This window comes from Lithobates pipiens, unplaced genomic scaffold (genome assembly GCF_037356315.1).
Source record: "Lithobates pipiens isolate NorthernLeopardFrog02 unplaced genomic scaffold, aLitPip1_a1.2 Scaffold_24, whole genome shotgun sequence".
NCBI lineage: Eukaryota > Metazoa > Chordata > Amphibia > Anura > Ranidae > Lithobates > Lithobates pipiens.
Window position 1 is genome coordinate 3107990 of NW_027507786.1, and position 72089 is coordinate 3180078.

The following is a 72089-nucleotide window of genomic DNA, read 5'->3' on the forward strand; positions in this document are numbered from 1 at the left end:
TATGGTTTGTACCAGAATCAGAATTCTACAAATCGCGATTGGCAAACTGATGGTCAGGTATCGTTTAACGTAAAGAGGTTGTAAACCTCCATTTTCAAGTTGTACCTATAGGTAATCCTACAATAAGGCTTGCCTATAGGTACAGTAAATATCTCCTAAACATGCGCCGTTTAGGAGATATTTACTTTGTACTGCGCAATTGTCATCGGTGCATGCGCTGTGAAGAAACAGCCCTCCTTGCCGTTTCTTCAGTAGCGAGTGCCGTGAATGGTGCGTGGGAGTGATGTCACGCGACTCTGGCAAGTCACAGAGCTGAAGTTTTTTTTACTTACCAGAAATGCCTGTTGCTAGGCACATCATCCTAATCTGCCTCTTCCTCCTCCGCGGAGATCTTCTTTCTTCTCTCCTCCATGTGGCGTTTTCTGGGTAATGGGTCCCAGAACACAGCTCGTCCTATTCACAAAGCGCTGAGCGACTCGCGCATGCGCAGTAGGAAACGGGCAGTGAAGACGCAAGGCTCCACTGCCTGTTTCCCCTTAGATAGAATGGCGGAGCCGAGGGATGGGTCGGCCTTGGGCGGCCGACATCACGGGCGCCCTGGACAGGTAAGTCTGCTTATTAAGTCAGCAGCTACAGTGTTTGCAGCTGCTGACTTTTTTTTTTTTTTTTTTTTTACCGGCCCTCCTCTTTAACTCGGGGTTACCAGCCATGCTTGTGCAGCTCACATCCGGTACAGCAGGTCCAACCTGGCAGGGAACTGCAGCAGATTTCTATAGTGAAAACTGCCACAATCACTTTAAAGCGGAGTTCAGCGAGAAAAATAAATAAAGTCAGCAGCTACAAATACCTTTTTAATAAATTGGACACTTACCTGTCCCAGGGTCCAGCGATGTGTGGGAACAAAGCCCCGCTGGTCTCCCCTTCCTCTCTGCGGTGCCGGCGTTGTCGCTGTGGGCGCCCGGCTGTGGCTTCACAGCCGGGCGCGCACTGCGCATGTGTGAGCCGCGCTGCAGCTGGCCGGGCAATCGTCTGGGACCTGTGACGTGTCCCAGATGATTGCCGAGAGGGAGGGGGGGGGAGAGGTGAACTTACTTCCGGCACCCCGAGAGGAAGTGGGAGCTGGGACCCTCTAAAAAGAGGGTTTCTGCTCCCCCTCCCCCCCCCCCCAAAAAAAAGACATGTCAGGGGGGTCACCTGCACTTAAAGCGGAAGATCCATTTTTGGGTGGAACTCCGCTTTAATTAGACACAGTGTGCGTGAAAGGTGTAGACTGCCAGTTACCCATACATCGCCGGTCTTGTTCTATGTGCGGCTCCCGGGACCTTCAGCTCTTATCTGCCCGAGTAGTGGAGATAGACCAGAAACAGGTCGGTCTGGCTGGTAATATGGCACACGCCACTCCAGATAGTTTCCTGCATCCTTTTTCAGGCACAGGAAGGCTTAATAATTTCCCAGACGGTCTTATTTTTAGGACATGCTGAAGAGCCAATCTGACACTTGACCAATCAGAGAAAGGGATGACCGATCTGTCACTCTTAAACAAAAACAAAAAGTCATCCATTCTGCGGTTTAGTTCCACTTTTATGCTAGTGACATACTGCATCATTGTGCGTCATCTTTTTAAATGACATTTTAATTTACAAAATCCTTCGGCTTTTCATTTATAATCAACGAACATTTCCAACCGACGTTCTGTGCATGTGCAAACGAAAAAACAAAAAGAAAAAGAATCGGTCAGATCGGTGTCTGGAGTCCTGTCGCGGTATCTTACGGCAGCGTATAGAAGATCTCCCGTCATTCCACAGACTCCTCCTCCACGCGCTCCGAGTTTCCAGACTCTCGTGTTCAGGTTTTAGTCACCGGGAACATGGTGCGGAAGGTCAGGTTGATGCGAGGTCGCCGGTCATGGTATTCTTTTGGCACGCGGTGCTGGCGGAGAGAACCAAAAGATACAGGGATTAAAGGCGAGCTACAGTTTTATTAGAAATTCATGCAAATCGTTTAACCACTTTCTGTTTACAAGGTTAAAGCGGAAGTAAAGACCGCTATTTATTTTTATTTTTTTTCCAGCCCCCCCCCCCCAGGTGGCTTATGCCTTAATATACAATGGAACCTTGGTTTACGAGCAACGCAGTTAACAAGCGTTTTGAAAGACTAGCAACTTTTTTTTTTAAATTCTGACTCGGTTTGCAAGTGTTGTCTCACAAAACAAGCAGAATTCAAGCTAATGGGGTGTGAAGTACCGCATTTGGCCAGAAGTGCGGGGGCGCCGGTGACATCGTAAAGTTTCGGAGCCATTCGGAAATACTCCATTCCCGAGTGTTTCTAAATTCAGCCGAGCTGTACCCCGGTATTTACGAGGCTCTCGGGCGCCCCCCCCACCTCTGGCCACATGTGGTATTGCATTAAATAGAAGTCAATGCGGAACGCATTATCTTCGTTTCCATTGACTTCTATGGGGAAACTCGCTTTGATATGCGAGTGCTTTGGATTACAAGCATTCTCCTGGAACGGATTATGCTCGTAAGCCAAAGTTCCACAGTACTAGTATGCACAGGTGACCTCCCAGTACAATGATGGGAATGATCCGGCGGGTGTATCCATCTTTGCCCGGTCTTCCCTTCGGCCACTTGATAGGCCAGGCCACGATGACGCCACTCCCGTGGATGACGAAAGTGACGTGCTGTTTAAGAATTAGACATGTGCAATTTGTTTAGTTCCAAAATCGTTTTAAACAAATTTTGACAAATTCATTAACTCCGAAATTTCCAAACTCTTCACTTTCCGAAAATTTTGGAGATTCTAAATTTTGGAAATTCGAAATTTGTCACATCACCGCGGCACCGATAAGGGGCTGATACGAGGCCGGAAAGATTTACTGAGCTCAGTGAACATGACATCTGACAGGCAGAAAACCAATCGGGTCTTTTCTGTCATAAATACCCTGCCTGTCAGAGGGCTTTAACCACTTCCCACCCGCGATATACCCGAAAGACTGCTACAACGCGGGCCTTAATTGCCGGGGGGGGGCGTCATGTGACGGTGTTATCGCATGACGGTGTTATCGTAAACGTTAGTGGATTGATCCCAACGTATTTGTTTTTAGAATGCACCAGTGTGAGTGGGCCCCAACCATAGCTAGGCCAGGTCAAGGTAGGTGCCGATTGGTTTTCCTCTTGCACCATTATTGAAGGCAGCCTGCAAGCTCTTGTCACCTTAAGAGATTAATGGAAGGATCTGCATAGCCACCAAATACCGAATGCGTAATAACAGGAGCCGCCCCCCTCCTCACCTGCCAGTCTGACTGCGTCTCTCCTTCCATAATCAGAAGGGTGCCACCATCCAGCGGGACATGTATACGTTCCACATATGTGTAATCTCCCTGCTCCTCCTGCCAGATACACAGAGAAGTACAGGAAGTCATCATAAAATCTTCTACACAGCTGAGAAAAAGGTTGGTAAAAAGTCAGTTACAGATTAGATTGTATGCGCTTTCAGCTCCTTTCCTTGTTACCCTCTTCTGTTTATATTACTGTGGCCCCACTGGGGAGATCCCCCCCCCCCTTCATATTGTGTCACTTAGGGTTCGTTCACATGTGCAGCAGGGACTGCTACTCCTCTGAAACATGATCCACACTCTGACTGCTTTTCAGGTGTTTGATAGGTGAGGAGGCACCAGATTTAACCCTATAACTGGCGCACTACCGCGCTTCAATCTCGTGCATTGCATGCGGTTGTAGCTTTGGTTGCAGCACAGCCCCATATAACTGCACCGGTCACGTTCAGCGCCAGCACCGCCCGACGAACGTGACATGCTGTTTAAGAATTAGACATGTGCAATTTTTTTTAGTTCCGAATTAGGTTTTAACAAATTGACAAATTCGTTAATTCCCGAATTTTTCAATTTCCAAAAATTCAAGAATTTCGGAAATTCAAAATTTCGGAAACCGGCGAATTCAAATTCGAAATTTCTGAACTTTGGAAATTCGAAATGAGAAAATTCCGAATTTAGAAAATATGAAAATAAGAATGAAAAGCTTGAAAATTCAAAAGAATGAAAATACCTAAAAGAATGGAATGTAATGATCTAACAATAATAAAAAATAAACCTTTTTATTATTCTTATTATTAATTTGTTCCATTCCATTTGTTTAGATGCGGTTTCGTTCTTTTGGATAATTCGTAACTTCAGCCAAATTCGAAAAGGAAATTCCAATACCTATAATTTAATAGTTAGTTATTTCGAATTTTACTGATTTTTTATTTTTTTTCCTTTTTTTCGGATTTTTGAATTTCCGGGAAAAAAAAAAAAAACGAATGAAATTAAAACAAACTAATTTTTTGTCAGTGCACACGTCTATTAAATATTGCCACAGCCAGGAAGCGCAGCATGTATACAGCTGTATTTTAGTGTTCAGGCGGGGCTTGGTTGGTATGTGAATGAAACCTTAGGCTAGGTTCACATTAATACAGCTCCGCGAGTTGTGTTTTGCATGGCCTAGGCAGGTCATTCATTTGAATAGTGGGCTGCCATGCCTCCTGAAATCCCAGTGTGGGGGGTGGGGTGGGGGGTGTTATGGGCGGGCGATTTCCAGAGAGTTTTTCTGTGCAGGTGGTTGCGGCTGCGGAAATAGGTGCGGACCCGCAGCAGGAGCCACCTGCACAGATGTGAACCTAGCCTAAGGCCGCGTACACACGCGCGGACTGTTGGCCCAACTTTGTCCGTCCAACAGTTTGAGCGAACAGTCCGCTCAAACTTAGCATGGACGGACATGGCCACACACGACGGACGAACAGTTTGCTGAAACCGTGCGCGATGACGTGAACGGCACGTACGACGGGACGAAAAATACGACGTCCTATACACTGCAATGCAACCTTCCGACGTGGAAATCCTTTCTGAGCATGCGCGAGACTTAGTTGGCCGAACAAGCCTACACACGAGAGAACAGTCCGCTGAAACCTTGTTTCAGCGGACAGTTTTTCGGAATTTCCGTAAGACCTTGTTCGGCCAACTGTCCGCTGAAACTGTCCGCTGAAGCCCCACACACGAGCGGACTGTCCGCCCAAACACTGTTCAGCGGACAAGGTTGGGCGAACAGTCCGCGCGTGTGTACGCGGCCTTAGACAGGAGCTCCATGCTAAAATTCTCCATCCACTTCTTTCTGCAGACAGTATGGCTCACTACAGTGCCTTGAATACCAATTCATAAACCTTGAAATTTTCCACATTTTGTCATGTTAAAAACCATAAATGTGTTCTTGCAATTTATGTGATAGAAGCAAAGTGGCACATAATTGTGAAGTGGAAGGAAAACGATTAAATGGTTTTACAAATAAATATGTGAAAAGTGTGGGGTACATTTGTATGGAATTACAGCTGCAAGTCTTTTTGGGGACGTCTCTACCAGCTTTGCACATCTAGAGAGGGACATTTCTGCCCATTCTTCTTTGCAAAATATCTCAAGTTCTATCAGATTGGATGGAGAGCGTCTGTGATCAGCAATTTTCAAGTCTTGACACAGATTCTCAATGTGATTTAGGTCTGGACTGTGACTGGGTCATTCTAACACACGAATATGCTTTGATCTAAACCATTCCATTGTAGCTCTGGCTGTATGTTTCGGGTCGTTGTCCTGCTGGAAGGTGAACCTACGCCCCAGTCTCAAGTCTTTTGCAGACTAACAGGTTTTCTTCTAAGATTGTCCTGTATTTGGCTCCATCCATCTTCCCATCAACTCTGACCAGCTTCCTTGTCCCTGTGAAGAAAAGCATCCCCACATCATGATGCTGCCACCACCATGTTTCACAGTGGGGATGGTGTGTTCAGGGCGATGAGCAGTGTTAGTTTTCCGCCACACATAGCGTTTTGCTTTTAGGCCAAAAAGTTAAATTTTGATCTCATCTGACCAGAGCACCTTCTTCCACATGTTTGCTGTGTCCCCCATATGGCTTCTTACAAACTGCAATCTGGACTTCTTACGACTTTCTTTCACCAATGTCTTTCTTCTTGTCACTCTTCCATAAAGGGCAGATTTGTGGAGAGACGACTAATAGTTGTCCTGTGGACAGATTCTCCCCCCTGAGCTGTGGATCTCTGTAGCTCCTCCAGAGTTACCATGGGCCTCTTGGCTGCTTCTCTGATGAATGCTCTCCTTGCCCGGCCCGGTCAGTTTAGGTGGACGGCCATGTCTTGGTAGGTTTGCAGTTGCACCATACTCTTTCCATTTTCGGATAATGGATTGAACAGAGCTCCGTGAGATGTTCAAAGCTTGGGATATTATTTTTTTTTTATACCCTAACCCTGCTTTAAACTTCTCCACAACTTTATCCCTGACCTGTCTGGGGTGTTCTTTGAACTTCATGATGCTGCTTGTTCACTGAGGTTCTCCAACAAACCTCTGAGGGCTTCGCACAACAGCTGTATTTATACTGAGATTAAATTACACACAGGTGGACTCCACTAATTAGGTGACTTCTAAAAATATATTGGATGTTTTTTTGATTTAAATCAGATTTTTTTTGATTTTTATCAAATGTATTTTAATAAAATGGTTTTTGGAGTAAAAATCTACCTAAAGATAGTTTTCTATTTAAGATACATTAATAATGTAGTAATTCAGCATGAAATGGAGCTTAGTTATGTAGTTATTTGCAGAATATATACAGCTGAAATAACATGCACTGCATTGATGCAATCACACAATGTCACAGTAAACATGAGATAAAACAAAGATCGGGAATATTCCTGTATCCCATTGTTTTGCAAATCGATGTACACTACAAACTGTATGATTGGATCGGTTCTGATATCGCTGTTTTACTAACTTGATAGCTTATTATTCTAAACAGGAAACCTTCTATTTGTTTGCAAATATTAAAAATTCTAACTCCCAGCAAGAAGAAGTCCTTACATTTAAAGAGCACCTGTCATTTCAGATCCATCATGGCACTGCCTGTCAGCGGGCATCCACTCACCCGCTGCCGCCACATCCCCCCACCTTGCTGTGTCACTGCCCAATCACCAGCCGTCCCATTTAAGTGAATGGGACTGTCGGGGAGTCAACAGCGGGTCAGAGGAGGAGCCTCTGCGGGACAGAGATGACAGCTGCTCTTTAAAAATGATTTAAATCGAGTTGACAACTCAAGCTTTTTTACTAGTCATTTAAATCAAATCCACCCCGCTTCTGAAGGTAATTCATTCCACTAGACTTTAGTTAGGGGTATCGGAGTAAAGGGGGCTGAATACAAATTCATGCCACACTTTTCACATATTTATTTGTAAAAAATAAAAAATAAAAAAATGTTGAAAACCATTCATCATTTTCCTTCCATGTCACAATTTTGTGTCACTTTGTGTTGGTCTATCAGATAAAATCCCAATAAAATACATTTACGTTTTTTGGTTGCAGCATGACAAAATGTAGAAAATGTCAAGTCTCGTTGGCTCTCCTGCGCAAACTCGCGCACCTGTAGGTCAGTCCGTAAAAGCAGGATGGCAGCGCACGCCCACCATGGGAGCGTGCCCGCGGGTCCCACAGACTCAATGTCTGCGGTGGCCCGCAATCGCCTGTCCAGGGAGAATGCAGACACGGCGATTCCCCCATTCTGCCAGATGACTTGACAGAGATCTACTGTCCCCTAGTGATCGGGAACAGCGATCTCTGTCATGTTTCAGTGAGGCCTTTCCCCCCTACAATTAGAACACACAGAGGGAACAAATGTATACCCTTGATCGCTCCCTAGTGTTAAAGCGGAGCTCCACTCTAAAGTGGAACTTCCGCTCATCGGATTCCTCCCCCCTCTCCGGTTCAGGGGGGAGGGGGGGGTGCAGATACCTGTACAATACAGATATCTGCACACACTTCCGGGCATAGATGGCCGCAGAATATCCGCAGATGCATCACTTCCCGTCGCCCCCTGTTGTGTTCTGAGAAACACACAGTTCCCAGAACACAACTGGGACCAGTGAAGACGTGCGGCGCGACTCGCGCATGCACAGTAGGGAACCGGGCAGTGAAGCCGCAATGCTTCACTTCCCGATTCCCTCACAGAGGATGGCGGCGGGGGCAGCCGAGAGACAAGCGATTGCTCGTCCTCTGCTGCCGACATCGCGGGCACCCTGGACAGGTAAGTGTCCATTTATTAAAAGTCAGAAGCTGCACTATTTGTAGCTGCTGGCTTTTATTTTTTTTTTTTTAAGGTGGAGCTCCTCTTTAACCCCTTCCCCGCCAGTGTTATTTTTGTACCACTGATCCATGTAATAATGTCACTGGTCCCCAAAAAGTGTAATTTGGGGTCAGATTTGTCTGCCGCAATGTTGCAGTCCTGCTATTAAAAAAAAATAAATAAATAAAAAAATCGCCACCATTACCAGTAAAAACAATAAAAAAATAAATAAATAAAAAAAAAGTCCCTAAAGCTTTCTCAGTGTTTGTAGACGCTATAACTTTTGTGCAAACCAATCAACCTATGCCTATTTTGATTTTTTTTTACAAAAATATGTAGAAGAATATATATCGGCCTAAACTGATGAATAATTTTTTTTTTTTTTTTTTTATATTTTATTTATGAAGAAATTAGATTTAATATTATATATGTATTAATTTATATTTATTTATATTATTGGACATGCTTTATATTTATAGCAGAAAGTAAAAAATATAGTTTTTGTTTTTTCATTCAAAACTGTTGCTCTTTTTTTATAGCGCAAAAAATAAAAAAAACGCAGAGATGATCAAATACCACCAAAAGAAAGCTCTATTTTTGGGGAAAAAGAAGGTACATTTTGTTTGAGTACAACATCGCACGACCGCGCAATTGTCAGTTAAAGTGACGCAGTGCCGAATCGCTAAAAAAATTGTTCTGATCATTAAGGGGGCAAATCCTACTGGGGCTGAAGTGGTTAAAAAAATAAAAATAAAAATGTGAATGAATAAAAAGGTACATGACCATTTCCATTCCCAGATACTGCGCGGCAGTATCGGGGGAGGCCCCCAGATTCCCGATAAGCCCCACTCACCCCCAGATCTGCCACAACCACCAGCCCAGGGTGCTGCAGCTTCTCACCTTGTTACAATGAACAGTCTGATCACTATGGGAGATGAGACTAATGCCGCGTACACACGATCGGACTTTGACGGACTCGGTCCGGCGGACAATCCGACTGACTTTGCAGCTGAGGTCCGCCGGACTTTCAAATGAATGAACTTGGGCCACACACGATCACCCCAAAAGTCAGACGGATTAGAACGTGATGACAAAGAATAAGGAAGTTCATAGCCAGTAGCCAATAGCTGCCCTAGCGTCGGTTTTAGTCCGTCAGACTAGCACACAGACGATCGGATTTTTCGATCGGACTTGAGTCCGTCGGAAAGATTTGAAGCAAGTTTTATTTCTAGGTCCGCTAAGAAAAAGTCCGCTGGAGCCCACACACGATCGAATTGTCCGATGGATTCCGGTCCGCCGGACCAAGTCCGTCAAAGTCCGGTCGTGTGTACGCGGCATAAGGAAATGCTTCCTCCTCTCTGCAGCAGACTGATGACTTGGTCTCAGCCTAGGCCAGTGATGGCGAACCTCGGCACCCCAGATGTTTTGGAACTACATTTCCCATGATGCTCCTGCACTCTACATTGTAGTTGAGAATCATGGGAAATGTAGTTCCAAAACATCTGGGGTGCCAAGGTTCGCCATCACTGGCCTAGGCAGTCACTAAACTGGAGATCAGGGACGGCCTTTTATTAATTTTTAATTTTTTTAAAAAAACGATACATTTGCTGTACATGGAATTAGGAATGTAATCCTGCAGACTTGTAAAGATACTGAAAGTTTCACTTTAAATAGATGGAGCTTCCCGGGTCTGTGAGATGAGAGCGCAGTCTTCTCATCGCTCCATGCGGCAGAGCGGGCGCACTTCCCGTCTCTCCGTCACTCTTCTCCCGGGGATTGCGTGGGATTCGGTTGTGACTTGTGTGCAGACTGGAAGTGGGAGACAGACCGCCGTTCTGATGCCATCAGACCTCCCACGGAGCTCAATTTACATTACGACATTAATGTCAGCTCTCAGCGGGGGGGGGAGCCATCTGTTACACAATTACAATGATGATTATGTAAGATTATAGGATAACACATCAGAGATTACATCCTCCGATAACCAAACACAGGTAAACCGGAACTGTGCTGGGAGAATTTTCTCCTCTATGGAAAATAAAGGGCGTCATATACAGTTGTGCTCATAAGTTTACACACCCTGGCAGAATTTGATTTCTTGGCCATTTTTCAGAGAATAGAAATGATAACACAAACACTTTTCTCTCACTCATGGTTAGTGTTTGGCTGAAACTATTTATTATCAATAACTGTTTTTACTCTTTTTTTAAATCATAATCACAACAGAAACTACCCAAATGACCCTGATCAAAAGTTTACATACCCCAGTTCTTGATACCCTGTATTGCCCCCTTTTACATCACCCTTGAAGACTTTTGTGGTATTTGTGGATGAGGCTCTTTATCTTCTCAGATGGTAAAGCTGCCCATTCCTCTTGGCAGAAGCCTCCAGTTCCTGTAAATTCTTGGGCTGTCTCGCATGAACGGCACGTTTGAGATCTCCCCAGAGGGGCTCAATGATATTGAGGTCAGGAGACTGAGATGGTCACTCCAGAACCTTCACTTTATTCTGCTGTAGCCAATGACAGGTGGACTTGGCCTTGTGTTCTGGATCATTGTCATGTTGGAATGTCCAAGTACCTCCCATGTGCAGCTTCCTGGCTGATGAATGCAAATGTTCCTCCAGTATTTTTTGATAATATACTGCATTCATCTTGCCAAAAATTTAGACCAAATTTCCTGTGCCTTTGTAACTCCCACATCCCAAAACATCAGTGATCCACCTCCGTGTTTCACAGTAGGAATGGTGGACCTTTCATCATAGACCTTGTTGACTCTACAAATGTAGTGTTTATGGTTGTGGCAAAAAAGCAAAATTTTGGTCTCATCACCCCAAAATGACTTTGTGCCAGAAGGTTTGAGGTTTGTCTCTGTGCTGTTTGGCGTATTGTACGTGTGATACTTTGTGGCATTTGCGTAGTAATGTCTTTCTTCAGGCGACTTGACTATGCAACCCATCTTTCTTCAAGTGCCTCCTTATTGTGCATCTTAAAACAGCCACACCACATGTTTTCAGAGAGTCCTGTATTTCACCTGAAGTTATTTGTGGGGTTTTCTTTGCATCCCAAACAATTTTCCTGGCAGTTGTGGCTGAAATTTTAGTTGGTCTACCTGACCATGGTTTGGTTTCAACAGAACCCCTCATTTTCCACTTCTTGATTAGAGTATGGATAGGGGGAAAACACTGCGCTAAAATCAAATATACATAAAAGAGCACAGCAGCCAACACTCAAACAAACAAAGTTCAACAAACAAAAGTAAAAAATAGTGTAGCGCTTCTGAAGTGATAAGTTGAAATCAACATGTGTTAAAAGAATGATCATATAACAAAGATCATATAGATATGTAGATTAGCAAAATAAAGTCCAAAAAGTGGGTGTAAACTTCCGTGGAAGAGCCGGCACAAAGATGGTCGGACCGTATCAAAATGGGAGGCAAATCCTATTAAACGAATATGTCCATATACATCAGCTTGTCTGGAAACATTAGGAAGAAATAGATGGATACTTCTTACCAAATCTGTTGGACTCACACAGTCGTATGACGGTTGAGTCAATAGAGCTTGGGGTCACAATCTGGGACCGGGGGGTGGATCGAAGGAGGTCCGTCAGCCTGGTGGGGAAACTCCAAAAGACCGTATGCCCAATGATGAATCTCACCGATGGAACTTCAGAATGGTTTGGAAATCCAACTCAGATATGGCCCACTGCACACCGATACTCCAAATGCCCCAAAGTGAAGGGGAAGGTGTTTTAAGGGTTTAGACCAAAAAAGAAAAAAGAAAGAAAGAGCTCCACATGGTGCGGGTCAGGCGATAAAAAATGGAAATTTATTAAAAGTCAAAAAAATAACTAATGACTTAGTGATCACAGAGCAATAAGGTAAAAGTAAAAGCAATGTAGGGTGCCAACAGCTAGCCCGACGCGTTTCGACACATATGTCTTCGACAGGGGCCCCTGTCGAAGACATATGTGTCGAAACGCGTCGGGCTAGCTGTTGGCACCCTACATTGCTTTTACTTTTACCTTATTGCTCTGTGATCACTAAGTCATTAGTTATTTTTTTGACTTTTAATAAATTTCCATTTTTTATCGCCTGACCCGCACCATGTGGAGCTCTTTCTTTCTTTTTTCTTTTTTGGTCTAAACCCTTAAAACACCTTCCCCTTCACTTTGGGGCATTTGGAGTATCGGTGTGCAGTGGGCCATATCTGAGTTGGATTTCCAAACCATTCTGAAGTTCCATCGGTGAGATTCATCATTGGGCATACGGTCTTTTGGAGTTTCCCCACCAGGCTGACGGACCTCCTTCGATCCACCCCCCGGTCCCAGATTGTGACCCCAAGCTCTATTGACTCAACCGTCATACGACTGTGTGAGTCCAACAGATTTGGTAAGAAGTATCCATCTATTTCTTCCTAATGTTTCCAGACAAGCTGATGTATATGGACATATTCGTTTAATAGGATTTGCCTCCCATTTTGATACGGTCCGACCATCTTTGTGCCGGCTCTTCCACGGAAGTTTACACCCACTTTTTGGACTTTATTTTGCTAATCTACATATCTATATGATCTTTGTTATATGATCATTCTTTTAACACATGTTGATTTCAACTTATCACTTCAGAAGCGCTACACTATTTTTTACTTTTGATTAGAGTATGGACACTGCTGATCGGCATTTTCAATTCCTTGGATATCTTTTTATATCCCTTTCCTGTTTTATACCATTCAACTACCTTTTCCCGCAGATCCTTTGACAATTCTTTTGCTTTCCCCATGACTCAGAATCCAGAAACGTCAGTGCAGCACTGGATGAGAGATGCAAGGGTCTGCCAGGAGTCCAGAAACTCATTGACCTTTTATACACACACATTAATTACAAGCAAACAGATCACAGGTGAGGATGGCGACCTTTAATAGCTATTCAAACCTCTGTGTCAACTTATGTGCATGTTATCAGGCCAAAATCACCAGGGTATGAAAACTTTTGATCAGGGTCATTTGGATAGTTTCTGTTGTGATTGTGATTTAAAAAGAGTAAACACAGTTGATTGATAATAAATGGCTTCAGCCAAACACTAACCATGAGTGAAAGAAAAAAGTTTTTGTGTTATCATTCATATGCTCTGAAAAATGGCCAAGAAATCATAAATTCTGCCAGGGTATGTAAACTTATGAGCACAAATGTATATACATCTAAAAAATATATAAATATATGGATAGATTCATGCATTGCATGAAACTATCCATGTCTGCTACTGCCCCCCCCCCCCCCACACTAATTCATGTGTCTGGCCCCTTTTGGGTCATCGAGTGCATAAACACCTGATTAGAGCCATAAGCTCTAATAGGCTTCAAAATAGGGTGGGCAGGGGATGCTGAGGAAAGCGTCCGGGGGCCACCCAGGTGTGCTGCGACAGCAAATGAATGTTTGCTGTTGCAACACTGATCCTCCTCCCGGCCAATCGGGAAGCAGGACTTATACCCGTTACCTGATTGGCTGAAAGGACATGCGATCCTATTGAACGCCTAGGAGACGGGGAGGAGACGCATAGCGGAAGAAAGTAGTAGAAGCAGGGCTCGAGTGCTGCGGGAACGCATGGGAACGGCGTTCCCGTACTATTTCCACAGCGGGAACGCCGTTCCCATTAGCTATCTGAGCCGGGCCGGCTGAGGCTATGCAGCGCGTAGTCCGCGCCGCTCCTCAGCCGCCGAGTGACTGTGCGTGCCCACGCCGAAGTCATGTGACCGGTTGCTAGATGCGGAGCGGCCCCTGGCTAGCAACCGGTCACATGACTTCGGCGTGGGCACGCACAGGCACGAGACCGTCAGTGTGACACACGCGCGCCGGACTGTCCTCCCGCTCCCCTCTACCCAGTGCCTCCTGTGGAAACAGCCGCTGCACTTTGAGTTTACTTAGTTCTTCTCCCCCCAGAACAGAAGGGAAGAGAATACCAGGAGGTCAGTCACTAGTAGTGTGTAAGTAAGTTGCATTCTGCAATACCCTGCCAAATTGCCAATACTCATCCATACTGCCAATACTCGCCAATACTCTGCAATACCCCGCCAATACTCTGCAATACCCCGCCAATACTCTGCAATACCCCGCCAATACTCTGCAATACCCCGCCAATACTCTGCAATACCCCGCCAATACTCTGCAATACCCCGCCAATACTCTGCAATACATACCCTGCCAATACTCTGCAATACCCTATCAATACTCTGCAATACCCTATCAATACTCTGCACTACCCCGCCAATACTCTGCACTACCCCGCCAATACTCTGCACTACCCCGCCAATACTCTGCACTACCCCGCCAATACTCTGCACTACCCCGCCAATACTCTGCACTACCCCGCCAATACTCTGCACTACCCCGCCAATACTCTGCACTACCCCGCCAATACTCTGCACTACCCCGCCAATACTCTGCACTACCCCGCCAATACTCTGCACTACCCCGCCAATACTCTGCACTACCCCGCCAATACTCTGCACTACCCCGCCAATACTCTGCAATACCCCGCCAATACTCTGCAATACCCTGCCAATAATCTGCAATACATACCCTGCCAATACTCTGCAATACCCTGCCAATACTCTTCAATACCCTGCCAATACTCTGCAATACCCTGCCAATACATACCCTGCCAATACTCTGCAATACCCCGCCAATACTCTGCAATACCCCGCCAATACTCTGCAATACCCCGCCAATACTCTGCAATACCCCGCCAATACTCTGCAATACCCCGCCAATACTCTGCAATACCCCGCCAATACTCTGCACTACCCCGCCAATACTCTGCACTACCCCGCCAATACTCTGCACTACCCCGCCAATACTCTGCACTACCCCGCCAATACTCTGCACTACCCCGCCAATACTCTGCACTACCCCGCCAATACTCTGCAATACCCCGCCAATACTCTGCAATACCCTGCCAATAATCTGCAATACATACCCTGCCAATACTCTGCAATACCCTGCCAATACTCTTCAATACCCTGCCAATACTCTGCAATACCCTGCCAATACATACCCTGCCAATACTCTGCAATACCCCGCCAATACTCTGCAATACCCCGCCAATACTCTGCAATACCCCGCCAATACTCTGCAATACCCCGCCAATACTCTGCAATACCCCGCCAATACTCTGCAATACCCCGCCAATACTCTGCAATACATACTCTGCAATACCCTGCCAATACTCTGCAGTACCCTGTCAATACTCTGCAATACTCTGTCAATACTCTGCAATACCCTGCCAATACTCTGCAATACCCTGCCAATACTCTGCAATACCCTGCCAATACTCTGCAATACCCTGCCAATACATACCCTGCCAATACTCTGCAATACCCTGCCAATACTCTGCAATACCCTATCAATACTCTGCAATACTGTGCCAATACTCTGCAATACCCTGCCAATACTCTTCAATATCCTGCCAATACTCTGCAATATCCTGCCAATACTCTGCAATACATACCCTGCCAATACTCTGCAACACCCTGCCAATACTCTGCAATACCCTATCAATACTCTGCAATACTGTGCCAATACTCTGCAATACCCTGCCAATACTCTTCAATATCCTGCCAATACTCTGCAATATCCTGCCAATACTCTGCAATACATACCCTGCCAATACTCTGCAACACCCTGCCAATACTCTGCAATACCCTATCAATACTCTGCAATACTGTGCCAATACTCTGCAATACCCTGCCAATACTCTGCCAATAAATACCCTGTCAATACTCTGCCAATACTCTTCAATATCCTGCCAATACTCTTCAATATCCTGCCAATACTCTTCAATATCCTGCCAATACTCTTCAATATCCTGCCAATACTCTTCAATATCCTGCCAATACTCTTCAATATCCTGCCAATACTCTGCAACACCCTGCCAATACTCTGCAATACCCTATCAATACTCTGCAATACTCTGCAATACCCTGCCAATACTCTGCCAATAAATACCCTGCCAATACTCTGCAATACCCTATCAATACTCTGCCAATACTCTGCAATACCCTGCCAATACTCTGCGATACCCTATCAATACTCTGCGATACCCTATCAATACTCTGCGATACCCTATCAATACTCTGCGATACCCTATCAATACTCTGCGATACCCTATCAATACTCTGCGATACCCTATCAATACTCTGCGATACCCTATCAATACTCTGCAATACCCTGCCAATACTCTGCGATACCCTATCAATACTCTGCAATACCCTGCCAATACTCTGCAATACCCTATCAATACTCTGCAATACCCTGTCAATACTTATCAATACTCTGCAATACCCTGCCAATACTCTGCAATACCCTATCAATACTCTGCAATACCCTGCCAATACTTATCAATACTCTGCAATACCCTGCCAATACTCATCAATACTCTGCAATACCCTATCAATACTCTGCGATACCCTATCAATACTCTGCGATACCCTGCCAATACTCTGCAATACCCTGCCAATACTCTGCAATACTCTGCAATACCCTATCAATACTCTGCAATACCCTGCCAATACTCTGCAATACCCTGCCAATACTCTGCAATACCCTGCCAATACTCTGCAATACCCTGCCAATACTCTGCAATACCCTGCCAATACTCTGCAATACCCTGCCAATACTCTGCAATACCCTGCCAATACTCTGCAATACCCTGCCAATACTCTGCAATACCCTGCCAATACTCTGCAATACCCTATCAATACTCTGCAATACCCTATCAATACTCTGCAATACCCTATCAATACTCTGCAATACCCTATCAATACTCTGCAATACCCTATCAATACTCTGCAATACCCTATCAATACTCTGCAATACCCTATCAATACTCTGCAATACCCTATCAATACTCTGCAATACCCTATCAATACTCTGCAATACCCTATCAATACTCTGCAATACCCTATCAATACTCTACAATACATACCCTATCAATACTCTGCAATACATACCCTGCCAATACTCTGCAATACATACCCTGCCAATACTCTGCAATAAATACCCTATTAATACTCTTCAATACCCTGCCAATACTCTGCAATACCCTGCCAATAGTCTGCAATACCCTGCCAATAGTCTGCAATACCCTGCCAATACTCTGCAATACCCTATCAATACTCTACAATACATACCCTATCAATACTCTGCAATACATACCCTGCCAATACTCTGCAATACCCTATCAATACTCTGCAATACCCTGCCAATACATACCCTGCCAATACTCTGCCAATACTCTACAATACATACCCTGCCAATACTCTGCAATAACCTGCCAATACTCTGCAATAACCTATCAATACTCTGCAACCTGTGCCAATACTCTGCAATACCCTGCCAATACTCTGCAATACCCTATCAATACTCTGCAATACCCTGCCAATACATACCCTGCCAATAGTCTGCAATACCCTGCCAATACTCTGCAATACCCTATCGATACTCTACAATACATACCCTATCAATACTCTGCAATACCCTGCCAATACTCTGCAATACATACCCTACCAATACTCTGCAATACCCTATCAATACTCTGCAATACCCTGCCAATACATACCCTGCCGATGCTCTGCAATACTCTGCCAATACTCTTCAATACATACCCTGCCAATACTCTGCAATACCCTATCAATACTCTGCAATACCCTGCCAATACTCTGCAATACCCTGCCAATACTTATTCCTTTTGTGGGATATTTTCTAATGGGCTGTGTAACAGAATTTGGAACAGGGTGTATTTGTGGTAGAAATTCTCTGCGAGGGAAAGATCATCACCCATTGTGTTGATTGTTTTGTTTGACACGTTATTTTGTTTTTGTAAACTGGCACTTTACAATACATGTTGTACTGTATTTTCTGTGAAGTATATATGCATATGAGCGTACCTTTTTTTTTTTTTTTTTGGTGGGGGAATGGATCTTGGGTGGGAGTTCCCACACTTTTTTTCCCAGGACTTGACCCCTGAGTAGAAGAGCTGCCCGGTCCCCACCAATGCTTGGATGCCAAATCCCTGCTGTTGCACTATGGATGCCTGATCCCCACCGGTGGGGGGGGGGGTGCAATCGTTTGCCCAGTTTATGAAGAATAAAATGCATGTCATGTAACCCAAAAGCCGTCATCTGTGGTGCCAGGCAGTGTGGAAGAACATCCAGCCAAGCAGAACACTGAACCACTGTGGAAAGTTTAAGCCAAGACATGGAAGCCTGTCAAAAGGTTTGACAGCGTGGGAATCGGCAGTGACATCAGACTCTGGGGGGGGTGTGGGGGACCACAGATTACGGCTTTTGGGTTACATGGCATGTACAGTATTTTATTATTCATACTCATGTGAGTGGATATTTACTCTTTTATAAAAAAATAATAATAATGTGATTTATTTTGCACTTAGGCGCGCCCTCTTGTGGTGTTCTGTTGTATTTCAGATATCCCTCTATAAGTGGAGGCGCTACTTTAAAGTGGTTGTAAACCCTTACAGACCACTTTGACCTACAGGTAAGCCTAGATTAATATATATTGATACAAGATATATTTGAAAAACACAAAACGATGCGCCGTAGACAGCAGTGCGCAGGAGCACTGACCGTGCCGTTTCTAACGGCCAATGTGTCGTTAGTGGCGGCTTCCATGCGCATGCGAGTGATGTCATTGCGGCTCTGGCCAATCACAGCGCCATAGCCGCGATACCCGGAAGGAAGATGGACGCTTCATGGAAGAGAGGACAGCGGTGACATCGCTGGCTCCTGTGTCAGGTAAGTGACACATAATGGACTACTATGCGATGCACAGTAGTCCATTATGCTTTACCTTTGCAGAGAGACAAAGAGGAAGTAAAACCCATCAGGGTTTACTTCCTCTTTAACCACTTCAGCCCCAGAAGGTATTACCCCCTTCATGACCAGGCCATTTTTTCAGATACGGCACTGCGTTACTTTGACAATTGCGCGGTCGTGCAACGCTGCACCCAAACAAAATTGATGTCCTTTTTCCCCATAAATGGAGCTTTCTTTTGGCGGAATTTGATCACCCCTGCAGGTTTTTTTTTTTTGCGCTATAAACAAAAATAAAATGACAATTTTGAAAACAATATTTTTTACTTTCTGTTATAAAACAAATGTAAAAAAAAAAAAAAATCTAATTTCTTCATCAATATAGGCCAATATATATTCTGCTACATATTTTTGATAAAACAAAAAAAACACAATAAGAGTATATTCATTGTAGACGCTATAACTTTTACGTAAACCAAACTATGGGATAGCTTTATGGCTTTTTTATTTTTTTAAATAGTAATGAAGGCGAACAGTGATTTTTAGCATGACTGCGACATTGCGGCGGACAAATCGGACACTAACTAACTGACACTTTTTTGGGAAACAGTGACATTATTACAGCGATCAGTGCTAAAAATATGCAAAGGAGAAAGCTGGCCAGTCATGTTCAGGGCCGTCTTTAAGGCCGGGCAAAAGGGGCAGCTGCCCTGGGCCCTGTCATTGTTGTGGGGCCCAAAACAGCTGCCTCATACTTGCCAACTATCCGAGTTTACATTCCCTTGTCGTTTTAGTCCTGTGCTGCTACTAATGCTGCCCAGCTCTGCCCTATTGTTGTGTACAGATGACTCACCTGCAGACCTGTGTTTACATGTAAATACTGGCATTCATATGTAAATAGCACTCACATGCATATGTAAATAGCTGAGGCCAGTGGCATTGATATGTAAATAAAGGCTACATTCATAGGTATATCATGCCCCCCCTGCAGTGAGGAGAAGATGTGCTGTAACCGATCGCAACCAGTGCGCAGTATTACTGTACAGTAATCTCTAGCAGCCAATCAACAAGCAGAAATGTGCTGTAACCTCTAGCAACAAATCAGTGAGCCTTAAGGAGTGCTGTAACCTCTAGCAACCAGTCACTAAGCAGTAATGATATGCTGTAACCTCTGGCAACCAATCGCTGCCTGATCTGATACAGCAAACTGATTTTAGGTCTAGCTGCTATTTATTTTATGTCTCAGAGAAGGTGGAGAGAAAAATTGCATTGGGGGGGGGGGGGCCTAAGAAAATTTTTGCCCAGGGTCCAATCAATATTAAACACGGCCCTGCATGTGATCATACTCTCGGCAGTGAAATTAGGTATTTGCAGCATTTATTTTTATAAATCACACACAGAGGGGGACACAACAATAGGAGGCAGTGCTGATGGTGTATACAGGTCAGAGTTCCTTAAAGCGGAAGTAAACCCATCTTTAAAACAGTTTAATTAACTTCACTTGGTTGTGCTCTCAACCAAACTGTCAAACCATCCAATGGCTGTTGTCATAACTGATCACATGTGCAGCATCATGGCAGTTATAGAGTAAACAGAGGCCAAGATGGCAGCTTCCTTGGCTGAAAACGATAGGGGGGTTTACTTCCACTTTAACAACCACTTTAAGGACTTAGTGGCCACTTTAGGATCATTTTATGGACATATTCCTTACATTTGGCCGCCGTTAACCTGGGGCCTACCCTGTTTCCCCGAAAATAAGACCCATTGTGATTGTCTGTGATGGCTGCAATGTAAGCCCTACCCCCCAAATAAGCCCTTGTAGGTCTTATTTTCAGGGTAGGGCTTATTTTTGGGGATACAGGGTACTAGTGTTTTTTTACGCAATGACAAATAATTACTACTCGCCAGCCATGATCTGCCTGCAATAGAGAAGCACAGAGACTCAGTTATGAGGTTTCTGGTCATGAGGGTGGAAAGGAGGCACCAGCAATTAGTATTTAAGGCCCAAGGGTCTCCTGATTTCTAAAGGTTCCTCAGTCTTTGACCAACCACACCACCATCTTACCAGAGGAGGTTTCTTCCTCATCTGGAACACCCGGGTCTCTCCGAAGCTTAACGAGGCAATGGTGGGATTCTTGCCGAGCTCCGGTTCATCATCGCTGTGCCAGTCTATGCTGTCCTTGTCATGTCTATAGAGGTTGCAGAGTAGGGAGTTGAAGCTGTATGCGGTCACTTCCTCAATGCGGTCCTTCAGCATGGTGAGAAGAGGATGCCACTGCAGACACAGAGGACAGTGCAGTCAGGTGCTACAAGCAAGAATTCTTTCTTCATTTTAAAGAGATAACAGTAATGCCCGGTACACACGATAGGATTTTCCAACAACAAAACCGGGGAATTTTTTCTCGAAGGAAGTTGGCTCAAAACTTGTCTTGCATACACAAGGTCACACAAAGCTGGTTGGAAATTCCAAATGTCAAGAACGTGGTGACGTACAACACGTACGACGAGCCGAGAAAAATAAAGTTCAATAGCCAGTGCGGCTCTTCTGCTGGATTCCGAGCATGCGTGGAACTTTTGTGCCTCGGAATTGTGTACACACGATCGGAATTACTTGTTGTCGGAAAATTTGAGAACCTGCTCTCAAATGTTTGTTGGCGGAAATTACGACAACAAACGTTCTATGGAGCATACACACGGTCAGACTTTCCGACAACAACCTCAGATCCAACATTTGTTGTCGGAAAATCCTATCGTGTGTACGGGGCATTAGAGTTAATACCAGGATCATCGTGTGCAGACAGTACATCAGATGCCCATTTATTGCAGCTCTATATTCACAGATACATAATAGAATTATAGGACAAACTTCCCCCCCATTTTGAATAGAGCAAGGGAGGGTTATAACCCCCGTCAAGATTTTTTTCCGCCATCGGTGTCCCCATGCTGAGATTTCCTTTCACTTCCTGTCCCATAGCCAAACAGGAAGTGAGAGGAAATCCCTGAAATTAAGGGAATTCCTTGGGGCCCCCCAGATCACCAGAACTAGCGTCCCCACTGGAAGATTTCCCCTCTATTACTTTTCTGGGGACAACCCAAAATTTGGGATTTTCCTTCACTTCATTTTAAGTGATAATGGTAAACAGGACATATAGAGAGGGGGGCACCTCCCTAACGGGGGGCACAGACAGCATTACAAACTGGCAGGGGGTCTAATCCCTCCCCACTCTAGCCAAAGCAAACAAAAAAAAAAAAGTTTTGCTTTTAGTTATACTTTTAAAGCGGAGTTCCAGGAATTCACCTCCTATGTAAAAGACAAGCAGATTAAACTTCAGCATTAAAAGTGGTTGTAAAACTCTGAAATGAACAAAGCACGTCCTCCTATAGTGTGTACTTGCCTCAGCCAAAAGCACCGAGCGTGATTTCTGTCTGCATGAGTCACTACTGACAGTCCATGCCGACATCAAAGCACTGTGGGACGATCTGCTCCTCTTCCAGCACACAGCAGGTGATTGACAGTCTCAGCTGTGGATGTTTCCCTATTCGACTGTGTAGTGGGAGGCATGTGCATTCCCTCCACTTAGGTCACAGGTTACACTCAGTTCTCTGCTCTGCAATATGTGATGTCATCTTCCTGCCCTCTGCCTTCTGAAGCTCACAAAATGCTGAGTAAACTTTGAACTGCTGTGGATAGGAGATTACAGCAGATAAACAGGTACAACTTATGTAGGAGGATTTGTCTCATCCTTGTGTATCACCTGAGGCCAGTCACTTCACTGGGTGTATGGAAGGGTTTACAACCACTTTAAATTGAGAAGCATCCTTCTGGCACATATCACCCATAAACCTGGAGGATGGCCTTGGCACATATCGCCCATAAACCTGGAGGATGGCCTTGGCACTATCACCCATAAACCTGGAGGATGGCCTTGGCACATATCACCCATAAACCTGGAGGATGGCCTTGGCACATAACACCCACAAACCTGGAGGATGGCCTTGGCACATAACACCCACAAACCTGGAGGATGGCCTTGGCACATAACACCCACAAACCTGGAGGATGGCCTTGGCACATATCACCCATAAACCTGGAGGATGGCCTTGGCACATAACACCCATAAACCTGGAGGATGGCCTTGGCACATAACACCCATAAACCTGGAGGATGGCCTTGGCACATATCACCCACAAACCTGGAGGATGGCCTTGCCACATAACACCCACAAACCTGGAGGATGGCCTTGGCACTATCACCCATAAACCTGGAGGATGGCCTTGGCACTATCACCCATAAACCCGGAGGATGGCCTTGGCACATATCACCCACAAACCTGGAGGATGGCCTTGGCACATAACACCCACAAACCTGGAGGATGGCCTTGGCACATAACACCCACAAACCTGGAGGATGGCCTTGGCACATAACACCCACAAACCTGGAGGATGGCCTTGGCACATATCACCCATAAACCTGGAGGATGGCCTTGGCACATAACACCCATAAACCTGGAGGATGGCCTTGGCACATAACACCCATAAACCTGGAGGATGGCCTTGGCACATAACATCCACAAACCTGGAGGATAACCTTGGCACACAACACCCATAAACATGGAGGATAGACTTGGCACATAAAGCCCATAAACATGGAGGGATAGCCCTGGCATAACACCCATAACAATAAAAAGAAAAGGGTGCACTGACCTAGCAGATTACCTCAATAACATAAATTTCAAGATAAAAACAGCAATATATATACTTACAAACATAAATGAAGTAAACGCATTTCATAGCAAGCGAAATTGACTGCCTGAAGGTCCAATCAAGTCCATCGTTAGTGCCCGGAAGACCAGGAGGCTCTAATGAAGAGGGTTCATCCTTGAAACGCGTCGGAAACTTTTGGATGCCTTCTGGTCTTCCGGCAGTAATGATGGACTTAATTGGACCTTCAGGCAGTTGATCTCACTTGCTATGACATGCGTTTACCTAATTTACTTTTGTGAGTATATCTATTGCTGCATTACAAACTGACAGGGGGTCTAATCCTTCTCCACTCTAGCCAAAACAAAAAAAAAAAGGTTTTTGCTTTTAGTTATACTTTTAAAGGGGAGTTCCAGGAATCCACCTCCTATGTAAAAGACAAGCAGAGTAAACAGGAGCCTTGGGTACTCACGTGAGGATTGGCCTGCATCGTAGACTTTGAGTAGGTATAAGGCACCTCTCCATACCAGCAGGTGAGCCGCGGCTCCTGATAAGGTCCATCTGTCACAAGACAAATCCGGTTACAGGCTGAAAAAGCTCTCTTCTAAATCACCTACCTAGACGATGGGCTACTACAAGTCCCAGCACCTGGACTCAATGTTCCCCCTAGAGACAAAGGCTGGATAAAATACATTGCCGCATCATTAACCGATGACCCATCACAACATCGGTGACACAAAACAGGTAAAACGGGTTCAAACAGAAATAAAAAATAATATTTTAAACGTTTTCCCCACTCTTATCGAAAACTAGAAAATAGCATTTTGCTGGAGCTAGGCTTTAAAATGTCCCTACATTTTTATAGGATTTCCCCAGTGTGGTTCCTATTTGTCCTCGGCAAGCCAAATTAAACCATATCTGGGGTTAAGTTTGCTTTAAATGTCACATTTCACTAACTATTGTTATGACCGTTTTTCATTGTGGTTATTTTTTTTTTTTTATCTTAAACTGTATTAGGGACATAAGAACTGGTAGCACAGTGGTGTAGTGGTTAGCACTCTCACCTAGCAGTAAGAAGGGTCGCTGCTTTGAATCCCAACCACGACACTACCTGCCTGGAGTTTGCATGATCTCCCTGTGCCTGTGTGGGTTTCCTCCGGGTACTCCGGTTTCCTCCCACAATCCAAAGACATGCAGGTAGGTTAATTGGCTTCTGTCCAAAATTGGCCCTAGTATATGAATGGGGACCTCGGATTGTGGGCTCCTTGAGGGTAGGGACTGATGTGAGTGTGCAATGTACAGGGATAGGGACAATTGTAGACACTCATTCAGGTTGAACTGGATGGACTGGTGTCTTTATTCAACCTTACTAACTATGTAACGGATTAAAAAAAAAAAAATCTACATTCCCTCCTAATTAGGAAGAGTCTGAAGAATGGAATAGGTAATGATAGAGATGTGGTGGAGTTACTGGCCATTGGAAGGCTATTGTAGGCTCTAGGACATGAGTCTTCAAACTATGGCCCTCCAGTTGTTCAGAAACTACAATTCCCATCATGCCTAGTCATGTCTGTGAATGTCAGAATTTGACAATGCCTCATGGGATGCGTAGTTCCACAACAGCTGGAGGGCCGTAGTTTGAGGATCCCTACTCTAGGAGAATAGAGCAGATTCTGTCTCCCTCTGCTGGATGTTTTCGGTACAGCACCTGTGTGAACTTACCTGGCCCCACATTGGATTTCTGCCTCCATGGGATTTCCCGATATAACTGTTCAAACATCCATTCTGCCTCTTTGGGCTCAATAAATGAGGGGAAAAGCCTTAGCCTGCGAAAAAAAAGGCAAGGATTATTTAGACAGACATCTAGGATGCCAGTTACAAATTTACTTTAAAGCGGTAGTAAACTGCATCTGAAAAAAAACAAAAAACAAAAACCCTGCAAAACAATGTGCTAGTATGGATCGCATACTAGCACATTATGAAATACCTGCCTTAGAACAAAGCCCTCCAGTGGCAGGCTGTGACCGAGCTTCCATCTTCGCTCGGTCTTTTTTCTGGGTTTGCACGCCCTGGCCGTATGATTGGCCAAGCTGCAATCACCTCACTCCCATGCATGCGCACACGGAACGGAGCCCTGAAGGGATGGGCACAGTTATGTCATCCATTCAGGGTGCATGTGCCAGTGACATCACCGGCTGCATGCAGTGTGAATATCTCCTAAACGGTGCAAGTTTAGGAGATATTCACAGTACCTACAGGTAACCTTTATTATAGGCTTATCTGTAGGTACAAGTTAAAAATAAAAAATAAAAATGTAATTGCAATTAACCACTTTCCGACCATCGCACGCCGATATACGTCGGCACAATGGCAGTAGTGGGCAAATGGGCATACCTGTACACTCCCTTTAAAATTGCAGGGCTAGTGGGCACAAGGGCCTGCTGCATACTGTGTGACCGTGCCTGCGGGTACTGCAGACTCGATGTCCACCGGTGTCCTGTGATCGTGTCACGGAGCGGCAGAACGGGGAGATGCCTACAGTGGTGTGAAAAAGTGTTTGCCCCCTTCCTCATTTCCTGTTCCTTTGCATGTTTGTCACACTTAAGTGTTTCGGAACATCAAACCAATTTAAACAATAGTCAAGAACAACACAAGTAAACACAAAATGCAATTTGTAAATGAAGGTGTTTTTTATTAAAGGTGAAAAAAAATCCAAACCATCATGGCCCTGTGTGAAAAAGTGATTGCCTCCCTTGTTAAAACATACTATAACTGTGGTTGTCCACACCTGAGTTCAATTTCTCTAGCCACACCCAGGCCTGATTATTGCCACACCTGTTCACAATCAAGGCATCACTTAAATAGGAGCTGCTTGACACAGTAAGGTCCACCAGAAGATCCTTGAGGCCGGGTTCACACTATAGCGATGCGGGAACGCAGCAAATCCGCGGCGTTTACCCGCATCGTACACCTCCCGCCGGCAGTTCACACTGCCCTATGCGGACGGCTGGGAGTGTCAATGTTATGTTAATGACACCCCCAGATCCATCGGCATATCGCAGTGCGATCTGCCGACTCGCACAGGAATCGGATCGCATGGTGTGAACCCCCATGCGATCCGATTCTGTTGCGGACCCAAAAAAGTGTCCCGTGCGAGTTTGCTGCGGGAGCGATGCGAATTCAGCCATACTATCTGTATGGCTGAACTCGCATCGCTACGGAGATCGGATGTGATTTGCTGTGCGAATCACATCCGGATCTCCCCCCGCAGCGGTGTGAACCGGGCCTAAAAGCTACACATCATACCGAGACCCAAAGAAATTCAGGAACAATTGAGAAAGAAAGTAATTGAGATCTATCAGTCTGGAAAGGGTTATAAAGCCATTTCCAAAGCTTTGGGAATCCAGCGAACCACAGTGAGAGCCATTATCCACAAATGGCGAAGACATGGAACAGTGGTGAACCTTCCCAGGAGTGGCCGGCCGCCCAAAATTACCCCAAGAGCGCAGCGACGACTCATCCAAGAGGTCACAAAAGACCCCACAACAACGTCCAAGGAACTGCAGGCCTCACTTGCCTCAGTTAAGGTCAGCGTTCATGCCTCCACCATCAGGAAAAGACTGGGCAAAAATGGCCTGCATGGCAGAGTTCCAAGGAGAAAACCACTGCTGAGCAAAAAGAACATCAAAGCTCGTCTCAATTTCTCCACAACACATCTTGATGATCCCCAAGACTTTTGGGACAACATTCTGTGGACCGATGAGACAAAAGTGGAACTCTTTGGAAGGTGTGTGTCCAAGTATATCTGGCGTAGAAGGAACACTGCATTTCATAAAAAGAACATTATACCAACAGTAAAATATGGTGGTGGTAGTGTGATGGTCTGGGGCTGTTTTGCTGCTTCAGGACCTGGAAGACTTGCAGTGATAAAAGGAACTATGAATTCTGCTGTCTACCAAGAGATCCTGAAGGAGAATGTCCGACCATCTGTTCGTGTACTCAAGCTGAAACGAACTTGGGTTCTGCAGCAGGACAATGATCCTAAACACACCAGCAAGTCCACCACCGAATGGCTGAAGAAAAACAAAATGAAGACTTTGGAGTGGCCTAGCCAAAGTCCTGACCTGAATCCTATTGAGATGTTGTGGTATGACCTTAAAAAGGCCGTTCATGCTCGAAAACCATCTAATGTAACTGAATTAGGACAATTCTGCAAAGATGAGTGGGCCAAAATTCCTCCAGGACGCTGTAAAAGCCTCATTGCACGTTATCGCAAACGCTTGGTTGCAGTTGTTGCTGCTAAGGGTGGCCCAACCAGTTATTAGGTTTAGGGGGCAATCACTTTTTCACACAGGGCCATGATGGTTTGGATTTTTTCTCACCTTTAATAATAAACACCTTCATTTACAAATTGCATTTTGTGTTTACTTGTGTTGTCCTTGACTATTGTTTAAATTGGTTTGATGTTCCGAAACAAATAAGTGTGACAAACATGCAAAGGAACAGGAAATGAGGAAGGGGGCAAACACTTTTTCACACCACTGTATGTAAACGAGACATTTCCCTGTTCTGCCTAGCAACATGACAGAGATATACTGCTCCCTGTCATCAGAAGCAGTGATGTCTGTCATGTTGTAGTGAGCCCATCCCCCCAGTTAGAATTACTCCCTAGGACACACTTAACCCCTTGATCGCCCCCTAGTGTTTAACCCCCCTTCCCAGCCAGTGTCATTTACACAGTAATCAGTGCATTTTTATAGCACTGGTCGCTGTATAAATGACAATGGTCACAAAATAGTGTCAAAAATGTCCGCCGCAATGTCACAGTCACAATAAAAATTGCAGATCTCCGCCATTACTAATAAAAAAAATAATAATAATAATAAAATGCCATAAATCTATCCTCTATTTTGTAGATGCTATAACTTTTGCACAAACCAATCAATATACGCTTATTACGCTTAGTTTTGTTTTTGTTTTACAAAAATCTGTAGAATACATATCGGCCTAAACTGAGGGAACATTTTATTATTTTTTTGGGGGGAATATTTATTATAGCAAAAAGTAAAAATATAGCTTTTTTTTTTTAAATTACACTTTTTTTTGTTTATAGCGCAAAAAATAAAAAACGCAGAGTTGATCAAATACCACCAAAAGAAATCTCTATTTGTGGGGAAAAAAGGACGTCAATTTTGTTTGGGTGTAACGTCGCACGACCGTGCAATTGTCAGTTAAAGTGACGCAGTGCCGTATCGCAAAAAGTGCTCTGGTCAGGAAGGGGGTAAATCCTTTCCGGGGCCAAAGTGGTTAAATTAAATAAAGACCACAGCAGCCCATTGCAATTGCCTTTTGAAAATGCCAATAGCCTGGTTTTCTGAGTTTAAAGCGGAGTTCCACCGAAATTATATATATATATATATAAGTCAGCGGCTACAAATACTGCAGCTGCTGACTGTTAAAATACTTACACTTACCTGTCCAGGGCGCCCGCGATGTCGGCACCGGAAACCGATCTGTCGCTCGGCTCTCGGGTGCTGCCGCCGCCATCTTCGGTAAAGGAGTCAGGAAATGAAGCCTAGCGGCTTCACTTCATGGTTCCCTACTGCGCATGCGCAAGTCGCGCTACGCAATCCAGATGGTCCCTGCTGTCTCCGGGACCCGTGTTTTTTTCAGTATGGGGGGGGGAAATAAGAGACATAGACTCCCACGGGAGTCTATGCCCGGAAGTGGGTGCAAATACCTGTATTATACAGGTATCTGCACCCCCCTCCCCCCTGAAAGGTGTCAAATGTGACACCGGAGGGGGGGGGGGGGGTTCTGAAAAAGCGGAGGTTAAATTTTTGCTTGACCCTCAGCTTTAATGTTTTCTGGATTGCTGATCCAGAACAAGTATGCTACAAGCCAAATTCAGACTGACTGGCATACTTGCTCTGGGCTGGTGACTCGCTCAAAGGACCACCAGTAGAATTCTTAAAGGAGGTTAGAAGTGGTAACCTACGCATCTCTCTTATGGCAGGTTTCCTCATGGATCAGTTTGACATCTGCACCTGGCTATTCCACTCACTCAATGTGCCCAGAGACATTGGACCACAGGCCCCAATATGGCCACTTTTGGGGGGGGGGGGACAAATTGTCCAGGAAATTCAAATCATTATTCACCCCAAGATAAGCCATGACCAGGACTGTCCTTGCCCAACTCGTCGCTAGGGGGGCAAGTGATTGAGAAGCTACTACTGAGCCTGAGGACGAAAATGACAGCAGAGGCTCCTGACATTTCCACAAGGAGAGCTCAGCAGCGGAATATATATTTTTTTTAACATCTTTTTCAATAATGAAGATCTCTCTTACCTGGACACTCCAGAAGACGATGTGCTGATTTCATATGTACCGGGCTTACTATAGACATAAAAAAAAGACAAAATTAGAGGACTGAGTGGCTTGGCTTTAGCAATCTTTGATCAATTTGGATCAGTCCACCCAAAATAGATTGTTTAGATCAGGGGTCTTCAAACTTTATAAACAAAGGGGTCGGTTTATTGTGCTTTAGGAGGGGCCGTACTGTGTCCAGCGGGACTGGAAATTTCCTTGGCATCAGTGGGAGTAAACATGACCACATTTGGCATCGGGTGGGGGAAGTGCCCCATTGCTGGTGTCAGCAGGAGAAAAGTGACTCATATCAGTGGGAGGAATAGTGCCCCAAGGGCCGGATAAAAGGCATGCAAAGGGCCACATCCGGCCCCTGGGCCGCAGTTTGGAGACCGCTGGTTTAGATGTTACTAGATGCCAGTGTGATGAAATCCCCCATAATCTGACCACCTCCAGTCCGGGCCTTTTCATTTACATGTAGTGTTGGATAGCAACATGGTCTAATGTCATATTTCTGGTATTTAATTTCCTGGTTGATACAGCCAGGTGGCCTAAGTTGGAACGTAACAGGTTACACATCAAAGCTTTGTAGCATATATGTGTGATTACAAGCTTCAAAGAGAACCACTGCTGCCAAGATGACTGATGGGTTGAGCTACAGAAGATCAAAGGCCGAGATGTCTATGAAGATTTGACCCAGGTCAGACAGTGGCGATTCAAGGACAAACGCTGCCCCCTAGTGAACAATACAGCATGCTTCCTGAAGAATGGATAGATATTAGGACTACCGCTTGGCAATACCTCATTGGACAGGAGGCAAGTGGGGGTGGCTACGAGTGGGTGTGAATGTGAGTAAAAAGGGCACACACAGGCAATTCGTCCCTTTTTTTGCTGTTGGTGAAAGCCGGGTGGCTGCCTAAGCCACATGGCTATCTCTCTTTAACATCTGAGCCTAGCCGATGATATAAAGCCTCACGGAGAGCCTTGTGATAAGTATCCTCGATATTCTTGTATTATATATTCTAAAATGGTGTGTATTGTGTGTATTGTTGGTATATGTTTGTAATATTGTAATAACTTTCATGTTAGCGTTTCCCATTTCCTTGGGAAATAAATAAGACTTTATTACTTATAAACCGTGCATTTGGTTTCATAGCCAAAGAGTTTTTTAATAGAATATCTAACTATAGGGATAGACAAATGAATAAATAGGTACAATAATATTTATTATACAAAATTTACAGTAGCAATCAGTATTTTTTGCTAGAAAACTACTTCGAGCCCCCAAACATTATATATTCTTTTAAAGCAGGGGCCCTAGAAAATAAAATGGCGGTTATTGCAATTTTTCTTATCTCACACAGATATGTTGCTGATCCGGAAGTGGTAAAAAGAGGCGATGCTACAACCCTTCCACCTTAGACTTGCTGGAGTGACTATACCTGTGCTCAGACAACAGCCGCCACTTACTGTCAAACATTCTACAAATGAAAGGTTGGCAACGTATGTCATACTCATAAAATCTTCTTTATTTGAAATCCATCAATGTAGTGGAAAATCCAATGCACAAAACATTGACATTTTTCAGCCCTTGCGGGCTTAACCCATGACTAAAGCCCACCAGGGATGAAACGCATCAACGTTTTGTGCATTGGATTTTCTCCTACCTTGATGGATTTCAAATAAAGAAGATTTTATGAGTATGGTATACTACGTTGCCGATTAAATTTCCACCTGCCTTTATCTTTGTGGGGGGCAGTGCTATGCAATCTGGGTCATGAGTTCTTATTCCTGCTGCAGGCAGGAGGAAGCATTTTCGTAGTGTTTAAAAGATACTAAAGTCTCGTTTTTTTTTTTTTTTCCTTTAAAAACAAGAAATACTTACCTGCTCTGTGTAATGGTTTTGCACAGAGCAGCCCAGATCCTCTTCCTTCTAGGGCTCCTCCCTCCTGTCGAGTGCCCCCGCGCCAAGCAGCTTGCTATGTGTCAGGGCTGGGCTCAGCCCTTCCTTCTGAGCTGGCCGCTCAGCTGTCAGCTAATTGCCAACTCCCATCTCTCTCCAGTATTACTCAGCTGTTGATGATATCCTGCTCGTCAGTCCTGCCTACTTAAGCTGTCCAGCCCAGAGGAGCTCTGCCTTCGCCTTGGTCAACATCACAGAAACTATCTCCTGCGATCCTGTTCAAAACTTGCTTTGCTGACATCCCTTCTGTCTGATCCTGCTTGCTGTTCCACTACATTGATCCCTGACTTCTGGCTTGGCTGACTATCCATTCTGGATACTGAACTTTGGCTATGTTTTCACTACATTTGTTCTTTTATTATTAAAATTGTGCCTTAACTGCACTTCTGTCTCGGCCTGATTTCATGGTTTCTGACACTATGGGGGCACCCGAGCCGAGCCACAGCTCTGTGCGTCCATTCAGACACGGAGCTGCAGTTCGGCCCTGCCAACTCTCTCTGCTGATTGGCTAACTGACTTGGATTGACAGCAGCGGGAGCCAATTGCATTGCTGCTGTTAAACACCCAAACAGGAGGGAGAGTCCCGGACGGCCAAGGCACTCGCGCACATGGCTGGATAGAGATGGGGCTCAAATAAGTATTAGGGGGGCTGCTGCACACAGAAGGCTTTTTATCTTAATGTACACTTAATGTGATTGTAGCCGTATTAGTGCAAATGCGATAAAATTGAGCACTGTCCGTGATACTTTTTTTATTTGCACTAACATACAATTTTTCAGGACAAGCTTTCGGGGTATGTCCCCTTCTTCAAGTGTACTGCTTGGACCTTGAAGAAGGGGACATACCCCGAAAGCTTGTCCTGAAAAATTGTATGTTAGTGCAAATAAAACAAGTATCACGGACAGTGCTCAATTTTCTCTATTAATGCACAGAATGTAATAAGATAAAAAACCTTTTGACTTTTCAACCACTTTTAGTCTCCCAGTGATCAGACTGCAAATTTGTCACACATCACCAGGCAAGAGGCTGCAGCAGGGGCCGATCTGGGTCAGGCATTTGTAAACTGCATAGGCACCAGTATTTACATGATTGTGTCAAGTCTGTGCCAGCATCTCAGTCCGGAAAGTAGATGCAAACTTTGTGTGATGCCAGAAAAAAAGATGCTTCTGCCTTCTGAAGAGATGAAGGCATTGTCAGGGGGAGCACTGTGATCTCTGTGACAGGTAATACCTGGAGGCGTTACATTGGCTCACTTTACTTTGCATGTATGTACCAAACATGAAAAATATATATGTGAGCCTAGGCCCACATTAGGTGAAAAAAAGCCTACTATAATATATGCAAATTTGATAAATAGGATCTATATATGAATGGGAACTTACTCAATGACACGGGGGTCCGGGATCTTGCGTACAACCTGAAAGAGATGGACAGCCTTGATGGGATTCGGTTCTTTGCATTTAGACTGACAGCAGGAGCACTGGAGCAACAGTCATTTTTAATATAGGTGTACACATGTCTGGGTGCAGATATAGGACTGTACACCATTACATGCAATACCTGCTGTGGACAGGGTGTTAAAGTGACACTTAACCAGACCCCTATTTTTCAAAAATAATCTATCTATCTATCTATCTATCTATATATATATATATATATATATGTTTATAATTTAATGGCCCTGTAATCTATTTTTAATGAAATTGTTTCTTACTGTGTTTTTCTGCCTCCTTGTACCAGCTTTCCTCCTTTCACTGCCATTTGTTTAGAATGAGCAGAGCACTGCTCTACATACACTACAAATCCCACAGTCCACAGCGGTAAAAAAATTTTTTAAAAAATTGGCGGAGAGCAATGTGAGAGGTTTTTTTTATAAGCGAAGAATAAATACTTTAATAAAAAAGTAAATTTTTATATATATATATATATATATATATATATATATATATATATATATATATATATATATATAACACACACACACACACACACCACTGCTAAGTGACAGAAAAAGGAAACAGAAGAGAGAAAAGAGAGCAAGGCAGAAGAGAAGAGAGAAAAGAGAGCAAGGCAGAAGAGAAGAGAGAAAAGAGAGCAAGGCAGAAGAGAAGAGAGAAAAGAGAGCAAGGCAGAAGAGGAGAAAAGAGAGCAAGGCACAAGAGAAGAGAGAAAAGAGAGCAAGGCAGAAGAGAAGAGAGAAAAGAGAGCAAGGCAGAAGAGAAGAGAGAAAAGAGAGCAAGGCAGAAGAGGAGAAAAGAGAGCAAGGCACAAGAGAAGAGAGAAAAGAGAGCAAGGCAGAAGAGAAGAGAGAAAAGAAAGCAAGACAGAAGAGAAGAGAGAAAAGAGCGGGTGAGGGAAGAGAAAAGAGAAGAAGACGGAAGGAGAGAAAAGAGAAGAAGACGGAAGGAGAGAAAAGAGAAGAAGACGGAAGGAGAGAAAAGAGAAGAAGACGGAAGGAGAGAAAAGAGAAGAAGACGGAAGGAGAGAAAAGAGAAGAAGACGGAAGGAGAGAAAAAGAGAAGACGGAAGAAAAGAGAGAAATGAGAAGACAACGGAAGAGAAGAGAGAAAATAGGATTTTTATAACAGCTTACCTGTAAAATCCTTTTCTTTGAAGTACATCACGGGACACTGAGCCATAGTAGCTACTATGTGGTTATAGGACACTTTCAGGTGATGGGCACTGGCACACCCTAAACAGGAAGTTCACTCCCGATATAACCCCTCCCACTACTGGGAGTACCTCAGTTTTTGTAGCAAAGCAATACATGTGTATACCAGAAAGAAGGGACGGACATCTGTGTCCCTGTGATGTACTTCAAAGAAAAGGATTTTTACAGGTAATCTGTTATAAAAAATACTATATTCTTATACATCACGGGACACAGAGCCATAGTAGTTACTATGTGGGATGTTCCATAGCAATGCCGACTGAAGGAAGGGAGACACAACAAAAGTAGGGTACCAAGAGACTAGAGGACTTATACTGCAGCCTGCAGTACACTGTGCCCAAAGGCGATATCCTCATGACCTTTTACGTCTACTTGTTTAGAATCTGGTAAATGTATGGACTGAAGACCAAGTTGTGGCCTTGCAGATTTGAGCCATGGAGGCTTGGCGATGCACTGCCCAGGAAGTACTAACAGCCCTGGTGGAGTGCACTTTAATATGAAAAAGGTGGAATTTTCCTCTTTAAACCATAAGTTTGAACAATCACTTGACAAATCCATTTACAAATAGTATATTTTGATGCTGCCTGTCCTCTCTGTGGACCTTCCGGCAACACAAACAAAACATCAGTTTTACGAATCTGAGCAGTCACCTTCAAGTAGACCTTGACTGCTCTCACCACATCAAGAGAATGTAGTGACCTTTCTTATGCAGAATGGGGTTCTGGAAAGAATGAAGGTAGAACTATATCCTGGTTTAAATGAAAACCTGACGCTACCTTTGGTAGGAAATTAGGATGAGGACGCAATACAACCTTATCCTTGTGAATAATCAAATATGGCTCTTTACAAAAAAGAGCAGCCAACTCCGATACCCTTCTTGTAGAAGATATGGCAACCAGAAAAACTAATTTTCTTGCCAAAAGGACCAAGGGAATATGTTGAATTGGCTCAAAAGGCTGTTTCTGTAATGCCGACAGGACTAAATTAAAGTCCCACGGGTTCAGGGGTGATCTAACCAGAGGATTAAACCACGTTACCCCATGAATAAAGTTCCGAACCAGAGAGTGCGAAGAAAGTGGTAGTTGAAATAGTACCGATAAGGCCGAAACCTGGCCTTTGATAGTACTCAAGGCCAGTTTAATTTCTAATCCCATCTGTTGCAAGTCAAGGATCCTACCTATGACATATTTCCTGGGGTGCCAACCCCTGGATTAACACCAGAAGACATATGCCTTCCAGACTCTATAATATAGGACTCTGGAGGCCGGCTTCCTAGCATTAACCAAAGCAAATACTACTGAACCTGACAGCTCACGCTTCTTCAGAATGTGGGTCTCAATAGCCAAACCATTAAATTTAGCGTTTGTAAGGTATGATGGAATACCGGACCTTGCGAGAGGAGGTCTGGCCGTGGCGGTAGGGTCCATGGGACTCCTACCGCCATCTTTACGATCTCTGCATAGCAAGATCTCCTGGGCCACAAGAATTACCACCTTCCCTTCCTGCTTGATCCTGCGAAGAACTCGCAGAGGCAACAGAACAGGAGGGAATGCATAAATCAGTGAAAACTGACCCCATGGGAAAACCAAGGCATCTGTTCCACATGCCAGCAGATCTTTTGTCCTTAACACAAAGTTGTCGATCTTTTTGTTGAACCTGGACACAAACAAATCCTCATCCGGAATTCCCCATCTTTGACTTTTTGACAGAAAGATGTCAGGGTGAAGAGACCTTTCTCTCGGGAACAACTGCTGGCGAGTAGTCCACCTGCCAATTATCTATTCCTGGAATGAAGACTGCCGATAGGCAAGGTATGTTGTTTTCTGCCCAAGTTAGAAAACGATTCACCTCTCTCTGGGCCGCATGACTTCTCACCCCTTCATAAGGAGGTATTAGTATTTTGTTTTGTGGGTTTCCTTCCCAAGGGCCTCTTTTGTCCCTGGGGTTGACCCTGAGGTTTACCTATTGAACTTGATGGTGGAGGCCGTTGTGAATGCCTGGAGGCTGATGCTCCTGGCACTGGAGAAGAAGCTTGTTTAACTACTTTCAGACCGGACCAATTTGCTGGTCAAAGACCAGACCACTTTTTGCGGTTCGGCACTGCGTCGCTTTAACTGACAATTGCGCGGTCGTGCGACATGGCTCCCAAACAAAATTGACGTCCTTTTTTTCCCACAAATAGAGCTTTCTTTTGGTGGTATTTGATCGCCTCTGCGGTTTTTATTTTTTGAGCTATAAACAAAAATAGAGCGGCAATTTTGAAAAAAACGCATTATATTTTACTTTTTGTTATAATAAATATCCCCCAAAAATATATAAAAAAAACATTTTTTTTCCCTCAGTTTAGGCCGATACGTATTCTTCTACATATTTTTGGTAAAAAAAAAAAAATCGCAATAAGCGATTATTGATTGCTTTGCGCAAAAGTTATAGCGTTTACAAAATAGGGATAGTTTTATAGCATTTTTATTAATAATTTTTTATTATTTTTTTTTTTTACTAGTAATGGCAGCGATCAGCGATTTTTATTGTGACTGCGACATTGTGGGGGACCCATCGGACATTTGACACATTTTTGGGACCATTGTCCTTTATACAGTAATCACTGCTATATAAATGCAGTGATCCTGTGTAAATGACACTGGCAGTGAAAGGGTTAACCAGTGGGTGGCAGTGTAGGGGTTAAGTGTTCCTAGGGGTGTGTTACTAACTCTGGGGGGGTTGGGCTTTCATTTAGTGAACACTGATCTCTGCTCCAATCACATGGAGCAGAGATCAGCGTCACTAGTTGCTAGGCAGAATGGAGAAATGCTGTTTACAACAGCATTTCTTCATTTGGCCGCTCCGCGAGACGATCGTGGGTCCTGCGACTGGACTCACGGGGGTCCCGACCAGCACGGGAGCGCGCCGCCGGCGGCGCGCTCCCGATGGCAGGGCGCCAAATTTAAAGGGACGTACATGTACGCCCATTTGCCTGCCTGTGCCATTCTGTCGACGTACATCGTCGTGCGCTGGTCGGCAAGTGGTTAAAAGAAAAACGCTTAATCCTCTTCTTAACAACTTTCCGAGCACCGCATTTACATTTACGTCGGCAGAATGGCACGGTACGTCCCTTTGAATTTGCGAGACCCTGCCGCAAGCTCCATGAGTAGGATCGCGGGTCCCACGGACTCGATGTCCGCGGGGATACCCGCGATCTTCTCACAGAGCTGAAAAACAGGGAGATGCTAATGTAAACAAGCATCTACCCATTCTACCTAGTGACACTATCACTGATTATAGCTCCCTGTAATCGGGAGCTATGATCAGTGATGTTTCACACGTAGCCATGCCCCCTAACAGTAAGCCCTTGTACACGCGGTCGGACATTCCGACGGAAAATGTCAGATTGGACCGTGTTGTCGGATAATCCGACTGTGTGTGGGCTCCATCGGACTCTTTCCCTCGGAATATCTGACCGACAAAGTTTTAGAGCTGGGCTATAAAATTTTCCGACAACATGATCCGATCAGACTTTGTCCGAAATTGTCGCAGTCACAATAAAAAACGCAGATCTCCACCATTACTAGTAAAAAAAAATAAAAAATATTAATAAAAATGCCATAAAACTAACCCCTATTTTGTAGACTTTTGTAAACTTTCGCGTAAACCAAATCAATAACCGCTTATTGCGATTTTTTTTTTTTTTTTTACCAAAAAGATGTAGATGAATATGTATCGGCCTAAACTGAGGAAAAAAATAGTTTTTTTTATATATACTTTTTGGGGATATTTATTATAGCAAAAAGTAAAAAATATAGCTTTTTCTCCAAAATTGTCGCTCTATTTTTGTTTATAGCGCAAAAAAGAAAAACCGCAGAGGTGATCAAATACCACCAAAAGAAAGCTCTATTTGTGGGGAAAAAAGGACGTCAATTTGTTTTGGGAGCCACGTCGCACGACCGCGCAATTGTCAGTTAAAGCAACGCAGTGCCGAGTCGCAAAATGTGCTCTGGTATTTGGCCAGCCAAATGGTTCCGGGCTTAAGTGGTTAACTGGCAAAAGGGAATGTTTCCCATTAGAAATTCTTGCATGTATTTATCCAGATCGTCCCCAAAAATGGAAGGGGACCTATCACGCTTAGTCCCACTCTGGGATGCGATTAAAGCATCAATCTTTTGCTCCAAGCCTAAAATGGTTGAGGAAAAAACCTCTTCAGTAATATAGACAGGGACTGCAGTTTTAAAAGCAGCTGCAACACCTGACGACCTTGATGGATCACTCTGACCAGCCACTTCAGAATTCTCAGGGGAGGATGCCATCTTTTTTGAGATGGTTCTAGGCCTTTTTTATGGCTGAAGAAGTCTTTCTTGAGCCCTTTTTTGAGGTGTTTTTACCCACCCTTCCGACCATAGCCCGATGCACAAAGCAGAGGTACTACCAGAAGGATCGCATTCCACTGCTTGAGCAATAGTCCAGCCACTGCTATTAATGCTCAGCCTGATGCAAATAGTAAATGTGTCAATAGGAAATGCCTGTGTAACCAAACCTCTTTCATGCCCCTCCTTGCTCGTGTCCCTCCGACAGCTTACACCAGCACAAATGAAGCTTTAAAAGCATATTCCCGCGCCGGACATTGGAGGACACCAACGCCATTATAAGCCTCACCCCTCCATCGCAATAGCCCCCCCTCCTCTTTCTTTAAAAAAAAAAAGAGTGCAGGCTTCCGATCCGAGGGGATCGGCTTGTGAGTGGAGGGATGGCGAGGAGAAGACCTGGAAGTTGCTACTGAGTAGGGGCGGTGAAAGAAAAAACAGAATCGCTAATCATTTTTTTTTTTTTTTTTAGCTCTCTCCTAACGCTCAGCCTTGTGAAGAGGGCGAGAGTACAGCCCAGGTGGGGGTGTCTGGTGAAGCAAACCCCCCCCCCCAAACTTACCAGAGGTCTGCCTGCTAGCTGGAGAAAAAAAGCCTGCTGCTCCCGACACAGCTTGATCTCTTGAGGAAAGCATGAGAAGGTACGTGCTCCATATAGCCCCCAGTGGTGACACTTAGGCATGACAACATTTACTTTTCAAAGGAGACATTTCATAAGAAAATTAAAAAATTCCTTAGAAAAACTCCACTTACCTTTCCCGCCGCAGGGTTTTCTGTGGTAAAACCAACAATCTTCACCCTTCACGGTGGGTTTCATTAACAAACCTTCAGGAACCGGGGACCCTTGGGGAACCCACACTCCTGGACCTGTAATGGCACCCCGCCAGTAAAACTTTATGGCTTTAAAATACCAAAGTACTGGATCCCGGGGTCCAGCTCTCTAAAAAGAGAAGCGTTACAAGAAAAAGCGTATTTCTTCGGATACGAGGCCTGGGCACCATTCAATTTGGCCTAAAAGACACCTTGAATGGATCCAGCTGCACAGCTAGCCCCAGCAAGAATTGCTCCAGTGTAGCGCAGCACAGCACATCTTTACTCGTGACCAACACCCTAGACACTGGAGCGGTACTCCCAGTAGTGGGAGGGGTTATATAGGGAGTGGACTTCCTGTCTTAGGGTGTGCCAGTGTCCATCACCTGAAGGTGGCCTATAACCCACATTGTAACTACTATGGCTCTGTGTCCCGTGATGTACGATAAAAAAAGAGAAGAAGACAGAAGAGAAGACAGAAAAAAGAGAAGATGGAAGACTCAAAAATATCCAACTAGCAATTACATTTACCTCTGCGGGCTCTTTATATACAAACTGTTTGTCTGGAATGACATGGTCATGTCCCCAGCCCTGGGGTTTTCCTGTGGCTACAGTAACTCGAGGGCCTGGAACAAAATGAAAGAAAGTTGAAATAGTTTCACACCAGTAATGTGACATTTTTTGTAGATGTTCTTTCTGTAAAAAGTAGACTGCCACCGATAAACTTCTTCTAAAACTGCATGTTGTCTGGGTGTCAGGTTAGTTCTCTGGTTCTAATACTTCCTACAGCTGGGTGTACACTAGCAGAATTTTCTTCAGCATTTTTTGTTGTACGAACGTTCATTCACATTTCTAATCATTAGTGGGGTCAAATCGACCTTCATTTTCAACCACCGTGATTCGAAAATTTGATGGAGAAGGGCGGAAAAACTTTCTTGAATGTAAAAATTTCTAACGGTGTATGTGGATTTTATTTGGTAAAGTCCATTCATTCCAAAATCAAATGTTAAAAAGCACACAAAGTCTTCAACTACTTTCAAAAGGCATTAAAATGTATTTAGAATATTCTTATGCATTTTTTACTGGTAGAGATAGGAATAGGAATCAATACCAACAGGATTGGTTTGGACCATCTCGGAAACCATAATCAATTTAGACCCCCTTTTTTTCGGGAGGATGGACAGATGAACAAATCAAATTTAGGTCAAAACCAGAGGGGGGGGGGGGGGGGGAGTAGAAAGAAAAAGGGTGTGAATAATGTAGGCACCTTTAATCTAAGCCAGACCATCCGTACGTATCAAGAAAAACTGGTTCTTAAACGGGGTCTGACGTTTGCTCCACCAAAACCATTAAACAAGTTTGGTGTTTTTATGGATGTTCACAAATACATCCATAAACTAAACATTAAACGCCATTGGATTTCTAATCCTGCTGACACAAATAGGACAGAAGCCACCAGCATTAGACACTCAGGGTTGGCTAATGCTTCCTCAACCCCCTTGGTGTGTTGGCTCCTTCATTGGGTGTTTTCAGGGAATTAGTGTTGAAAGATCTAGATTCCTTGAAACATCAAGAGGGCTAGCTTGGATATTGTATTTAAACAAGGGTTAGAGCCCCTAAAAACAGAGGAAAGACATTATTGTCCATTGTTCCCAATCTCCCAGACATTATTGTCTGCCCTGCAGATAAGGGCCGGGGTTTGTTGTTCTGGATAAATCTTCTTATCTATTGGAGATGTAAATGATATTGTCGGATCATAAAACTTATATTTCTTTACCATCCAATCCCACTAATGGATAAAAAAAAAAAAAAAAAAAAAAGAGCTGGTCAGATTAATAGATAAAAAATATTTTATCCAAGAAGGAGAAGGACCATTTGGTCCCCGTGGCTCCATCTGTTTCAGTGATGTACTACCTACCAAAAGTTCACAAGGGTCCGGCTAATCCCCCCTGGTAGGCCGATTATTAGTGGGATAGATTCTGTGAGCTCTAGGATAGGTAGATAGATCAATGTTTTTTTGCAACCTCTGGTAGTTCAAACCCTGTCCTTCTTGAAGGACTCCACTCAGCTTTTGAACTTTCTTAGTGGTATCCAGTGGAAGGAGGGGTACATTTTGGCAACTGCCGACGTGTCCTCTCTGTACACTATCATATCTCATGGGGATGGTTTTGAGGCAGTGGACTCCTTTATGATGCGTGATATCAGCTTGTTACCCATACAGCGCAATTTCATTCTCAAGCTTCTGACTTTTGCCATGAACCACAATTACTTTTGGTTTTGGCGGCTCCTTCCACTTGTAGAGTAGGGGAGTCGCCAGGGGCGCAAAATTTGCGGCAAGCATGGCAAACCTGTTCATGGCAAAATGGGAGGAGGATGTCATCTATACTAATCGGAGGTCTGAACTCCTTCTGTGGCACAGGTATATTGACGACATCCTCCTCCTCTGGGAGGGTGACATGCAGTCCCTGAACAATTACATTGACTACCTGAATGATAATTCTTTGGGTATTGTCCTACAACATGAAGCCAGCAAAGAAAATATAATTTTTCTGGATCTTAACGTGGCGGTCATGGATGGTGCTTTAATTACTACCACCTACTTTAACCACTTGCCTGCCAGGCACTTACACCCGCTTCCTGCCTAAGCCATTTTTCAGCTTTCAGCGCTATCGCACTTTGAATGACAATTGCACGGTTATGCTACACTGTACACAAACAATTTTTTTTATAATTTTCTTCACACAAATAGAGCTTTCTTTTGGTGGTATTTAATCACTGCTGGGTTTTTTATTTTTTTACAAAAAAAAAATTTAGCAAAAAAAGTTAACTTTTTTTCTGTCAGTAAATTTTGTAACTAAGTAATTTTTTGCCTTCACTGATAGGCTGAACTGGTGAGCATTGATGAGGTGGCACTGATGAGGCAGCACTAATATGCAACGCTGATGGGCACCAAGAGGCGGCACTGATTGCCAGCACTGACTGGCATTGCTAATGGGCACTGATTGGTGGCACTTGTGGGCTGTGGTGGCCACTGATTGCTGCCACTGGCAGGCACTGATTTGTGACACTATATTTCAATATTGTAATCAGGGCACTAACGATCAGTGCCCTGATGACAATCCTAGATGTCCCCCTGCGTGGAGATGCTGCCGATCGATTACCGGCACTTCCTTGTTTACATGTGACCAGCTGTGATTAGACAGACGATCACAGGGTTAAAGAGCCACGGACGCAGCTCCCTACAGAGATTGGGGCCACGTCATGTCCTAGCAACACGGCACGGACGCGATCGCAGCTGGCACGCGAGAACGGCCGTTCTGGGACGCCGTCATATGATGGCGACCCAGAACGAGAGTCGCACCGCCCCACCGTCATTTGACGGTGGGCGGGCAGCAAGCAGTTAAAGAGATGGATCGTAACAGCTTTATTGGCCAGGACAGTTGCCATCATCCTTCATGGCTTAAGTCTGTCTCTAAGAGCCAGTTCCTCAGAGTACGTCAGAATTGCACCATCCTAAATGATTATTATCAACAGGCATCCACGCTGCGAACTAGATTTATTGATAGAGGCTATAATTCCAACGAGCTGGATAGTGTTATTTCTGAGATTACTAGTCTGGATAGGACACAGCTGTTAAAGGATAAACCGAGAATCGAGAAGGATTTGAATCAAACCGGTTTTTCTTTTATCACTAGTTATTCTAACCAACATCGAGACATTAAACAATAATTACCCGTCATTGGAAGGTCCTTAAAAATGATAACCTGTTAGACCCTAGACTAGGAGTATAAACCTCAGGTTGTATACAGAGGAGTACAACCTTTAAGGCTATATGTGGCCCCTAATGTTGTTGATAATCCTAAAAAAAAAATATTTTTTTCAAAATCTAAATTACTTTTTCCCCTGTAGAAAATGTGCTATGTGCAGCATTAATACCTTAAGAGAGAGAAGGGTGTGTAATTTTCGCTCTGTGGTAACTTCCAGAACATATGACATCAAATCATTCAATTACCTGCTCTTCAAAAAAATAGTGTATCTCTTACAGTGCCCATGTGGCCTGCAATATGTGGGCCAGACAATTAGAACTATGCAAATCAGAGTCAACGAACATTGAATGAATGAATGAATGAAATACTTGTATAGCGCACAATGCAAACTGAATTGCCTCTAGGCAATATATGGCGTGGTTTCCTGAAACGCAGTGTTTCCAAGCATTACGCGCTTTGACATGCAAAGAACCCAAATGGAACACTGATTTTGGGAATTGCCAGATTTTCTCCACATTGGAGGGGTAGCAATATCCGGTGGTAAATCTCCAGAATAGAGACCCGCTGGATATATAACGTTAATGCCGCGTACACACGACTGTTTTTACCATCAGAATAAACTCTGACGGCCTTTCTGATGGAGTTTCGCTGAAACGGACTTGCCTACACACGATCACATCAAAGTCCGATTGTTTAGAACGCGATAAACGTACGACGGGACTAGAAAAAGGATGCTCAATAGCCAGTAGCCATTAGCTGCCCTTGCGCCGTTTTTAGTCTGTCGGAATAGCATACAGACGAACGGTTTTCCCGATAGGAATTGCTTCAGTGGGAAAGATTTAAAACCTGTTCTATTTATAGGTCCGTCAGAATTTTCGAAAGAAAAAGTCAGATGAAGCCCACACACGATCCAAATATCCGATGGAATCATTCCGTTGGACCTTTTCTGCCGGAAAGTCAGACCGCGTGTACACCATTTGGAATGAATATAGAGTAGGATGTCAATTGCTTTATCAACAATGGTTGAATAACTCTTGCAATATAAGATATACTTTCTGCTGATAATCTACTGAACATTGTCATATGTATTTTTTCCTGTTTATCCTCTCTTTTAAATGAATTATGTTCTGTATTTTTATAAATTGAATCTGTATGGGATATTTGGCTATTGTATATATTATATCCACTAGATGGCGTGTTTATCTCGCGTGCTTTTCAACATTTTGATTCGTGGATTTATGCAATAATTAATTTCATATAGAGGACAGTGCAATACCATCTTTGTTATGGTTTTGTTTTTCTTGACAAGTAGAGAGCTTTTCTCCTTGTCTTTCATAGCCTGTGCCCAGGGCTCCCGGGTCTGAAGCTGTCCTCAGCAGCTTGGGGTAGGCCGCAGTACACTGCATGTACTGCGACGGAGGCTGCAGTGCGGCCTTACTTTCCGGGTGGATGGCTGGGGAGTTGGGGCAGCAGGGGGGGCCGCGCTGGTGACCCACCCCCTGAGGAGCCTCAGCGGGTCCCAGAGATCCTCGTGCGGGAGCGCTGCTGTGTGGCGGGGATCCGTCCGTTTGCAGCAGTAGCGGTGTGGAGGACTGTCACAGTGGGGCGGCGGCCGGCGCCATTTTGCCACTCCCGCCCGGCATCTCGTCAGGCGGCTTGAAATACTCTCTGAATGCTGCCGGGGAGCCCGGCGGCGGCTGCAACGACCTCCGGCTGATGACGATCTGGTGGCCTGTGAGCCGTCCATAGATGTGGGTTTTATCCCCCGTTTTTACCCTCTGTAGCTCTGGGCTGGGAAGGAGCTCTTAGGCTGAGCGTCCATTCAGGTTGGCTTCCGGCCACGCCCCCCAACTTTTTATTTTTTTACTAGTAATGGCAGTGATCATCGATTTTTAGTGGGACTGAGATATTGCGGTGGAAATTTGGCTCCCGATGTGTCCAATCCCAGTGGGAGTGGGTCGCTGGCAGTGTGCGCAAACACCCTGGTCTCCCCTACAGCAGCCACTCACTGGCACATAAGAACCCCTGCTGAGAATAAAGAAAAGGGATTTACATTGCTCTCATTTATAAAAAATAAGCAGCAGGGGTAGAAGAAAAGGGGGTCGGGGGGATGCAGCATTTTATATTAGACTTATAATTAGGCCAATATGTACACACATGCATGATGTACAGGTGTTCCATTCATGTCTATGGGGACAAAGCTAAGAACAAAGCCGCTGGTCCAAATTCGAGAGCCACGTGGGTGTGAATTCGGAGACCACACAACCTCGGCTGTCAAGCAAAGAAATACAGTGCCTTTTAAAAAGTACTCAGATTTGTGGAGAGCACAATTAATAGTTGTCCTGTGGACAGATTCTCCCCCCTGAGCTGTGGATCTCTGCAGCTCCTCCAGAGTTACCATGGGCCTCTTGGCTGCTTCTCTGATGAATGCTCTCCTTGCCCGGCTGGTCAGTTTAGGTGGATGGCCATGTCTTGGTAGGTTTGTAGTTGTGCCATACTCTTTCCATTTTCGGGTTAATGGATTGAACAGAGCTCTGTGAGATGTTCAAAGCTTGGGAGATTTTTATTTATTTTTTTATAACCTAACCCTGCTTTAAACTTCTACACAACTTTATCCCTGACCTGTCTGGTGTGTTCCTTGGCCTCCATGATACTGTTTGCTCACTAAGGTTCTCTAACAAACCTCTGAGGGCTTCACAGAACAGCTGTATTTATACTGAGATTAGATTACACACAGGTGGGCTCTATTTACTAATTAGGTGACTTCTGAAGGCAATTGGTTCCACTAGATTCTAGTTAGGGATATCAGAGTAAAGTGAGCTGAATACAAATGCCCCCCCCCCACACACACACTTTTCACATATTTATTTGGAAAAAACTTTTATAATTTTCCTTCCACTTCACAACTATGTGCCACTTTGTGTTGGTCTATCACATAAAATACATTTTTGGTTGTAACATGACAAAATGTGGAACATTTCAAGGGGTATGAATACTTTTTCAAGGCACTGTAGCTCAGTAGAATAAATAAGTAACCAATTTACAGAGCTGGGCTCAGCCCTTCCTTCTCTGAGCTGGCCACTCAGCTGCAGGCTAATTGTCAGCTCCTCTCTCTCCACAGTGACTCACCTGTTGATGATATCCTGCTAGTCAGTCCTGCCTACTTAAGCCGCCCTGTCCAGATGATCTCTGCCTTCGCCACATCTCTAGAGACGCTCTCTGGTGTTCCTGTTAAAGACTTGTTTGGCTGACATTCCTTGTGGCTCCAGATCCTGCTTGCAGTTCTACTACGCTGATCTCTGGCTCCCTGACGTTTTGGCTTGTCTGACTATCCGTTCCGGTTCCTGAACTCTGGCTATGTTTTGACTACGTTTACTCTGTTTACCTTTTTATTATTATTAAACAAGTGTGGTTTTAACTGTACTTGTGTCTCGGCCCGATTTCATGGTTTCTGACACCACTGTAATGAAGTAACAATCCATCCAATCGCTGTGCAGTTCAGTACCTATGTGAGCAGTGGCTTTCGCTTTTCCTGCCCACGCCCCCTGCACACGAGCTCTCCGCCTCTTGTCATCCATTCTACTGAGCTATGCAAGCAATCACCGGCTCCAAGATTTCTGCAAACATAAAAACAAACCCGGGTAATCATCCCCCATACTGCCACAAGGAAAAAAAAAAGACAACATTTAGTAATAAAAAAAAAAAACTATAGTGATAACCTATTTACTGATAGAGCATGTGGAAGAAAAAAAACTTCAATAAAGTTCTCGATGTGCAACAGAAAATCAGACTACATGGGGTTTCTGCAGATTTTGGATAATATACTTCCCACTGCACACAATGCAGCTACATCCAGCTAGGGGTGCAACAGATCAAAAAAACTCACGGATCAGATCGTTCCTCGGATCAGAGTCACAGATTGGATAATTTTTCGGATCAGCAAATAATTGAATTCGCAAAAATCTGTGAAAATGCTACCACCATATAGACCCCACTGTAATATCCACAATCTCCCCCACTGGAGTATGGCTGGGTACGGCTGGGAATGGCAGAGTATTGGCTGGGAATGGCAGAGTATTGGCTGGGAATGGCAGGGTATTGGCTGGGAATGGCAGGGTATTGGCTGGGAATGGCAGAGTATTGGCTGGGAATGGCAGAGTATTGGCTGGGAATGGCAGAGTATTGGCTGGGAATGGCAGGGTATTGGCTGGGAATGGCAGGGTATTGGCTGGGAATGGCAGGGTATTGGCTGGGAATGGCAGGGTATGGAGGGATGGCTGTGACTGCAATTGTCACAGAGCAGTGCTGTGGGCACTACATATCCAGCCCACAGCGCTGCTGCCATCCGATCTCTCCCCTACACTGTACAGATCTGTACACAGAGGGGAGAGAGGAACCGGCATCATCGTGATGCCGGTTTGTTTACAAGTGATCACTCCATCATTTGACGGAGCAATCACATTGTAAACAGCCAACGGGTGCACCAAGATGGCCGCCGCTCCGGAGCTAGGCCGAAGCCGCGGCCTTTCCTAAGGCTGAGGTCGCGGATCACTCTGCGCATGGCGGCGTGTGCCGATCCGAACAGGGTAACCCGTTCGGATCACAAATCGGTGACGATCCGTTGCACCCCGACCTCCAGCAGTGGATTTTCCCTTAATACTTACAGGGAAACTCTAAGCCCCTGTACACACGGTCGGAGATTTCGACAACCAAATCCGTCGGATCTTGTCCGAAACTGTTGCATACACACGGTCGGACCAAGTTGTCGAAAAATCCGATCTTTCAGAACGTGATGACGTAATTTCGTTACGATGGGACTACATTCAGGCTAGTAGCCAATAGCTTTGATCTGAGCATGCGTGTCACTTGGTCCGATCAAAATTCGCTACACATGATCGGAGTATGTCCGATCGAACCAGTTGGTCGGGAAATATTTCCAACATGTTGGAAAATTGGGTCCGACGGAATCAGTCCGATGCATACCACACACAGTTGGATTATCCGACGACACGGTCCGATAGGACACATTCCGACGGATTCTCCGACCGTGTGTACAAGGGCTAAGGCTGGATTCACACATGTTGTTCTGTTTCAACTGCAGCTTTATGCATTGACCATACCTTCTTGAGACCCAGTCTGTTCGGACTGTATGGTCACCTGCTGACTTGGCACCGTCCACAGGCAGCTTAGCTCTTCAATAAGACACAAGTGTTCAATTCAATGCAATTTTGCTTAAAGTGATTGCAGTACAGAGGGTGTTTTTCTAGTCTTATGAAGTACAATAAGACAATGACTTCCCCAAGCCAAGTCTCTGTGAATAGCCAACACTGACTGAAGAAAAATGGAAAAGTTTGGGGAGGGTCTAGGCGAGACTAAAACTAACTATCACTAAACAGGAGGGGAGGAAAGAGGAAGATACCAAATTAGTAAACAAGCTGCAGTGGCCCAAAACTGCCACTAGATGTCAGCATACTACAACAACAAAAAATGATAACCTCATGCAGTTCGATACAATACATAAATATTACTGTAAGGTTATTTCATAATGAGCTTATAGTACAGTTTGTCTTCCTTCTTCTCTGTTAGTTTTGCTAGCTAGGTAGCCATTCTCTGCTTATAGTTAATTCCCAATCAGGGTAACCGAGATACGGTTATCGGACATTGATCATACCTTGTACACTCTCCAATTTGTTTTATATTGTTTCAATTGTGCAATAAGCAATTTGACAATGCTGTACTGTAATACCCTATATGTCAACTATGTTGGACTTTGATATCTTAAAATTCAATAAAAATCTAAAGCTTATAAAAAGACAAATATAAAAGAACCTGGGACAGAGCACAGTGCTTAAATCGTTTTGTCTTTTTTTTTTTTAACCAATTCACCTCCGGAAGATTTACCCCCCCCCCCCCTTCCTGATCAGGCCATTTGCGAAAACGCCACTGCTTTACTTTAACTGACAATTGCACGATCGTGTGATGCTGCACACAAATAAAATTAATTTTTAATTCATTTTTTGTGCTATAAAAAAAAAAAAAAAAAAAAAACCTGCGTTGAAAAGAAAACAATATCTTTTTACTTTGTGCTATATTACATATCCAATAAAAAAATAAACCTGCATCCAATTTGCAACAGTGTGAACCTGGCCTCAAAGTCCAGACCTAAATCCAAATGAGAATCTGTGGCAAGACTTGGGCTTGAATGGGCAAAAATGTCCCTCTCTAGATGGGCAAAGCTGGTAGAGACACCCCCAAAAAGACTTGCAGCTGTAATTGCAGCGAAAGGCGGTTCTACAAAGTATTGACTCTGGGGGGCGCCATACGAATGCCCCTCCCCCACACTTTTAACATATTTATTTGTAAAAAAAAAAAAAAAAAAAATTGAAAAAACCATTTCTATCACATAAAATCCCAATAAAATACATTTACGTTTTTGGTTGGAACATGACAAATTGTGGAGAATTTCAAGGGGTAGGAATAATTTTTCAAGGCACTGTATACCTTACTATACAATGTCATGATCACATCAGTGCTGTATACCTACTATATTTACTAAAGACAAATCCACTGTAGACCTGGAAGTGCAGTCGCTATAGATCTGAGGGGGACATGCAAGGAAAAAAAAAACAGCATGTTTGCTTGTACATGATTGGATGATAAAATCAGCAGAGCTTCCCCTCATTTCAGATCTTCCAAGTGAATTTGTAGTGCAAAGTGGATTTGCCTTTAGTAAATAACCCCCAATGCCAATAATGTATATCTACTATCTAATACCCTGAATGCAGGCTCCTGATTGGTTCCCATGTCTCTGACTTTGTTACATTCCTGTATTATGTGAACATTTCTTGTTCCACTAAAAATAACCTTCATAACAAATACAAAAATATCAACTAGGAAACGATCCCCTGAATTACACACAGAGAACCATTCCCTATGTTAGTTACCTGTCACTCCATGCTGCTTCCTCTTCCTGTGTTACACACAATCCTTTCCCCAGCTAAGCTAGGAGTAAAGGTTCCTACCGTATAATAGTCCTATAATGGCTGCTGATGGTTTTGTTGTTGTAATACATGAAAAGATGTAAAATGACTGGACAAGGAGGAGATATCAGGGCACAGTCTGCTCATTATTCACTGAAATGATATATATATATATACACACAATTTCAGTGAATAATGAGCAGACTGTGCCCTGATATCTCCTCCTTGTCCAGTAATTTTACATCTTTATAATTATATATGTAGCGGCAGCTCCTGAAGAGCGCAAACTATGTGTTTTTCAAAATTAAACTTTGCCTAAACTACAGTTAGGTTTGGGTTTATTTGTCTAAATTTGACTTCTGCATCAGTCTGACTGGACTGTGAAATGTTCAGCCTGGCCACAAGGAGGGCGCTGTACCTGAAGCCTCCTGAGGTCTTAAGCCTGGTACACACGATCAGATTGTTGGCCAACAAAGCGTCAGACTTTTGTCCGAAGGGCGAGTGCCAGGAACTTATTTTGCATACAAATGGTACACAATTGTCAGCCAACAAACACGAACGTAGTGACGTATTGCGAGGAATTTCAGCTCTTGACCCTTTGGGCACCTACTGCTAACGTCGTGCTTGGTGACCATTGATTCCGAGCATGCGTGTTTGTACTTTCAACTGTTGTGTGAGGGACTTGTGTACAGACGATAAGAAAATCTGACAACAGACCGTTGTCTGCTGAAAATTTACTAGCATACCATCCAACATTTGTTGCCGGAAAGTTGGACAATTGTTTGATGGAGGGTACGAACAATCCAATTTTAGGCCAACATTCTGTCATCACACAATTCCCTGCCGAAAATCCGATCGTGTGTACGAGGCTTTAGGCTGGGTACACATATATGCAAACTGGATGCGGTTTTATCTGCATCCAATTCGCATAAGATGTGAATGTGAGCGGCTTTCAATGCAGCCGGTTCACACGTGTGCCGGACGGCCGCAGTGCATTTTTTTGGTCTTGTTCAGGTGCGATTTCAGGTAAACATTGGCACCTGAACGAGTGAACACAAATGCACTGGACTGCCACACTGAAACCGCAGCCGCATATCTGTGAACCCAGCCTTAGTAACACTGGGGTTGATTTACTAAAGGCCCGTACACACGATCAGAAAATTATAAGTAGAATTTCATCCGACGAACAATCTGCCGATTTTACGATCGTTAGTATGGTGCTTTCAACAGCCGATTCCAAATTTTCGGATGACAAAAACTGGATGTGCAGACTATAAAATTTTTGTCGTATCTGAACACAACATCCGATTTCTGTTTAATTCGTACGGTTTTCTCCAAAAAAAAATTGTAAGAGCAAGACTAGGCATGCTCAGAAACGAAAGAACAAATACAAAACAATTTAACATATTAAATCACTTCTCAAGTTGAATTCAGTCGTATGAGAATTTTCGTATGTTGAGTAACCTCTTCCCTTTCGATTTCAACTGGAGTGTGCAAAATCTGATGCAGCTGTGCATGGTAGCCAATCGGCTTCAAACTTCAGCTTGTTCAATTAAGCTTTGCCAAAAAAAATAAAAAATGGATGCCGATGGGTTTCTATGCACAGCTGCTTTGTATTTTGTACTCTCCAGGTTCAGTAAGGCCTCTTTCACACGGGCTTTCCAATCAGGTCTGTCTGTCAGTTTTTAAGGTGGACCTGATCGGAGCCTCCATTCACTCCTATAGAGCGGCAGATGTCAGCAGTGACGTCTGCTGACACCCGCTGCTATCCAACCCGATCCTGTCTGTGAAATCCAGACAGATGGTGATCCTATTTTCCATGCTTCTGGCAGATTGGATGATAATGGACAGGCGGCCTGTTTTCATCCGATCTCCCCATAGAGGCGAGCGGGACCCTGACAGGTCTGTCTCTGCACAGTGAGCGGAGAAGGACATGTCATCTGCCTGCTCAGCGGGGATCACCGGATCGATCCCCCACTGAGCAAGTGGACAAGCCCGTGTGTCCTTAAGCCTCATTCGGATTGTTGGCAGACAAAGCGCCAGATTTTTGTCCAAAGGGCGTGTGCCTGGATTTTGTCTTGCATACTAACGGCATACAATTGTTGGTCAACAAACATGAACCTAGTGACCTATGAGCAGATGAAGAGGAAGTTCAATTGTCAGGCGCCACCCTTTGGGCTCCTTCTGCTAATTTCGTGTTAGTTGAAATTTGGCGAGTGTTGATTTGCGCTTTTCAGTTCGTTTCTGAGCGGCTGTTCGTCAACCAGCCATGTTGAGGAATCGGAGGAGGGAACGTGCTATTATTGGCCTTGGAGTTATTGCTTTGACCCAAGTCCAGTCCAGAAACGGGAGGAGGATTAGGATTTCTTGGACCAAAAATTGGTTGCTTTATTAATCGTGACCAATTATGTCATATGCCCTTGCTGCGGGAGCTCCAGAAGAATAATCCAGATGATTTTTGGAATTATCTCTGGATGACGGACCCCTGCTTTCACCAACTCTTGGCATTGTTGATCCACTATATTAAGAAGCAGGACAGATGCATGAGACTTTTATTTTTTTTGGTTGAATAACGATTTGATTTGTTATATTTTTGGATGCATAGAATGCACGTTTTGGTTAAGTTCTATTGGCAGATAGCATGTCTAATTTTTTTGTTTTCTTTTTTTTTAATGCACAATAAAAAAAAATTGTGTAGAATACTTGGCTATGTGTTTTACTTCAAATGACATTTTGGGAGTAGACCAGTACATTTTAAAAATTACAATGTAAAATTAACAAGGGACACCAACATAGTTGTATCTTTGAGATTCAAAACTACGTGATAATGGCGCTGTGGTAACTTGGCCAAAAAAAAAATAAAAAATAATAATAGTATTATTCTTGATATCACTAGAAAACAAAAGAATTTTCAAATGTTTGCCATAACTTCATCAGTTTCACCAGCAAAGCAGCTTCATTATTATCCCATTTAAGAAGAAGAGAATTGTGCGCTGAATTTCGCCAATTCATAATTTGCTGCGTCACAAATGTTAAATCTCCATCACAAACGCTAGTTTACAAGACCGACCGCTTCCGGCTCGTCCTTGCTTCCGAGCATGCGTGTTTATACTTTGGACTTTTGTCCGACGGACTTGTGTAGACATGGTAGGAAAATCTGACAACAGACCATTGTTCGCGAAAATTTATTAGCCTGCTAACCAAGATTTGTTGGCAGACAGTTGGCCAACAATTGTCTGATGGTCGGATTTTAGGCAAACAGTCTGTCATCACACAATTCCCAGACCAAAATCCGATCGTGTGTACGAGGCTTTAATCAACGCCACTGTGTCTTCTTTTTCACACATGTCATTAGTGTCTAGATGAGATAAGAGCAGACATCTTCTGTGACTTACTTGCACATACTGTAGTAACAAATGTAAAACACATCACAAACACCACATCCACAATGTATGCTAGGGTGGGTGTGAAAAGATCAGAGGTACAGTGTAGATCATATAAGGAGAAAGATACCCAAGGCTACCATGTTTGCTGCACTGGGAATATCACAATGCTTACACTTATACACTATTTAGTGGGGTTGATTTACTAAAACTGGAGATTGCAAAACCTGGTGCAGCTCCGCATAGAGACCAATCAGCTTCCAGATTTTATTGTCAAAGCTTAAATGAACAAGCTGAAGTTAGAAGCCGATTGGCTGCCATGCACAGTAGCACTATATTGAGCACTCTCCAGTTTTAGTAAATCAAGACCAGTGTGTGTGAAGATGCGGTAATTCTTCAGATAGTTTCTCCTTTCTTTGAACTTTAGTTTTTAATAGAAAAGTTAGAACCAGGGCTGGACTTGCCATTGGGCTTGACTGGGCTTAAGCCGAGCAGGGATGGACTGGCCATCGGGACTACCAGGAGATTCCAGGTGGGCTGGTTTCAGCGGCCTCCTATTGCCTCGGAGGTCCTTGGCGTTCTACCTGCCAACTGCCGACAGCTGGCACCCGGCGCGTAGATTTAGCCAGGATGCAGAGTAGCGCAGGAAGCACCGGTCTGTAATAAGTTTTCTCTCTCATGTCACGCAGTGCTGCTCCCTCCCCGGCGGCCCCTCCTCTCTTCTCGTCTATCCCCATTGGCTTGTGACATCATCTGGGATAGACAAGAAGAGAGGAGGGGCGCCAGGGAGCAAACAGCGCTGCGTGACATGAGAGAGAAAACTTATTACAAACAGGCGCTTCCTGCGCTACTCTGCATGCTGGCCAGGCTAGTAAACGATCCCATAATGTGCCACGTGCCCTGATGTGCTATGTGCCCCGATGTCTTGGCCATGATGTCCTGTGCTTCAATGTTGTATGCCCTGATGTGCTGTGCCCTGTACGCTGATGTGCTGGGCTCTGTACCCTGATGTACTGTGACCTGTGCCCCGATGTGCTATACCCTGATGTTTTGTGCCCTGTACACTGATGTGCTGGGCTCTGTCTGTACCCTGATGTGCTGGGCTCTGTACCGTGCCCTGATGTGCACTGTACCCTGATGTGTTGTGGCCTGGGCCGGTCTGAATGAAGTCCAGGGCCACATTTATGTCCCAGTCCAGCCCTGTAGCCGAGTGTACTCTGCTCCACTCCACTCACAATCACGCCCAGTCCCGCCCTATGATGGACATAACACAGGAACTGGGCGTGACTGTGAGCCGAGTACACTAGGCTACTCTCTGCTCCGCTCGGGACTGTGAGAGGACCCGAGAGCCGCCAAGATACACAGGACTCTGTATCTCGGCTGCGCCATTTTTAAACTTCAAGACTGCAATGACAAGGCTACACTGACAAGGCTGCAATGACACTGGACAAGGCTGCAGATGGACACTGATAAGGCTCCATTGATGGACATTTAAATGTAAGTTTTTTTCCTTAAACTTCCCTCCTAAACTTGGGGTACGAGTTATATGCCGATAAATACGGTAATGTATAGCAGGTAGGGCCCAAAAGTGACTCAAGCCCAGGGGCCCCCACCACCCTAAGTCCTGCCCTGGTTAGAACCTGATATTTTAGTTGCTGTCTGGCTCCCCAGTGGATTTACTTTGCCTTCACTTCCTGTACTGGTGGCCAATGTGTCTCCCATGTTTGGGGGGGAGGGGGTTCTGTTCACCTCCTGTTCTGGAGCCACAAAGTGGAAAGTGAGGGGAGACCCCTTCAGACAATTGTTCCTAGAACAGGTGTCCCCTTTAGAAGACCTCCCCCCCTTCCCTCTGTTCCTATTCAGATAACAACCATAGCATTTTGGATTTGCTATCATGGCCATCATCACAAATTGAGAGGGTGACTTTCCACAGAGGCACAGACAGCATAAACGCGCATTAGACGTTTTAATATGTCTACATTTTCCCTAAACACACAAAAATTATTTTGGAATTGATCCATTGATGAGCGCAGGAAGTCTTTAACCCTTGGGACATCCAAAAGCACTCCAACAAAGGGGTGGGCACCACAACATACAATTGCCAAAGCTAGCATGAAATGAGGCCAAAAGATCCATCAACACCAAGAAGTCACAGTAGTACAATATGTCTTGACAGTGAGGAATAGAACCTTGTCCTTGAGAACACAGGCTTGGAGGATGACCTGCCTAAGCCACTTAAAGATGGTGAAACAAAAAGCCAATGCATCCTTTTGGATTCATATGGGATTACAAAAAGGTAGTAAGGCTTCCTGAAAAAAAGCCGTGGCTGAGAGACTCACAGAGCCCAAACCACATCTGAACAATGTAAAGAAATGCTCTTTCGGTGAAATGAAGGCAGACAGAACAATTCCTGGTTGATGTTAAAGGAAAAAACTACCTTAGGTGAGAAGGAAGTCCTGGGCCTCACCACTAGCTTGTCCTTACCCAAAGCCATACAGGGTTCCTTGCAAGATAAGACTGCCAGTTCAGACACTCACCTCGCTGAGATGATGGCTACAAGAAAAAAAAAAATGCCTGCTGCTAAGAGTAAAGTATTGTTGCTAATGGGTTTAAACAGTGGTTCCTGAGGCACGCAGAGAGAACCGGATTCAAATCTCATGGAGTCAAAGAGAGTGCGTGGTGGAAGCTACATGGGAAACCCGCTGTACAAAGGTCTTAAAGTGGTTCTAAAAGGATGAAGGGAGGGGCCAGGAGCACCAGCAGGTGACCCGAGAAGAGGGCTGCTCTGTGCAAAACCATCACACAGAGCAGGTAAGTATGACGCATTATAAAAAAAAAAATAATGTTTGCCTTTCATCTCACTTTAATCAAAGAGTAAGAGGCCTACAGCCTCTGAAAACAGACTAGTAAGGGCAGAAAGTTATCCTTTTGATAGTGCTAAAAGACAAGTGCTGGTCCAGAAGCAGCTGCAGGAATGGAAGGATTGGACCCAAAGGTGAACTTAATTGCATTAAAACCAGTAAAAATAAAGTAGGGTTGAAATCAATCCTTAGAACAGAAGATCCTGAGGATCTGGCAAAGTCTACAGAGCGTCCGATAGGAGTCTTACCAGATTGGTGTACCACATTTGGCTGGGCAAGTTTTTGAGCAATGAAACTTACCAGAATGCCCTCCATATTGATCCTGTGAAGCAGATGAAAGAAGATTTAGCGATGAAAGCAAAGAATGGAGCCACCAGGGCATCCACTGATGATCCCTGTACTTTGAGACAAACATGTCCAGTTAGTTATTGTACCTGGGAGGTCCAGATCCAGTGTCCCACACCTGCAACACTATGGAACTCAATAGGGTTTAAGGATCAATCCCTGAGCCAGGCTCTGCCAGCTTAGGAAATCTGCCTGCCAATTATCTACACCTGTAATCTACATGGCAGATGTGGCAGGAACATGGTGTGCTGCCTCGGAAAGGATCAGATCTACCACTCTTGCCATGGCAAGATGTCTGGTTTATCCTGACTAATGTACGCTACTATCAAGCTATTGTCTAAAATGTGGATCAAATTACCCTTCAGTAGGATGATCCAAAGCTGTAGCCATAACCAAATTGCCAGAAATTCCAGGATGTTGATCAGGAGATAAGGCTCTGATGATGACCAAGTTACTTGTGTCAACACGGTGCCCAGGACTCCTGCCCAGCCTTATGTGTTGTAAGGCTCCTCTAAAAGATGGGAAGGAAGGATTTTCTCCACTCAAAGCCAGATTCCTTAGCTACCAAGCTCGGGACAACCTGGTCTTCAGTGATAGATGAATCAGTTCGTCCAGAGACCAAATCAACTTGTCCCACAATGACAGAATTGCGTTGAAGAGGTGTGAAATAAAACTGGGCAAATGGAATTGCCTCAAAAGAGGCCACCATCAAACCTACATCTCTCATGCAAAAGGCGAGAGCCAGATAACTTCAGAATTGGAGAGTTTGAATCTTAGACTGGCGAACTCAAATTTTCTCGTGTGGAAGGAACACTCTGGCCTGAGCTGTGTCCAGAACAAAACCATATACTTGAACAATGAGTGGGTTTTCAATTTCTACAGGTTCAAATCAATCTGAATCACCGGTAGAGAGTGATGGGTGTCCCGAGAGCCGCACATCAAGTCAAAGCCTGCTGTGTGTTCGTGGATGGCAGTTTCAGCCTAGACCCCCGCCAGGCCACACCTGCCAACGCATTTCTTCACAGTAAGATGTGGAATAGACTCCCTCAAGAACTGGTTCTGCCCAGCTCAGTAGATTTCTTTAAAAAAGGCTTTCCTAGGATTCTTTTCTAGGTGTACATAATATAACTGGATACTAATATTTATAGGTAAAGTTGATCCAGAGAATATCCGATTGCTTCTCGGCAGATCAGGAATTTTTTTCCACTGCTGTAGCAAATTGGATCATGCTTTGCTGGGGTTTTTCACCTTCCTCTGGATCAACTGTGGTTATAGGATTGTGTATGGGATTGTATAATTTTTTTTTTTTTATTGGTTGAACTAGATGGACTTGCTTCTTTTTTTCAACCTATTTCACTCCATCCACCGGAGCTTATTCATGGGGATAGCATTTAAATTGCTACAAATCCTTGACAGTTATGCAAAAGGTTGTTGTAAGAGCCAACATTGTTTCCTCAGCAGGAGGTCATCTTAAGCATCTCACAATAGGAATGCCACGCTAGCGCAGCAGGGCTAATAATGCAACCAGCACTTTGATAAATACCCAAGGGGCAGATCAGAGGCTGAAGAGCATGAACTGGTAGTGTAGGGAACCCACAGTGAATCATGGGAATCGCTGATGCTCTGGAAAGAGGAGGACATGAAGGTAAGCATCACTGATGTCCATAGCCAGAAAGGCTGCCTAGTGAGGGAAGGCAATGCCACATTTGCTGAATTCCATGCAGAATTTCTGCACTTGCTTCTAGTAAACCACCAAAACTGAAGTTTAAAGCTACCACCAATTGCTCCATATGTTCAATAAGCAACTGCCGGAGTGTTCAGATCTCTTTTAAGGGATTTTGACCAATCGGACTTTGTTTTTACAAAGTAAGATCACAGTCAAGACCCGTATTAGAGAATAGGGCTTACAACTAATTATATGTTGGGTCCTTGAAGACAGATGCATCCTCCACTGTTATAGTAAGCATCTTAAGACAGATCAAGAGTGGGAATGGAGCATTTTTACACAAAATCTTCCCCAAACACATACAAGGCTAATAAGCACTTGGGGGAGAAAATAACCTATACAGGTTGTCTGGATGCCTTACTAGGTTTCCAATCTCGATAATGAAATAGCTGGAAAAGTGGACTGCGTGGCGATAAGTCAATGTATAAGCTTAAGATAATTGGCATTACCTCAGATACTCTTAATACCTGGCCAGTTGGTAGCAGGTGAGGGTCAGATGGCTGGAGGCGAGTAGTTATTGTAGGTGGGCAGCAGGACTGGATTGAAGATTAAAGCACCACATGACCTTTGCAAGCAGAAGCAACAGAGATTCTTACTGGATGCTGTATAGCGGGAAATAAAGCACATGGATGAAACCTAACTTGGTGGATGGCGTTGGCCCTCAGTACCACAGCGTTAACTCCTTCTGTGGCAAAACCAGTGGAAATAAGCAATTAAGGCATCCAGCGCCCTATGTACAAGGGGCAGCTGCCAGTGCTTTGCCCAACTGGCCAACTCACTAAAGCAGTCTTCAGAGACCGGGAAAGCGCTGGGGCAATGTCAGCAGGTCTGGCCCTGGAAATAGCTCAGCAGCTGATGTTTACCAGAATGAAGCCTGGAAAGAGCCTCATGTGGAACCTAGTACTTGAAGGTCACTTAAAGGCTATCCCTTCAACAGCCAGCCAAGCTGGCTCTGGATATGGTACTCCAGAAGTCAGACTTAGCCCTTGTACACACGGTCGGAGATTCTGACAACCAAATCTGTCGGATTTTGTCCGAAACTGTTGCATACACACAGTCGGACGAAGTTGTCGGAAAATCCGATCGTTCAGAAAGTGATGTTATTTCGTTACGACGGGACTATGTTCAGGCTAGTAGCCAATATCTTTGATGTAGGAATTTGATATGAGCATGCGTAGCACTTTGTCCGATCGGAATTCTCTACACCTAATCGGAGTATGTCCGATTATTTTTCGGAAAATATTTCTGGCAAGTTGGAAAATTTGGTCCGACGGATATTCCCGCGGAAACAGTCCGATGCAGACCACACACAGTCGGAATATCCGACAAAACGCTCCGATCGGACACATTCCGTCGGAATCTCCGATCGTGTATACAAGGGCTTAGGATGACCATGCTGCATAGCTTCAGTTCAAGAGACAAAGCTCCAGCAGTGATGTAGAGAAGAGTCCTAATCAAAGAAAAAAAAATGGAAAAATAATGCTAACAAATGTTAGACTTTAACTTAGAGCTAGGGAAAAGACATTCATCCTCCTAGGAAACTAGCAAAAAAAGCTGAGGAATGCTGGTAGTAAGAGAGGTTATCCTGGGTGGGCCTGCAGTTTTTTGTTTGTTTTGTTTTGTTTTTAGGTTTACAAGTAGGTGACGTATAACCCGAGGTTAAAGGCTTCCCATGTCTCTCAATAGACAAGAAGGACTTTTTTTTCAGACATTTTTCTACATTCACCCGCAAATATAAAGGATTATTCCAGTTATAACAGTCAGTTAGAAGCTGGTGTGGTATTACACATCAGATACCAACTTACCTCCAACCCTTGAGGCTTAACCAAGAGATTTACCTTTCACTGGAAAGCGATCAAAACCTCAAAATGTGACTCCAGGTGTGATGTTAGGCATAGTATACATTATCTTCAAAGTGGGACACTTTTCTTATGCCTGCAATGTGCCGGGCTGAATCGCTGAGTATAAATGAGCACTATGCAAGATTTTTTAGTTGAGATTTTGGCCCGTGTACTACTGATGCAAAAATCAGGGCCAAACACCACATGAAGCCACTGATCGGCCACTTACACCTCCAGCACCGTACATACACAAAGCAAACAAATATACAAAGTAAGGTGAGGGAAAAAAAATAATAAAATCACGCCACACGTTTTGCTCAATAAATTTTATTAGTATAAAAACCAACCTCTTCCCACCAGAATGTGTACAAACCCCCCCATACTAAACATATGTGTTTTCTGCCAAATTGTTTAACTTTGAGCATACATTCTGATATATATGAATCATCGATATCAATGTTATTACACCCCTATGAACAAACTCCCATATGTACCACAATGCCAAATATGACTAAAGGAGCATCTGCCATCCTCAGTTGAGCTGCAGGAGGAGGCGTCTAGTCTCAAAGTCATTGTTTGTCCTAGTTTTCCTCTTGTAACAGCTCCAAGCTTCTTTGGCCAACATCACATTGCCTAATATCAAGTGTATGTGTAGGCAAACCGTTTAATATACAGTTGAAAAAAAAAAAAAAAAAAGACCACCACATACACGTGAACCGGTTTACTTGGCAAGAGATTTTTTATTTCTGGTTTTCTAATCCAGACACCCCTGCTGAAAATCACAGCCAAGTCCTGACCAAAGAGTTTTCTTTGCTGTAGTTAAGTATTTAAGGCTCGATTCACACCTAAAACGTCCGCGGAATGCACAGCAACGCTGTCCGTCCCTGTTCTCCGTTTAGGGACGAATCAGGGCAGAATCTTTGCCCAAATTCGGCCCTGAAACAGAGGCAAAGACGCACAGTGTGCTCCGCAGGCGCCCCAGAGATATGTAAACTGGCTCCATAGAGAGATGGTCACAATCTCCTGCTATGGGAATTGGATGGGGGGGGGGGAAACCCCCATCCAATTTGTGCTGGTGTGAACCCAGCCTAAAGGAGGACTAAGCCCTTGTACACACGGTCGGAGATTCCGACAACCAAATCTGTCGGATTTTGTCCGAAACTGTTGTATACACACGGTCGGACGAAGTTGTCGGAAAATCCGACGTGATGACGTTATTTCGTTACGATGGGACTACATTCAGGCTAGTAGCCAATAGCTTTGATGTAGGAATTTGATCTGAGCATGCGTGGCACTTTGTCCGATCGGAATTCTCTACACATGATCGGAGTATGTCCGATCGGAGCATTTTGTCAGAAAATATTTCCGGAAAATTGGGTCCGACGGAAACAGTCCGATGCAGACCACACACAGTCGGAATATCCGACAAAACGCTCCGATCGGACACATTCCGACGGAATCTCCGACCGTGTGTACAAGGGCTAAGGCTTAATGTACACGGGACGTTTTTACAACCTCTCCTGAACGATTTAACTTGACAGATAGTAACCCACGTTTAAAACGTCCGTTTTGCCGCATTTACATGCTGCGTTTAGCCACGTTTGCGATTAGAAGCATTTGAAAATAGGCAAAAATGAAAAAGGCCTGTAAATGAAAAATGTGGCTAAATGCGAGTTACCGCGTTTGGCGTCTGAAACTTTTTTGCCTTCAAAGAAAAGTCTATAAATGCAACTGCCTAAAAATGGCATTGAACGAACCTGTGTACATGTACACATAAGATAACATTGGGATGAGTTCAGGGGCAGTTGAAAAAAGCGTCCAACTGCCTCTGAACGTCCGTTTACCAGCAGCCGTGTACATGAGGCCTAAAGGTCCAAAAAGAAGTCTTCAAAGGAGGATCAATGATGACGTTGTCAAAACCAGACAAGAAAGCGGCTCCAGACACCGACACAAATCACACATCCACCACACACCCATCCAATCCGATGGTTGAATCAAAGAGGCACTAGTGCAAGTGACTGCAGATCAAGTATAACGTGGTTTAACCACAGTTAGCCAATCTATGACTTCAATGGTAGTACAGGGCCAGACATGATGTAAAGTTTATGAGGGACGGATGGCTGTGTCCGCTGAAACAGGGTCAATCAGTGGTGCATTTGCATAGTGCAGCTGCAGGTTAAGGTAAAGGCTAAATGGAGTCTGCGCACCAATATACTGAATGGTAGCCAACCAGCTAACCTGGCTGTGTAAAGCTGGATTGTAAGCGGGTGGACAGGTGCAAATAGGTGCGTGCAATATCTTACTGGGAGGCTGGCTACATGTGGGAGAGTAGGTGTCCTATGGATAGTAAACACAAAGGTCAGTGCGAACCCACTACTCCCCAGCCATGCTGAAGGCTCCTAATGCCTTATGGACAGAATCCACCAGTCCACTCTTGGTTTGTGCCCCTCCATATGTGCTATACCACAGCGTCATTACCCCATGATGTCCATTCCTAGACCAGACCCTGCAGACTCCCTCACCCACATTTACCATCTGCGGACCGACACTACACATCCTTTATTGCTCTGTACACACGGCCAATGACAAAATCCGTCAGATTTTTTTTTCAGACGGATTTTGGCCCAAACTTGTCTTGCATACACACAGTCTTACAAAGTTGTGGGAAAATCCGATCGTTCTGAACGAGGTGATTTAGAACACGTACGACGGGACTATAAATGGGCCAGTAGCCAATAGCTTTCGGCTCGTAATGTATGTAAAGTGCTTTTCAGGTGTTTTTCAGGCGCTTCCCATTGATTTCAAAGGGAAGGGGCGCTTTAGGAGCGGTGTATTCACCACTCCAAAAGCGCTGCAAAGAAGCTGCTTGCAGGACTTTTGTTTGACGCCCTGCCAGCGCAGCTCCTCCGTGTAAAAACACTCAGGCTTTTACATTGGGATTGCAGCTGCGGCTTCTTTCAGGCGCTTTTTTTTAAAGCTAAAGCGCCTGAAAAACACCCCAGTGTGAAAGGGATCTCAGTGTGAAAGCACTCGGGTTTTTACATTGGGATTGCAGTTGCGGCTTCTTTCAAGCTCTTTACAGTCGCTTTTTTTAACGCTAAAGCGCCTGAAAAACACCTGAAAAACGCCCCAGTGTGAAAGGGGTCTTAATTGTACCTATTTACCGGGATGAGGAACCTTATCTATTAAGGACATACCAGACACATCCCTTTTTTATTATTATATACCTTTTTTTCTTTCATGTGTCTAAATAAAATATTCTCTTTAATTATAAATTGTTGTTGATGTCCATATGTATAGCACCCAGAAAGTCCCATCCATTCCCCGTTAGGGGCTCTCCTTCTCTTTTCAAGAATATAAAAAGCCAGATGAGTGTATACAACAGCAAGTAGAAAACAATCAGTAGATATACAGTATTTTCAGTGGTGCTCCAGCGATTTGTGTACTATGTTTAGGGACATGAAAACAAATTCTGTATAATCTCACAGCGTCTGTTCTCCTGGGAAGAGTGCCTTCTTGACGTTAAAGCAGACCTTGCAGTAAAAAAAAACACATGGTCTGCTCAAATTTCCTGGGCCCATTCACACTAGGAACTGCATGTGAATCGCACAGGATCGTGCTGCGTGTTCCTGCAGGATTCACATTTCAGTGCCATTCATTTTTTGAATGGGCTGAAATTACAAACTCCCCAAAAAGCAGCACATGAACCACTTTTGGAAGCAAATTACAACCGGATCACATGGCATATATTTGTACCATGCAATCCGGTGCGGGCAAACACAATCTGCATTTGGGGTTAGTTTTGCACCGACACCCGCTGCAGATCGCAAAGGGCAGTGCTGATTTGAATGTGGTGTGGGAAACCATGTGGTGCGAGTTTCCTGAACAGCATTGTAATGTGAATGGGCCCAGACAAATCTTCTACTGTTAGTAGGTGTACAATGCAGGGCTGGACTGGGACAGAAATTTGGCCCTGGACTTCATCCAGACCGGCCCACTTACATTTTGAGTGTCCCATCAGCACCCCCTTACATCAGAGTGTCCCATCACCAGTCCCCTTACATCAGAGTGTCCCATCACCAGCCCCCTTACATCAGAGTGTCCCATCAGCATCCCCTTACATCAGAGTGTCCCGTCAGCACCCCCTTACAACAGAGTGTCCCATCAGCATCGACTTACATCAGAGTGTCCCATCACCAGCCCCCTTACATCAGAGTGGCCCACTGAGCCATCGGCCCACCGGGAAACTCCCGTTAGTCCCTATGGCCAGTACATGCCTGGTACAATGTACCCATGGGCAAAATGTGATTTCTGTGGACCATTATTAAGCTTGATAAAAGTTATTCTGACCCGAATGAATGTTTTAATTTCAGGTAAAATCACAGTCATGTTAACGAAATGTATCGATATGACCATTTAAGATTTTTTTTTTTTTTTAAACATAACAGAGGCAGCATTTTGAACAAGTAGTAGCAATTATTAGTTATAAGTCCTAATCTGCATGAGCTTACATACGACTGGAAGGGAAATAAAGCAACAGAGCTGAAATGCATAGTTAGTTGAGCTGAAGATAAACTACCTAAAAAAAATAAAAATAAAAATAAAAATAAAGATTGAGATATTCTAAAGCAAAAGATAGAAGCCAAGGAAGTAGAGAGGTTAGGGGACTAATTTTATGGGTCTTCAAATGATCCCTATTCACACTGGAAGCCCTTTCTATATTATGCGATTGGTAGAAGGCAAGGAGCGATCAGGTTATAGAAATACTTTGTTCCTAGTTTTTCTTGGCCCTCTTCAGAAATCGGGCCCGGAGTCCTTTGTTCACATTCATAGCCAGTTTAATTGCGAGGCAGGAGGGAAGCACGGACGCAGTGACCCAACCCTGAGGAAACAGAGAATTAACGTTAGAAGGACATTTTTTCATTAAATTACACTATTTACAGTATCTCACAAAAGTAAGTACACCCCACACATTTGTGTAAATATTTTCTTCTATCTTTTTATGTGACAACACTGAAGAAATGACACTTGGCTACAATGTAAAGTAGTGAGTGTACAGCTTGTATAACAGTGTCAATTTGCTGTCCCCTCAAAATAACTCAACACACAGCCATTAATGTCTAAACCGCTGGCAATAAAAGTGAGTACACCCTTAAGTGAAAATTTCCAAATTGGGCCCAATTAGCCATTTTCCCTCCCCCGATATCATGTGACGTTAGTGTTACCAGGTGTCAGGTGTGAATAGGGAGCAGGTGTGTTAAATTTGGTGTTATCACTCTCTCTCATACTGGTCACCGGAAGTTCAACATGGCACCTCATAGGAAAGAACTCTGAGGATCTGAAAGATTTGTTGCTCTACATAAAGATGACCTAGGCTATAAGATTGCCAAGACCCTGAAACTGATCAGCAGCACAGTGGCCAAGACCATACAGTGGTTTAATAGGACAGGATCCACTCAGAGCAGGCCTCGCCATGGTCCACCAAAGAAGCTGAATGCAAGTGCTCAGCGTTGTATCCAGAGGTTGACTTTGGGAAATGGATGTATGAGTGCTGCCAGCATTGCTGCAGAGGTTGAAGGGGTGGGGGGGTCAGCCTGTCAGTGCTCAGACCATACGCCGCACGCTGCATCAAATTGGTCTGCATGGCTGTAGTCTAAAGATGATGCACAAGAAAGCCTGCAAACAGTTTGCTGAAGACAAGGAAACTAAGGACATGGATTACTGGAACCATGTCCTGTGGTCTGATGAGACCAAGATAAACTTATTTGGTTCAGATGGTGTCAAGCATTTGTGGCGGCAACCAGGTGAGGAGTAAAAAGACAAATGTGTCTTGCCTACAGTCAAGCATGGTGGTGGGAGTGTCATGGTCTGGGGCTGCATGAGTGCTGCCGGCACTGGGGGGGGCTATAGTTCATTGATGGAACCATGAATGCCAACATGTACTGTGACATATTGAAGCAGAGCATGATCCCCTCCCTTCGGAGACTGGGCCGCAGGGCAGTATTCCAACATGATAACAACCCAAAACACACCTCCAAGACAACCACTGCCTTGCTAAAGAAACTGAGAGCAGGGGCGGACTGACCATTGGGCCACTCGGGCACTGCCCGAGGGCCCCAAGCCACTAGGGGGCCCCATCAGGGTTGCCAGCCTCAGTAAAACCAGGGACAGTATGTAAAAATCTGTTTTTTTTTTACATCTGTCTCTGAAATGTCCCTTACCGACATCCTTTTGGTCTAAAAATCCCAAGATTATAGCTGCCCCACCTCTCCAGTCCAGTCTGTGTATACTGTGTGATTGTATACTGTATGTGTATACTACTGTGTGGCCCCATAAATTTGGATTGCCTGGGGGCCCCATAATCTCCTACTGTCCGGGGGCCCCATGAGTTGTCAGTCCACCCCTGACTGAGAGTAAAGGTGATGGACTGGCCAAGCATGTCTCCAGACCTAAACCTTACTGATCTTCTGTGGGGCATTCTCAAACGGAAGGTGGAGGAGCGCAAGGTCTCCAACATCCACCAGCTCTGTGATGTCATCATGGAGGAGGGGAAGAGACTCCAGTGCCAACCTGTGAAGCTCTGGTGACCTCCATGCCCAAGAGGGTTAAGGCAGTGCTGGAAAATAATGATGGCCACGCAAAATATTGACATTTTGGGCACAATTTGGACATTTTCACTTAGGGGTGTACTCATTTTTGTTGTTGGCGGTTTAAACATTAATGGCTGTGTGTTGAGTTATTTTGAGGGGACAGCAAATTGACACTGTTATACAAGCTGTACACTCACTACTTTACATTGTAGACAAGTGTCATTTCTTCAGTGTTGTCACATGAAAAGATACAATAAAATATTTACAAACATGTGAGGGGTGTACTCACTTTTGTGAGATACTGTAATTGTATGCAGAGCGACAATATCCCCTCCAATCATCCGCACTCCAGAATACTACCAATATTCAATTTTAGCTAAACTATTGATTTTTTGGGGGTGGACAATAATATAAATATCTTAAAAAAAAATAATTGAAAAGCTAATTCACATAAGGTTTGGGGGGCGGTATAAAAACGTAGCAGTTTAGTTGCATTTTTAACACCGCCCCGCCCCCCCATATCCCCTAACCTATACACCTTTTAGCTGCAGAGGCAGGGGGGTGCAGACATGTCATGCAAACGATGCTTTGCTTCATGGCCATGGCAGAAAAGGTACTCCACTGTCGCTTTAGGCATGCGTGAAGTCCATTGAACGTGACCAATTCAAGCGAATGGGGCGGCTCTACAAGTGCCTGGCAAACGGATGCAATGCGATACAACAACTCCTCACCACCTGTCCCATAAGTGGTCCCTCGGCAGGTCTCTCGGCTCCTCCCCGCATCAGATAACCCACTGGGAGAAGCCCTCTCCTGGGGGGTTACCTTGCGGGCGTGCTCCCAAATCCAGCATTCGGTGACCATAGATGTCGAATGCGGACTCAGCCCCACCACCCAGCGGCCGCGTCATTGGATTTGATTGACAGCAGTGGGAGCCAATGGCTGTGCTGCTATCAATCTATCCAATCAACAACCGAGAACCCCCTACCTGAGAGACAAGTTTGAGGGTTCAGGTTAGAAAAACGGGGGGGAGGGGGGGGTGCGGTGGCTGGTTGCCGGTCACAAACAGGTGTTTTTTCACCTTAAAGTGGTTGTATAGTCAATTTTGGTACTTTTACCTACAGGAAAGCCTATAATAAGGCTTACCTGTAGGTAAAAAAAATATCTCCTAAACCTGTACGGTTTAGGAGATATTCCCCTCGCAATGCACCGCTGACTGCGGAGTCTCGGCTGAAAGTCCGGCAGACGCCGGACCCTGCCGGGAAGAAATCTCCTGCGCGCATGCGCAGGAGTGACGATATCGCGGCTCCGGCCCCTCACCGCCGGAGCCGCAATACCCGAAAGAAACGCAGAGGGAACATGTCAGCTCCCTTGGCATGGATTGGGCCAGATGTTGGTGCCTCGTTCTAAGGTAAGTATTTCATAATGAGCTAGTATGCTTTTTCCTTTGCAGGTGAGTAAAAAAAAAACTTCAGCGGGTATACAACCGCTTTAATGCATAGGATGCATTGAGGTGAAAAAACACGAACCTTTACAACCCCTTTAAACTTGTCAGATTTTTTTTTTGCCCATGTATCTAAAGATTTCCCTTCACTTCCTGTCCTTTGGACACAAGGGAAATCCCATCTTAATTGCTTTCAGGACAATCGTTCCCACGGGCGGTGGAGCCCTGCGCAGTTGCAGTTTAATAGTGACAGCTGCTATGTGGAAAAGGAACCCCCCGCACGCTGTCACAGGGAGGAGGAGGCTCTGGGGGTGGGAAATGGGTGCTTAGGAACAAGTTACATGTTACACCCTATATACAGGTGTAACATGCCGGGCTGCTAAGGCAGTACAGCTAGTCCTGTTGTACTGGGCCCGGCCCCATCAGCTCAACAGGGGGGGGGGCCCGGGCATCCTTTACAGTTCATTTCTGCAAAAAAACAAACAGGGCTTTCTAAAGTCCTGTAGGAGCAAAGATCTAAGTATGATCAGAAGCTTTGGAGGCTAGAGGAGAGATCTGGGGTCTAATAGACCCCAGATCTCTCCATAAAGAGGACCTGTCATGGCTCATGCTATTACATGTTCAAAGCCGGGACAGAGGGAACGGTTAGAGGTGGAGTAAATGCGGGTCAAAGGGGCCCCAAAAGTTAGGCTGTACAAGGCCCCATGATTTCTAACAGCAGCCCTGGTAGCATGTAACATGTTCCTAAAGGTGAACTTAGCCTTTAAGCAAGCCAGTTCTTCATCCATACAACTTGAGGAAAAGACGCATTCTGTTTTGCCAAAATGTTCCCCCAAAAATTATACAGTTTATATACAGTAAGCACATGAAACAGTAACTAGCAAAGCATACAGTCCACATGAACTCACCATAAGGGCATGGGCCAGGTAGCCGTTGGTTCTGGTCTGTAAGCCCACAGTGTCCAGGGCGGATCTGACGTAATTCTCAGGGCTGGGTTTGTCCCATGTTGGCTTGCGGATTTTGCTCAGTTTTGTTGCCACGAAGAAAGGTAGAACGCTCTGCAGAGAGGGACAGAGGGAACAGAATATAAATCTCCCTCATTTAGTGTCCCCTTCATACACTTATCACTTTATGGAAATGTGAATGCTGACACTTGTGTGGAGGGACGGCCCCGTAAAACCATAGCAAGTGCCCAAAACTAAATTCCTCCTTTATACTTTAGAGCATACCAAAGTGTTTGCCTGAAGTCTTCTTACAAAGCGTAGAACCTTGTTTGATATTTTAAATGTTGACAAGAGCCTTTCTTGTGCTACTGAGGTCTGTTTCCAAAGCAGTCCTGAACCATGTTATATACTTCCTAGACTGCACAGCAGAATGAGGCTTTGAAGTTGAAGTTTAACCTGCTTATATTTTTGCCTTTCCTGCTTCTCCCCCTTCCCCCTCATTAAAAGCAGAACTTCAGTAATTGTTTCATCTTTCCATCTATTAAATCTTCTGCCCTTGTTGTTTTAACTTTGGATAAAAATCTGCCAGTAAATACCTTATACAGCCCACCTCCTGTTTATTGTCTGGTCATTAGTCTAGGCTTATGACATCATGCACAGCTCTCTCTCTCTCACTCTCCTGAGAGTCTGGCAGGAAGGGAGAGGGGTTGAGTCATAGGAGGGTCAATGAGAGCTGCAGAGCTGTGAGGTGTGTGTCTGTGTAAATCCAGGAAGTGAATAGGCAGCAGCTTCAGCTGTCCACAGTTAAAATGGCTGCAGCCAGACTCAGTGGAGGGAGATTTCTGCAGCATATTTGGCAAGTACAGAATCACAATATATATAAAATAATATGCAAAGTGGTTGGAGGAAGCTTCAGAATGGCAAAGATGTTTTTATTACAAATTATGTGAGCAGACCGCAGTTCCTCTTTAAGTTAAACACTTTTTTAAATAAAACCTGTCAGTTTTCATTACATACCTTGTTATAAGCCTAGTACATAAGATTCAAAAATTGTATGCAAAATGCCGCTCTCAAATCGATAATATGATCTTTAGTACACGGCTTTTGAGAGCCGATCATAACAATTTATCCAAAATTATCAGAAGGGGCAAACGAGAACATTTTTTTCTGGTATAGTGCGCTTTTCTTTTAATCAATACAGTTTTCATCCAAAAATACAATACATTACTTACGAATTTGTATTCTGTTGTATGAGAAGTTTTGTAAAATAAAGAGGAGCTCCACCCAAAAGGGGAAGAGCCACTTGTGACAGGTACCTGCTTCCACTTCTGGGTGAGTTTACCAGAAGCTTGGTCCCCCCTCCTCCTTCCACTGCCGCCGGGGCCATTCACAACGCAGGGCTTCACTGCCGGTTTCCCTTAGCCGAGATGGCAGTGGCAGCATCAGAGCCAACTGAAAAATCAGCTTGGGTGAAGACACCGTTGGCACCCTGGACAGGTAAGTGTCCTAATATTAAAAGTCAGCAGCTACAGTCTTTGTAGCTGCTGACTTCATTTTTTTTTTCTGAAGGAGCCTGGAGCTCTGTTTTAAAGCAGAGTTCCACCCGAAAAGTGGAACTTTTGCTTACACGCTCCCCCCTCCGGTTTATTAAAAATCAGCAGCTACAGTATTTTTTTCAGAAGGAGCCTGGAGCTCCATTTTAAAGCAGAGTTCCACCCAAGAGTGGAACTTTTGCTTACATGCTCCCCCCCCCTCCCCATCCGGTGCCACACCTTCCGGGGGGGGGGGGGGGCGGGGGGGGACCTGTGCTTAACAGGTCCCCTTCCCCACTTCCGGAGATGGGGCCGTGGCCCGATCTCCCAGAATCTCGGGCCCCCTCCTCCTTCCCCTGTGCAGTAGGGAACCAGCTGTGAAGCCGGAAGGCTTTACTGCCGGTTTCCCTTACCAGGAATGGCGGCGGCAACTGGGAGTCGATCCAAAGATCAGCTGGGGTGCTGACATCATGGGCTCCCTGGACAGGTAAGTGCCCCAATATTAATATTACAGTATTTGAAGCTGCTGGCTTTTAATTTTTCTCACCCAGGCTGGACCTCCTCTTTAAGTAACCTCTTCATTTCGACTAGCATGCAAAAAATAAAACTAAAACCGGACGATCATTTATCCGATATCCTCATCGTGTGTACCAGGCTTTAGACTCAGTGACATTGTCTCTGTGCTCCTCTGCACAATGCGGCCAGATCATGGCTGGTGGGAGGAGATGGCAGAGTTCTGAAAACATAAGCACCCCGCTTCAGTACTCATCAGCCCTGATATGTAAGCAGTGGGAGGGATCTTGGGAGGAGTTAGTAAAATA

At 44.5% G+C, this 72089-nt stretch overlaps 2 protein-coding genes across 3 annotated transcripts in view; both read right to left on the reverse strand.

Annotated features, from left to right (window-relative positions):
- Positions 1 to 1615: 1615 nt before the first annotated feature.
- On the reverse strand, positions 1616 to 50639 carry ALKBH3 (alkB homolog 3, alpha-ketoglutarate dependent dioxygenase). 2 transcript variants are annotated; one of them, XM_077453518.1, is made up of 10 exons: positions 50570 to 50639; positions 47131 to 47242; positions 40390 to 40484; positions 33405 to 33439; positions 30042 to 30089; positions 25416 to 25519; positions 24166 to 24254; positions 21058 to 21267; positions 3293 to 3391; positions 1616 to 1929 (listed from the first exon to the last, which is right to left on the reverse strand). In XM_077453518.1, exons 2-10 carry the CDS (start codon positions 47201 to 47203, stop codon positions 1846 to 1848), a joined length of 837 nt encoding a protein of 278 aa, XP_077309644.1. In that variant the 5' UTR covers positions 47204 to 47242; positions 50570 to 50639; the 3' UTR covers positions 1616 to 1845. The 2 variants fall into 2 exon arrangements, with proteins under 2 accessions (XP_077309644.1, XP_077309645.1); XM_077453519.1 differs by lacking the exon at positions 50570 to 50639 and adding an exon at positions 50400 to 50520.
- Positions 50640 to 61072: 10433 nt separating this feature from the next.
- The window catches only part of HSD17B12 (hydroxysteroid 17-beta dehydrogenase 12), a 186993-nt gene continuing 175976 nt past the window's right edge, over positions 61073 to 72089 (reverse strand). The window contains exons 10-11 of the mRNA XM_077453521.1: positions 69701 to 69850; positions 61073 to 65643 (exon numbers count right to left, since the gene is read on the reverse strand). Coding sequence (XP_077309647.1) covers positions 65536 to 65643; positions 69701 to 69850 — 258 coding nt within the window. The 3' untranslated portion in view covers positions 61073 to 65535. The remainder of the gene's footprint in view (positions 65644 to 69700; positions 69851 to 72089) is intronic.

Bases quoted from the DNA above. Each gene is read 5' to 3' on its own strand.
- ALKBH3 (XM_077453518.1), bottom strand. From the start codon at position 47,203: ATGGATGACAAGAGGCGGAGAGCTCGTGTGCAGGGGGCGTGGGCAGGA. The intron at 33,440-40,389 runs GTAAATGTAATT...CATCTCTTTCAG, and splicing joins TATATAAAGAGCCCGCAGAG to GTTGTACGCAAGATCCCGGA. The intron at 30,090-33,404 runs GTAAGTTCCCAT...TTATGTCTATAG, and splicing joins CCGGACCCCCGTGTCATTGA to TAAGCCCGGTACATATGAAA.